Genomic DNA, 72,089 nt, shown 5'->3' on the forward strand with positions numbered 1-72,089 from the left:
GTAGGTGAACAGGTGGAGAATCGGATGATCTGTTGAAATATTAAACTATTCCACAGAGGCTTCACTATTAAACAAACTGACTGAGAATGGAATCGGTGGAACACGTGGCTGGTGAACAGAATGCAGGCACAGGATGATAGGATTTAATTGCATATGAAAATGGATTTGAGAAAGAGAGTAGAGTGAGTGATAGAGAGGGCGACTGCGAGGGAATGCGAGCTGCCGTGGTGTGAATAATTCATCAGAATGAACTGCTGAAACTTCCAGTACAATTAAGTATAGAACATGTGACTTATGACACGGTCAGATTGGGTGAGTTTTTATTGTGGGACTCGCTCCTCATGTTTATATCCCTGTCAGGTCCTCAATCTGTTTTTGTGAATGTTCCTTGTTTTCCAACGTAACACTAAACATAATGAAAACTTACTTCAAGAATAGAATCAGTAATTTCTTGATCGTAAGGAATTATTCAGATACTGTATTTTTAAAGCTAGGCTGAATTCAATAAACAACGAGGTTGATATAATTAATACATATCAATTTAATTTTAATTGAATGTACAGAGTAAATTTATTGAACATATTTTATACACAACACAGGTTCCCTGACACCAATAACCACAGAAATGAATTGTTGAATGTATTTGTTGGATTGTGTTAGTTGGACCAAGAGATTAGATTTCCTCTAACACTCTGCTGCAGTCTCTCCCTGTGAATCCCAGCCTCTCCTCCCACTGCATTGAATCCTCTGTCTTCTCGACCGTTGCTTCAGATTGTTCGCTTTCCCAAACCATCTGCTCCTGACTCCCCTCCAGCTCCGACAGGTCCTTTTACTTGTCTCCGTCCTAATCTCACTCACTGGCTCGGTCTCCAGCTAACTTTACCAATTAGTGCCAGCCACTGTCGGCTCTCTTCACCCAGAGCAACAAAGAGGCTACACCTCCCCCTTTCCCCTCACCTTCCTGACCCTTCGCTCTCTTTCCCCGTCCGTCTGGAGCCCAAAACCGCAGTGCCGGTGGGGAAGGATCAAGGTGTTTTACATAGCGGGAATCCGATGGATTCCCGCTATGTAAAACACCTTGATCCTTCCCCACCGGCACTGCGCCCTCACTCAGCCCTTCCAGTGGATCCGGTGCTCACTTTATTCACTTTCTATATCCATCTCCCAATTCATTATTGATCATTGTGTTTAAAAACATCTCTCTGCCCGAAAGCGCTGCCCAGGTCAATCAATCACTTTCCACCCTTCGATGCAGCAACAAAGCTGGAAATTTCACCTCATATCCTCTCAATCTGCTGCTTTGGCTCCAGGTCTGATCAATAATTTATCTGCTTCCGTTTCTCTCTCTTCCAGTTAACTTGGTGGCGATTGTGATCCTGTACCGAGGAAACTGCGGTCTCTCCAAATGCATCAGTCGATACCTGGTGGGAATGGCAATGGCCGATCTCCTGGTCGTTATAGCGGATCCGATATTGAGAGAGATTCCTTTGATGTATATCCCACGGTCATTCCTGGACAGTACTCCCGTGTGTAGTTTTATTATATTCTTGGGTTTTGCAACCGCGAATGTTTCTGTCTGGCTCACAGTCACTTTCACCTTTGATCGATTTGTGGCCATTTGTTGTGAGAAGCTGAAAACTAAATATTGCACCGAGAGAACGGCGGCTGCGGTTCTGGGAACAGTGAGTGTGCTGGGCTGTTTGGTGAATGTCCCCTGGTACTTCACATATGAACCTGGCTACATAATTGATAATGTTCCCTGGTTTTGTGTGACCAAATTGATCTTCCGTACTTCCCCCGCATGGGCCGCATTTGAGTTGTTTCACCTCATTTTAACCCCTTGTGCCCCGTTCGGTCTGATTTTTCTGTTCAATGTTCTGACGGTCAGGCGTATTTTAGTGTCCAGTCGAGTCCGCAGGGGACTCCGGGGCCGCAGCAATGACGAGAATCAGAGTGATCCAGAGATGGAGAACCGAAAGAAATCCATCATTTTACTCTTCAGTATATCGGGCAGTTTTATACTGTTGTGGATGACACAGGTTGTCTTTTACATTTATGTGCGAATTGCAGACATTCGGTATTATTACTCCTACACTGACCCAGTTTATCTCACAGAACACACAGCAAAAATGCTGCAGCTTCTCAGTTCCTGCACAAACACGTGTATTTATGTCCTGACCCAGACTAAATTCAGAGAGGAGCTGAAGAACGCGGTGAAATACCCACTCAATCTAATTGTTAAATTAGTGAAATCATAGAAAGAGCTGAAGGGTTTCAAGCACTAGAACTAAATCCCATTTCATACTCCATCCCCTACACTTCCCGGGGGATGGAAAGTACATTTTATATTAACAGCACAGAATCCTGAAATGACCTTAAATCTGATTCTGATATATTTTATTGATAATATTTCCCATTGAGGCAGGATTTACTGCGCAGACGACATATGAATTGTTGCTCGAAATGGCGGCACTAAAGAGCTCCGCTGGACTTCAGCCAATTGGCCACCGGGCAAATTTTGAAAAGCTGGTAATAAAAGTAGTTGATTTGAGCCTGATCAGAATGGATGCAGTCCTCATAAATGGAAAAGGGGAGAGCGAGGGAGGGTGAGGGAGAGAGGAATAGAGATGATGATAGAGAGTCAGAGAAAGAGGGAGAAAGAGACAGAGATAGGGGGAGAGGAAGAGAGGGAGAAAGAGAGCGAGACAGGGGAGGGAGAGAGAGAGAGAGAGCGAGCGGGATAAAGAAACAGAGAGAAGGGAAAAAGAGAGAGATATTTAGACAGATGGGGAGAGTACACATGGACAAAAGAAATATATAATGATTAAAAAAGCGCAGAAAATTTCAGACAGATTCACGTGAAAGCGAGGGTGTGTATGTGTGTGTGTGTGTGTGTGAGAGACAGAGAGAGAGAGAGAAACAAAGAGGGAGAAAGACAGAGCTACTCGGAGAAGGAGATAAATAAAGACAGTTTGTAAGAATGGAGAGAAAAACAAAGAGAGAAAGAAAGAGTGAAAGAAATCATCTATATATATATAATGAGCGAGCAGACATGGACGGAACGACAGAGAGACACTGACAAAAAGTTACAAACGATGGCAGTAAAAGTGGAAAGAACAAGATAGAAAAACACACAGAAAATAAATAGAGACAAACGACATAAACAGAGAACAGATACAATGAAAGACGGACAAACACATAATGAGATAGGAGGATAGAGAGAGGAGTGAGAATAGAACACAGAAAGCATTAAATAACCAAACAAACTGTGTAATTAGCCTGGAGTGTGTGAGAGTGCTGACCAGCAGAACAGCAGCAGATGAAGCAGGCCAGACAGTTCATGTTTGTTCTTGGGTAACACTCTTGTGGATTTAATTTTGATATTTATAAGGGTAATGCCTGGAGGCTGCACAATAAAGTCATTCAGCCTTGTGTACCTGACCCTGACCATAACTTACTGCAGGAGTTTCCCAGCTGCTCTGTGTAGTAAACATTCATCTGATTAACGAAAGCCTGAGGAAAAGGACTGTTAAAAGGTGGAAGGGTTGTTAAAATGATTGATAATGACACGTTGTAAAAGATCACACAGCAGAGGATAGATCACCATGGCAACAAGAACGATTCCAGGAGGGCTAGAGGTGGTTTGAAAATCTGCCGAATTAATTTGGTGACCTTGTGGACACTGAGAGAAAACAAGTGAAGTGTCAATCAATCATGGGTTGTGTTTGTAGGAACCTTTTGTTGATAAGCCATCGTCCCAGAGATGTGATTCTCTGTTGAAAAGGTCTTAAAAAGCTGGGCAGAAGTTGAGTGGGGAGAGACACAGATCCACCACTCGGGCTCCAACCTCACCTTTCGCTTCCTGTCAGCACCACCTCACCTCGAATTTTCCTGACTGCTCGCTACCTCCCAGCTTGATGCCTCGATGCTGGTTTACCGATTGCCTGTGAAGCAAATTACCTGGATACAAGAGAAAGCCACGCTACACTGCAACATTATCCATCAAAATACCTGGAGACTTGCCCCAAGTTTGAGCCAACCACGAGGATATAAATTTCGTTACGGACTTAGCCTAAGATCGACATTGGATTTCCAAACGGTTACGTATTTTGGGAATTCAGAATGTGTTGTTTTATTGTTGTTAAAGGAATTTTAATCGGGCATAAACCCAAGATGTTGTTTAAATTCGAATCTCAATTTTTCTAGTTTATTAATATTAATAAATTATTGTTTTCTTCATAAAGCCATGGTTTGTGCCTGAAGTTTCTTTAGGATAAAGAGCCCGTTATTTTAATATAAAACTAAACCTAGTGGAGATAAACAGTCATTGCCCCAAATTAAAGTGTAAAATCACTTTGTACCTTTGTGCTCCTCCATCTGTACCATGTGTAACTTTCCCAGTGAGCTGCTGGATTCTGTAATAAATCACAATGCACTCTTACCCCTTCTGCTGTGTTACTAAACTGCTCTGTTACTGTTACAAATACTGTTCTTGTTTCAGATTAAAGAAAAAATATGAATAATGGAGAAATTATCCAAATCCCAGATCAGAACTACATTCAGATTGAGTCCAATTTTTTACTGATTTATTTGGTAGAAACTAGAATTGCAAACTCTATTCAAAATGGCTCATTTGACCTTTCCTCTGAATGTCTGGTCTCTCCTTCCCTGTAAGAATTAAGGCCAAATAACCAAATGTTAATCCATTTTTTGCAGAAGTTCACATTTTGGTCTTTATTTCCCTCACTGCACCGCTGTCTTTGTGTTAAACGCCAACTAGTGCCAGTCTCACTCAGTTTGTATTGTTCACTATAGTGCAGCTGTGATTTAACAGGAACCACAAATGAACCCTCTCCGTGTCTCTCATCATAACAAGCTCCACCTTGCCCCTCAGTAAGATGGCTGCCTTATTGGCGGCCATTAGATTTCAGGATCATGGCGGCCATTTTGTTTAAGCTTCATGGCGGCTAATTTGTTCAAAATATCCATCTTGCCCCCCAGTAAGTTGTCCGCCTTGCCCCTCACTTAAATATCTGCCTTGCCCCTCAGTAAGATGTCCAGCTTGCCCCTCAGTAAGATGACTGCCTTACTGGTGTCCATTTTGTTTCAGGTTCATGGCATTGAAGTTGTTGTTCATAAATTCATAGTTCCATGGAAGGTACGGGAGAAGAGGAGGCCATTCAGCCCACTGTGCATTTGCCTGCTCTTTGAAAGTGATGTCGAATTAATCCCATTTCCCCCTCTGCTCTTTCCCCACAGCCTTGATGGAGGCTTTGTAATAGCAGTTGTATTATGGAAATACATATATATGTATATATGCAAATTGATGTTGTAGCAGTTGCTGTAATGTATAAATACAAGTTGTTGCAGTCGATAAAGATTGTCTCTCAATCTTTTACTCTTTAGATTCTTCTCCTTTATAAACTGGACTTTGTTTCTGTGTAAATGAATGTTGCTGAGAGATTGTCCCTGTAACTGATTGAGGGATCATGCTGTGTATTAGGTTTTTCAAAAAAACGTTTTAACCTTGGCTGTTTTCAACGTCATGAATTTATTTGAACTCTTTGGCTAATTGGAAAAAGCCACAAACTGTAAGTTGACCACAAACTACAGGCTTTTTGTCCACTGCTCATTAAAACAAGAGAAAAGAGCAAAGGTAAAGTTCGTTCACCTTTGCAAACTGCAACATAAAGGGTGAAGTAGCAAAAAATGCCCAGGGTTTGCGTCCCCTGCTCCCGGAACAGAAGAGAAAATGAGCACAGGGGCAATTTGGACCACGCAGCAAACACTAACTGGAACAGGCAGACTGACCAGCACATTTTAGGGGCGGGGTGGGGAGGGGGGAGTTGGTGGGTGAGGGATTGAGTGGCAAAACAGGAGAGAAAACCCTGCTACTTGTATTAGAGAGAGAGAAGCAACTTGTGCTCTTCAGTCTGCCCTGAGTGCCTTTCTGTCTCTCTCTCTCGCCCAACTTTTCTCACTTTTCTTTCGATTCTCTGCTTTCTAACTAAGGATTTTGTTTGTCAGTGGTGTTTGCTGAGAGATTGCCTGCCTGTGTAATGGAATGAGTGAGTGAGTGAGTGTGAATGTGTGTGAGTGTGTGAGTGAGTGAGTGAGTGAGTGTGAGGGAGCTCTGGGCTCTTGCTGTGCCTTTTTAATCGCTTACTTTGTTTTTAATCAATTCATTTTCACTCTCTCTCTCTCCCTCCAGAGGATATTTTTTGTAGAAATGCTGTAACATGAAGATGTGGAAAGTGAATTTTTGGGAGGAGGAGAATTCTTTGGGAAGAAGTTTGCTCTCCACAGGGGACTGGTCGAGGCCTTCACCACAGGCTGCACGCAATGGGGCTCACGTGAGTTGTGTCTGGGTCACTGTTGGATAACTAGGAGCACTGTGGGATCACGGGTTGCTGTGGCATCAATAAGGTACTGCAGGTTCACTGGGACATTGTGGGACCACTGGGACACTGTGTGATCAGTGGGACACTGGGACCATTAGGTTACTCTGGGATCACTTGGTCACTGCAGGTTCACTGGGACACTGTGGGATCACTGGAACAACGTGGGATCACTGGAACAACGTGTGGTCACTGGAACACTGTGGGATCAGTGGAACTCTGGGATCACTGGAACCACTGTGGGATCACTGGTTTACTGTGTGATCACTGGGTTACTCTGCGATCACTGTGGAATCACTGGGTGAACTGTAGATCATTGGGACACTGTGCATGAGTGGGGCCCTGTCACTGGGTGCACTGTAAGATCACTGGGTCACTCTGCGATCACTGTGGGATCACTGGGTGCACTGTGAATCACTGGGACACTGTGGATCAATGGGGCACTGTCACTGGGTGCACTGTGAATCACTGGGACACTGTGCATGAATGGGGCCCTGTCCCTGGGTGCACTGCAATATCACTGGGTCACTCTGCGATCACTGTGGAATCACTGGGTGCACTGTAAGATCACTGGGTCACTCTGCGATCACTGTGGAATCACTGGGTGCACTGTAAGATCACTGGGACACTGTTGATTAATGGGGCACTAACACTGGGTGCACTCGATGATCACTTGGTCACAGCGGGAACACTGTGGGATATTTATTTACCCAGTTGGGCCGAAAGGCACCTTTTTCCCTGCAGTTTATTCGATGTAATTCTATGCATATAAAAATAGACATAATGCCGTTGTTGTTGTCGTAAAACAGGGAATCCCGGAGAGACTTCTTTACCCAGATGGGCCGAATGACCTAATTCTGTGCCGTGCTGCATTCTATGCAGTATATGTCTATACATAAATATATTATATATACAAGAAGATGTTGTAAAATCGAAATAGCTGTTGGGCCGAATGGCTTCTGTGATATATGCGCTGTACTGTACATTCAAAGTAAAAGATATAAATATATTATATTATAAAACATATTCAAGATTTTGTTGTTGTTGTCAATTGAGGAATTCAGGGGAAAATCTTTACCCAGATGGGCCGAGTGGCCTGTTTCTGTGACGTGGTGCATTCTATGTAATATATATGTAAAGATATATTACATTGTATTATACATACAAGAAGTAGTTGTTGTAAAATAGAAATAGCAGTCGGGCCGAATGGCCTCTCTACTGTGCTGTGCATTCGATGTTAAATATATATAAATATATTATTAGATTATATATTTTATCATATCTTCTACTCCAGAAGTTGTTGTTGACAAATAAGAAATTCAGAGGAATTTCTTTACCCAGATGGGCTGAATGGCCTGTTTCTGTGCCGTGCTATAATCTATGTAAAATATATATAAAGATATGCACGGGGTTAAATTCGATAACGCCCGAATCTGGGGGCGGGAACGATTAACCCCCACGTGATTAACCTGCACCCGTTCGTTGAGATGCAGACAGCCCGTGAGATTGGTGCTGCCTGGTGATTTACCTGATTCCTGTTCAGCGGCTTCTCACCAGCAGGGGGTCCCCGATATAGCGTGAGTGGTCAGCACCTCTCAAAGGCAGGCTGCACATCTTAAAGCCAGCCTGCACCTCTTAAAGTCAGGCTGCAATTCACAAAGTCAAACACTTGATTCAGATACAAACCTCCGGGGTCATTTCTTCTCGTTAACTTTTGATTGGCAGCTTCTTTTGAATTAAACAGACCATTGCTTAAAATGACTGGCTCCCAGTCACTGTTTTGAAGGCATTTATCAGCCTGTCTTTTTCAAACTGGTGAGTCTGTTTGGAATCTCTGAGAATGTTAATCAAGTCGACAGTTTCCATAGTTTGTGAGAAAAAGACAACAAAGGACCAGGATGTTCGAAAGTTCGGTCACAGTTTCGTATAGTATTTGTGAATTATTTATTATTTTTTTTCCCAATCAGGATCTGGTTGAGCTTTACAGTAAAACTGTTGCCTTACTGCGACTATTTCTTTATTCTCTTATTGTTTCATCAATTTGTTTGGCAGTTAAAGTCTAAAACAAGATCTAGTGTAGTGTGAATCTGTCACCATCTGAAGAGCAGGCACTATGAGGCACTGGATAGAACGAGTGGGCTGAGATAATCTGAAGGGGTTTCACTGTTCATTACCTGGAGCCCTTCAAATGTTACATTGATATCAGGACAAGTGGAAACACTGAGACATTGGGAGTGCAGCCTCACCTAACAGAGGAGCTGCTTTTTCAAACTTAGAAATACAGCTGATTTCAGCAAAATTTCACTTCAATAAAGTAGGCAAAAAGGCAACTATCTCTGAACTGTCTCCACTATCTGAAAAACAGGGACATTTTACTGATCAGGGAATAATGATCTTGTTCAAAAAGTACGAAATAAAAATCAGTTGCAATCTTTTTAAAATAACGATCTGATATAAAGCATTCTCCAACCAAACAAAAGCACCGAGCATTCGCAGGACATTGAGAGATTATGTGAGTGGGCAAAACTGTGGCAAATGGAGTTCAATGTGGGGAAATGTGAGGTCATCCACTTCGGATCTAAGAAAGATAGATCAGAGAATTTTCTAAATGGTGAGGAGCTCGGAACTGTGGAGGAGCAGAGAGATTTAGGGGTCCAAGTACAGAAATCATTAAAAGCTGGTGGAAAGTTATAAAAATAATTTTAAGAATGCTAATAGAATGTCGGCCTTTATTTCAAGAGAGCTGGAATATAAAGGGTTGGAAGTTATGTTACAGCTGCACTGAGCTCTGGTTAGAGCCCATCTGGAGGACTGCATTCAGTTCTGGGCACTGCACCTCAGGAAGGATATATTGGCCTTGGAAGGGCTGCAGCCTAGATTCAACAGAATGATATCGGGGCTGAAGGGTTAAATTATGATGACAGGTTGAATAGACAAGGCTAGTGTTCCCCTGAATATAGAAGATTAAGGCGCGATTGAATTGAAGTGTTTAAGATGATGAAAGGAGTTGATAGGTTAGATGGAGAGAAACTATTTCCTCTGTTGGGGGAGTCTAGAACAAAGCGGCATAACCTTAAAATTAGAGCTCGGCCGTCCAGGGGTGATGTCAGGAAGGACTTCTTCACACAAAGGGTAGTGGAAATCTGGAACTCTCTCCCACAAAAGTCTGTTGAGGCTGGGAGTCAATCCGAAATTTCAAAACGGAGATTGGTAGACTTTTGTTAGGCAAGGGTATAAAGGATTCTGGAACCAATGTGGGCAGATGGAGTTAAGAAACAGATCATCCATGATCTAATTGAATGGCGGAACAGGTTGAGGAGCTGAATTGTCTACTCCTGTTCCAAAGTAAAAGGCTCGTGTGGCTGAATGGACTCCTCTTGTTCCTGTGTAACATGCTCGAGGGGCTGAATGGCGTCCAGATCCGGTATAACAGTCTCGAAGGGCTGAATGGCCTGCTCCTGTTCCAGTGCAACAAGCTCGAGGGGATTAATGGCCGAGTCCTATTCCAGTGTAATAGGCTCGAGGTGCTGAATGGCCTTCAATTCCAGTATAACACGCTCGAGGGGCTGAATGGCGTGCTGCTGTTCCTATGTAACAGGTTTAGGGGCTGATTGGCCTCCAGGTTTGGTGTAACGGGCTCGGGGGCTGACTGGCCTCCTCCTGTTGCTATCTGACAGGCTTGAAGGGTTGATTGGCGTCTAGTTCCTGTATAGCACGCTCGAAGGGATAAATGGCCTCCTCCTGTTCCTATGTAACAGGTTTGAGGGTCTGTCTGGCCTTCAGTTCCGGTGTAATGGGCTCGAGGGGCTTAATGGCCTTCAGTTCCCGTATAACACGCTCGAGGGGCTGAGTGGCCTCCTCCTTTTCCTATGTAACAGGGTTGAGGGGCTAATTGGCCACCAGATCTGGTGTAAGGGGCTCCAGGGGCTGAATGGCATCCTCCTTTTGCTATCTGACAGGCTTGAAGGGTTGATTGGCATCTAGTTTCTGTATAACAAGCTCGAAGGGCTGAATGGCCTTCAGTTCCCAGATAACAGGCTCGAGGGGCTGAATGGCCTCCTCCTTTTGCTATTTCACAGGCTTGAGTGGTTGATTGGCCTCCTCCTTTTCCTGTGTAACAGCCTTCAGAGGCTGAATGGCCTTCATTTCCCATGTAAGAGGCTTGAGGAGCTCAATGGCCTCCGTCTAATCCAATCGAACAGCCGTGAAGGACTTGCCGGCATTTTGTCCAAGATGGCCGCCGTACTTACAGCCATTTTGTCCAAGATGTCCGGCGAACATGCCACCATTTTGTCTGAACATTCGAGCCGGACCTTTCAGGAGCGAGATTAGAAAACATTTCTACACACAAAGGGTGGTAGAAGTTTGGAACTCTCTTCCGCAAATGGCAATTGATACGAGCTCAATTGCAAAATTTAGATCTGAGATAGATAGCTTTTTGGCAATCAAAGGTATTAAGGGATATGGGCCAAAGGCGGGTATATGGAGTGAGATCACAGATCAGCCATGATCTTATCAAATGGCGGAGCAGGAACGATGGGCTGAATGGCCTACTCCTGTTCCTATTTTCCTATGATATTATTTATACATAATTCCGACAGGCATTTGATCAGGTTCCACACAAGAGACTTTTGGCAAAAATGAAAGCGTGTGGAACTTGAGGCAATGTATTGACATGGGTAGAGAATTGGTTCGGAGATAGGAGACAGAAAGTAGGGATAATGGGTACATACAACAATTGGCAGGATGCGACTAGTGGTGTCCCCCAGGGATCTGTAACTGGGGTCTCAGCTTGTCACCATATTTATCAATGACTGAGATGAAGGAACAGAGAGTCGTGTATCCAAGTTTGCTGATGACACTAAGTTAGGTGGTACAGTAAGGAGTGTGGATGCGAGTGGAAAGTTGCAAAGGGACATTGATAGATTAAATTAATGGGCAAAACTATGGCAGATGGAGTTCAATGTAGGGTAATCCACTTTGGACCTATGATCAAGGTATTTTCCAAATGGGAAGAAGCTCGGAACTGTGGAGAAGCAGAGAGAATTAACGGTTCATTTACATAAATCAGTAAAAGCTAACAGACTGGTCCAAAAATAATTTGAAAGGCTAACGGAATGTTAGCCTTTATCTCAGGGGGCTGGAATATAAAAAAGTGGAAGTTATGTTCCAGTTATATAAAGCTCTGGTTAGACTGCGTCTGGAGTAACTGCGTTCAGTTTTGGACACTGCACCTCAGGAAGGATAGATTGGTCTTGGAGGGGGTGCAGAGCAGATTCACCAGAATGTTACGGGGGCTAAAAACGTTAAATTATGAGGACAGGCTGCACAGACCAGGCTCGTATTCCCTCGAGTATAGAAGATTGAGGGGCGGTCTGAGCGAGGTGTTTAACATGTTTAAATGATTCGATACAATAGAGAGAGAGAATCAATTTCCTCTGGGGAAAAAAGAACGAGGGGGACACAACCTTAAAATTAGAACCATGCCATTCAGGTTCGAAATCAGGAAGCACTTTTTTACACAAAGGGCAGTAGAAGTCTGGAACTCTGTCCCCCAGAAGGCTGTGGATGCTGGGGGTCAATTGAAGCTTTCAAGACTGAGATCGATAGATTTTTGTTGGGTAAGAGTATCGAGGGATAGGTAGCAAAGGCGGGTAAATGGATTTGAGGTACAGATCATCTCTGATCTAATTGAAGGGCGGAACAGGTTCAAGGGGCTGAATGGCCTCCTCCTGTTCCCAGTGGAAATGTTGAGAATATACTTTGTTGAGGCTGTGACGTCTGGGTCAACACCTGTCCAAACAAGGCAGGCCACATTTGGGAGTTTAATAACTTTGAAATGAACATTTTTCTTTTGTGACTTGTGCAACTTCGATCAATTGAATAGTTATGAAAGAGAATCAATGCAGTCATTCGAACTTCTGGCTGATAAATCCAGCAGAGGTTTTCGTAGTCCAGTGGTTATCACATTTACCTCATACACGAAAAATCTCCGGTTTGATCCCGGGTGGGACCGTTATGTTGGGGCAGAATTTTTTCTTTCTCTGTGCAACAGCCGGTCCTGTTAAATTGAACACAAATTCGTGGTCTCGCGAGCACTGAACATTTCCAACCGAGCCCTTAAAAATAAAGTGTGTAAAATGAGAAGGGATAAAAAGTTCATCGCACAAAATAAATTATTAAACTTTTTCAACTTCCCTCAGTAGCCTTTCATTCTGCAAAATAACGTTATCGTTTAATTAATGGTAATTAAAACAATAATTGTTTTTTTCTTCCCGCAGAGTATGAAGAATCCATGCAATTAATAAAACAAGTGTTCAAAAGTTGCTATTCTGACCGGGAATCGAACCAGCGCCTCGGCAATGAGAGCGCCGATTCCAAACCACTGGATCACCAGGGAGCTCAGTTTCCATCCTTATCAGATGTAACATGGATTTCCCTTTCTCTGTGATTCAGCTTTTAATCATTTTTAGCTCCTGATTGCGGATATTCCCGTGATTAAACAGGAATAAAGTACAATAGGCTCAGGAAAACCCGGGGAGGTGGCATCCCGCTCACCGAGCCTTTCCAGCAGCATTTATCTCACCAAGCACTGGAGTGAGGGAAACTTTCTCCGGGGGTGTCTCAGCGTGGAAATTGTGACCAGTGAAGAAGGTATTTGGTGGTCAGGATTGCCGAGTACTTTAAGGCACTGCGTTTCGGTCGCTTTCTCCTCGCGAGGTGTGGGTTCGAATCCCACTTCTAACATTGCTTATTTTGACTTCTGTTTCATTTTTACCTTGAGCTGCCGTTGATTTTTCGGCCCAGTTGATTTGCTCTTCCCGCAATAACCAACCCGGTCTCCATCCACGGCACGTTTTGACGCCCACCGGCTCATCCCTAAACCGAGCTGTAAACGAAAATATGCTGGAAACACAAGGCGGTCATTCAACAACTGTGGAGCTGGCCACAGTCACAGAATCAGAATGGCGACTTCCTGAGCGGGGGAGGCCGGTTCATGTGGAAAAGGATCCGGACGAGAATGATCTGATTCATAAGGTTAGGGGAGGGAAATTAGGGAGCTCCTTCGGAACGTTAATGACTTGAAAATGAAGTCTTTTTCCCGTGTAACTTGTGTGGTTTTAATGAATGAAATGTTTGTAAAAAGGCATCCGTGGAAAAGGATTGAGAGCTTTTTCGGACGAGAGGGGAAATGAGGAGATTTCTTTTCACACAGAGGGTTGTTACTATCTGGTAGCCACACCCTGAACGGGTGGTGGAAGCAGCTTTCATAGGAACTTTCAAAAGCCAATTGGACAGGTGCTTGAAGAGGTTTGATTAGCAAGGTTAAAGGGAAAAGGCTGGGTTTTTTGGATGAAACTGGACAGCTCTTTCAAAGAGCAGACATGGCGGCACGGCCGAATGGCCTCCTTCTGTGCTGTAATATTCTATGATTCAATTCCATTATTTTAGTGTGGGACAGGAGAGATGTTGTTTAAAGAGAAGTAAAACTGTCCCAATCAGAGCAGAGAGAGGTGACTGGTCAGTTCCCCTGTCCAGCAAAAGTCACCAGCGGTTTTTTGTGGGGTGGTGGTTATCAGTTCGCTTTATACGCGAACGGCCCTGCTTTCGATTCTGGGCGGACAATTTATGTTGCAATTGCTGTTTACATTCTATATTAATGACTGAGATGAGGGGACCGAGTGTAATGTATCCAAGTTTGCTGATGGTACAAAGGTAGGTGGGAATGTAAGCCGTGAGGAGGACGCAAAGGGAGGTGGACAGGTTAAGTGATTGGGTAAGAAGGTGGCAATTGGAGTATAAGGTGGGAAAATGTGAAATTGTCCACTTTGGTAGGAAGAATAGAAAAGCAGAATATTTTTTAAAAGGTGAGAGTCCAATAAATGTTGATATTCAGAGGGAGTTGGGTGCACTTGTAAACAAATCACAGAAAGTTGACATGCAGGTACAGCAAGCAATTCGGAAGAAAAATGGTATGTTTGCCTTTTTGCAAGGAGGTTGGAGTATAAGAGTAAGGAAATCTTGATGCAATTAAATAGGGCTTTGGTAAGAACACCCCATGACGACTTCGATGTAGTCTACACAGATTTTAGCAAGGTTTTAGACAAGGTCCCATTTGACAGACTGGTCAAAAAAGATGTCATTGCACTAGAGAGGGTACAGAGGAGATTTACGCGGAGGTTGCCAGGGCTGGAGATTTTTGGCTGTGAGGAAAGATTGGAGAGGCTGGGGTTGTTTTCTTTGGAACAGAGGAATCTGAGGAGTGATTTAATTGAGGTGTACAAAATTATGAAGGGCCTAGATAGAGTGGATGGGAAGGACCTATTTACCATAGCAGGGAGGTCAATAACCAGGGGGCATAGATTTAAAGTGATTGGTAGAAGGATTAGAGGGGAGCTGAGGAGAATTTTTTTCACCCAGAGGATGGTAGGTGTCTGGAACTCACTGCTGAATGGGTGGTCGAGGCAGAATCCCTCGTTACATTTAAAAAAGACTTGGATTTGCACCTGAAGTGGTGTAACCTGCAAAGCAAAGGAGCGATTGCTGGAAAGTGGGATAAAGCTGGTTGGCTCATTTTCGGCCGGCGCGGACGCGATGGACCGAATGGCGTCCTTCTGTGCCGTCAATTTGCGATGATTCTGCAAAAGTGGCTAGTGTTTTTTGTAACATCGAATTCCCTGACCGGGAATCGAACCCGGGCCGCAGCCAAGAGAGCGCCGAATCCGAGCCACTGGACCACCAGGGAAGGGGTGGAAAGTTTCTAAATATATCTGGGAGTGTTTGTATTAGGTACAAATAATATTTCTGGTTTAGTGACTCTGTTCGTTGCAAATGTATTTACATGAATCTATTATTTATTTATTTATTGGGGTGTATATATTGTAAATCTACTTCTGGCGCTGATAAGAGTCCATATAATTCCGCAATTAATCTTCCATTTGCGTTTTCACAATGACAGGTCTGTCTCACTGGTTCCCCAGTGTCAGGGAGGGAAGTGTCTGATGCCCTCTTTTATTTGATGTTACAAACAGAAGACAAACACTCGTATTCGTTCAAAATCAACCTGAAGGTGGACAGACACACAGAGATAAACACAGCCAATGATATGGTCGTTATGTTGGGATTGCTGCACATGCATACCCAGTGGCGAGTTTACTGCATGATAGACAAGAGCGGCTGAGTTTTTCTGGCCTGGTTAGCTCAGTCGATAGAGTGTGAGACTCTCAATCTTCGGGGCGTGGGCTCAAGTCTCATGTTGGGCGTATTCTGATTTAAACTTTTTATGTTGCTTTCAGGGGTGAACCCAAGCTCTGACTCCCCCCGACATCCCGTGCAGTGTCACCGCGCACATTGTGGCCGCGCCCGGGCTGATTTCTCTCTCTCTCACCCGGGACCGCTGAGTCTGCTGTACCGTGATCACCAACTCACCCAGTTTGTGAATTTAAACCGGAACAGGTGTCTCGCAAAGGGCAAGAGAAGCAGGGAAGGCTGCAACCTCTGACAAAATCTCATTCCCATTAAAGGTTTGTGAAACTGAATCCCTAACACTTTCTACAACTTTTAAAAGTTTTGACATTCACTGCACAGGACGCGGCACCGAGAGACTCGTCTCTGACACTCACAGTGATGCGTTGGAGTGTTTTCACTCGTAAAACAGCTTTTGTGATATTGTGATATTGTCTTTGACTCCCTCACCAGCGGAAAGGGTTTGCCTATCTCCCTTTCAAAATCCTAAAAAGCCTTCCATATTCCAGGGAATACAATATGTAACCGCTCCTCATAATTTAACCCTTCGAGCCCTGCTAACATTCTGGTAAATCGGGGCCGCGCTCCTTCCAAGGCCAATATACCCTTTTGGAGGAAAAGGGAATAACATTTAAAATGAGCGTCACTGAGGATCAGTTTTCTGTCGCTCAGAGTTATCTGCTTAATGAAGTAAAAGATGCAGCTTACAAAGAACAAGGGAGCAGCCACTGTCTCCTTTTTTGGCAGGAGAAGAAAATCAACCTGGATGTTTATGGAGACCAAGTTCCAACATAATGTTTCCGCCCGGGATCAAACCAGCAACTTTTCGCGTGTAAAGCAAATGTGAGAACCACGACACTGCAGAAACCGATGGTATCTTGTTCAACGCAATGGGCAACTGAATGGTGTCCTCTCTCTGCTCGTACTTGGAATGTGTTCTTTCAAGTATAGCAAGAGATTCAGACAGTGGCTGCTCCACCTTTTCTTTAAAAACTCTCAGGGTAGTGGGTTTGAGCCTCACATTGGGCGAGTACCGTTTTAAACTTTTATGCTGCTTCCACCGGTGAGCCCCAGCTCTGACACTTCCCCCACCCCCCTCCATCTCACCGCGCACGATGGGGCCACGCCCGGGCTGAATCTCTCCAATCAGGTTTCCGCCCCAGTTGCAGCATGAAATGGTACTTATCAAAGTCACAAATGATACTCCATGTGACGACCACCATGATAAACTATCCCTCCTCATCCTTCTCAAATACAATATCTCACCGTGCTGTTACGCTGTTAGACGAGTTTCCTCTCTCTGCTCTTATTTGCAATGTGTTGCTTTTCCGACTGATAACACTTAGTATCATTGTATTCTGTGAGTCCATGAGAGGAGATCATTCGGCCCATCGTGCTGTGCTGGGTCAAACACACGTATTCGTTCAAAATTCGTTCAGAGATGGATTGAGTGCCTTTTTGTCAGAAAATTGCCTGAACCCCCACAGTCTGCAGCTTTCCTCCTCGCTATCAACCACATGGCCGATTTTTGTGTCACCCGCAAATTTCTTAATCATGTCCCCTAAGTTTCGGTCCAAATCGTTAAAGTGGAGCATAAAAAGCAAAGGACCAAGTACCGAGCCCTGCGGCACCCCACTGGAAACAGCCTTCCAGCCACAAAAACACCCGTCGACCATTACACTTTCCTTCCTGCCACTGAGCTAATTTTGGATCCAATAAGCCACATTCCCTTGGATCCCATGGTCCTTTCCTTTTTGGACCAATCTGCCATGTGGGAATTTTTCAAAAGCTTTGCTAAAATCCATGTAGACGACATCAATTGCGCTGCCCTCATCGATCCTTCTTATCACCTCCTCGAAAAATTCAATCAGGTTAGTCAGACACAACTTCCCCTTAACAAATCCATGCTGACTGTCCTTGATTCGTCCGTGCCTTTCGAAGTGACAGTTCATCCTGTCCCTCAGAATTGATTCCAATAATTTGAAATGGAGTCTTTCTCCTGCTTGCTGCAATAACAGATAAGGTGATTCAAGGAAACAAGCCCGGCTAGCTCAGTCGGTAGAGCATGAGACTCTTAATCTCAGGGTCGTGGGTTCGAGTCCCACGTTGGGCGAGTATCATTTTAAACTTTTATGTTGCGTTCACTGGCCAACGGTGCAGAATTGATGCAGAATGGAACATTAAATTTGTAGTCAGGATGGCCGAGCGGTCAAAGGCGCTGCGTTCAGGTCGCAGTCTCTTCTGGAGGCGTGGGTTCGAATCCCACTTCTGACAATCCTTATTTTTACGAAGACGTGAAAATATTTTATTTGTGGATTGTGCTGCAGCTGATTTTTCGACCAAGTTGATTTACTCCTCCCACAAAAGCAACTGGCTTTGTGATGGAATTGTGACTTGAGAAGTTTCAAACAGTGAAATGTTTGACATATTAATGACCTGGACAAAGAAATAGAACAACAGTGGGAAACATTTAAAACGGTGATCAATAGAGTCCAGGAGAAATATATCCCACTAAAAAGCAAGAACAAACCAGCCAGAAATGACACACCAGGGAAGAATAAAGAAACAAGGGCAAAATTGAAACTGAAGAAAAAGGCACACACTAGACAATAAAGGAGAGAGGGGAATGTGAAAAGACTGGGAAAGAAGTCTAAAGAACTATTAGAAAGGCAAAAAGGAATATCAAAAAAAGAAAAGTATTCTGGACACATCAACAGCCAAAGAAAATTTCGGATAGGAATAGGGCCACTAAGGGATACACACGACAAACTCACAGGAAATGACAGCGAAATGGCAGAAATATTAAATAATCACTTTGCTTCAGTCTTTACCAGCGAGACGAGTATTGTGGGCGTGACAGTAGAAGAAGAGATCAAAAAGATATGTAAAGACATTTAAGATCGAAAGGGGGAGATAATTGATCAACTAATCAATCTTGGAGAGGAAATTTCCAGTTAGGAGCCTAACCAGAGTTTCAAACCGCTCAGCCACACTAATTTCCGTATTACTGTTCAGGAGCTTATTTCACATGGACACGATTACTGCGCTCCATTTAGGGAGGCTACGTGAAAGGCGGAAATTGATCTATTAATAGAATCATAGAATAAGATAGCGCCATTCGGCCCATCGTGCCTGTGTCAGCTCTCTGAAAGAGCTGTCCAGTTAGTCCCACTCGCCTGCTGTTTCCCCATAGCCCTGAAAATGTTTCCATCCAAGCGTTTATCCAATTCCCTTTTGAAAACTGTGAGTTAAGAAAAACAATATTGAAAGGGGTGCTGGGGCCTCTGCAGTGTCGATGTGGAGTGTGTGATGATTGAAGTTATCAAGATGGTTGCTTTACACATGGTATGTTGTGCAATCATCCTGAAATATCTTCAATATCCAATACAAATTGAATTGCAAACCTGACGGACCAACACTGGAAAACAAATCACGAGTGAACGCAAATCATCTGGGACCCGTTTTTAGCCTCACGGCACTTTAAATAAAGTGAAATAACTTTGCATTGAAAGGATTTGGAACTTGCGTCTGTGCCTTTATCTGTTCCATTTCTTAAAGTTGCTGGCGTCTGATGATGGACACGCCTCTGCTCCCTCCATTGCACAAGAAATGAGGTGTTTGACGTTGACGGGACCTGTTGGTTATGAGCTCATCCTTTACATTGAGTGGGTTCGCGTCCTTTAAACGGCGTCAACTTTTGCCCAGCGGTGAACTTCGCAGCAAACAAGTTCATCACCGTCTCACCGCGGGCACTGACTGACACGTTTATCGTTATTTCTTTCAGACCGAAATAAATAGGAACCGTGATTTTAAATTTGCACTAAGTGATTTTTAGGTCGTCGCCTTTAAATGTTTCAAAGGCGAATCCGAATTTATGATAGTCTGGCCATTTCACCAGCCGTGTTGAAAACAGAACATGTCTCTAACTTTCGCGTCTTTTTTCGAAAGGCAAAAAACATATTTCCCATGACCTCTGAAGGATGGGCAAGTACATTTCAGAAATCAGAAGCAAGTTAACCAGCCTTTTAATCCGGAGTCAGACCTTTGCGCCACGCACTCTGAAGACAGGATCCTGGATGTTATTATATTTTTGAATGTTTCTTAAACACCGTTTCATATCTTGGTTGAATGGATGAGTCTTATCAAATCTCCGCCAGGTCCCACCGGGTGTGAGACAGTATTGGAAGCAGCCTTCACCCCCAATATCACGCTGGCTTTCATCGCCTGCTCTCAGCGGACTGCATTAACAGGGCTGGGAGATATGGACTTTGTTCACATTTAATTAGCAATGTGAATCGTTAAACATTTAATCATTTTTAATGGGGACAAGGTTTCAAAATATTTCCGCCCGGTTTCGAAGCGGGGACTTTTCGCGTGTTGGGCGAACATGATAACCACTACACTACGAAAACCTGACATCTGTAACCTCGTGTTAGGGATATAATCCCTCAGCCAAACTAATTTCCGTATTACTGTCCAGGAGCTCATTTCACAGGGATACATTCACTGCGCTGTATTTCGGAAGGCTGCAGAGAAGGATCGGTGGCGATGGTCAGGCAGGGAATCCCAGAGCATCGCGCCCACACAAACATTTCACTGTTTTTTTCATGTGCCTGATATCCGACCGCAGTGTAAATTATGGCGAATCAGGCATGCTCAGATGACATTGTTCACAGAGTGTTTTCTTGCAGCCAAATCACACATTGGAAAACTTGAAATGAGATGAAGAGATCGGAGCCATTTCAAGTGCTCCCAGTTACTGCAGATCAGGAATTAAAACCTGGCACCGGCTTCAGGGCTATCAGAATGAGGCAATGAATCCGAAAGTGGGAAGAAAAAAGTGCAATTTTCGTCCCTGGGTGGTCTCGAACCACCAACCTTTCGGTTAACAGCCGAACGCGCTAACCGATTGCGCCACAGAGACCATCTGTTTTTTTTTCTTGCAAGATGCACTAAAGCAGCGTGTCACCTACACAAAGTTATATGTTGCAGCCACAGAAATGCAATTGTCCACGATCAGTTTTACTTTTCCATTAATAAAGGATGGGACATTGTTTGTGGAAACATGGAAACGGTCTGGTCTCGCTCACAGCATCACTATCACCGCCAACCAGCTCTCCTGCAACCTGCGCGCCCACCGGTGCTTTGTCTGTCACTCAGTCACACTGTGGGAGAACCTTCGCCACACGGACTGAAGCGATTCAAGAAGGCGGCTCACCACTACCATCTCAAGGGCAATTCGGGATGGGCAATAAATGCTGGCCTCACCAGAGACGCCCACATCCCATGAACGAATAAAAAAAGTATTCTGAGCGTCCTGACGCTGATATCAGGTTTTGATCCCTGATCTGCAGTAACTGGGAGCGCTTTAAATGGCTCCGAACTCTTAATTTCACCCACAACATCAGAGTAACTGTTCCAGGGGGACATGCCGACTCAACTGCGTCTTGGCCGCCTGTCTGGTCAGTCCTTTAATCGCCTCCAATTCCGTTTCCCAAAGCGTTTCTACAGATTCACAAAGCTGTTTGTCATTTCGGTTCCGTTCGATTTGTCCAGCTCCCGACTGGCAATAATTTGCAAATCTGGTTGCAAACCTCCACCTTGCATCGTGTCCAGGGATGGGTTCTGTGGAGAGACTGGAGAAGCTGGGATTGTTCTCCTTCGAGCAAAAAAATGTTGTGAGGAGATTTAATGGAGGTGTTCAAAATTATGAGCGGATTTAGATAGAATGGATGGGGAGAAGCTGTTTCGATTGGCAGGAGGGTCGATAACCAGAGGACACAACATGCATTTGTCTTGCGCCTTTAAGGTAGTAAAACGTCACAAGGTGCTTCACAGGAGCTTTATTATACAAAACTTGACACGAAGCCACATAAGGAGATATTGGGACAGGTGACCAAAAGCTTAGTCGAAGAGGTAGGTTTTAAGGTATGTGTTAAAGGAGAGAGAGGCGGAGAGGTTTCGGGGGAGAATTCCAGAGCTTCGGGCCTAGGCAGCTGAAGGCACAGCCGCCAATGGTGGAGCAATTAAAATCGGGGATGCGCAAGAGGCTAGAATTGGAGGAGCGCAGAGATTTTTTTTTCGTTCACGGGATGTCGGTGTCGCTGGCGAGGCCGGCATTTATTGCCCATCCCAAATTGACTTTGAGAAGGTGGTGGTGAGCCGCCTTCTTGAACCGCTGCAGTCCGTGTGTTGAAGCTTCTCCCACAGTGCCGTTACGAAGGGATTTCCAGAATTTTGACCCAGCGACGATGAAGGAACGGCGATATATTTCCAAGTCGGGATGGTGTGTGTCTTTGACGGAATCGTGCAGGTGGTGTTGTTCTCATGTGCCTGCTGCCCTTATCCTTCTAGGTGCTGGAGGTCGGGGGTTTGGGAGGTGCTGTCGAAGAAGCCTTGGCGAGTTGCTGCAGCTGCAGTGCATCCTGTGGATGGTACACACTGCAGCCACAGTGCGCCGGTGGTGAAGGGAATGAATGTTCAGGGTGGTGGATGGGCTGCCAATCAAGCGGGCTGCTTTGTCCTGGATGGTGTCGAGCTTCTTGAGTGTTGTTGGAGCTGCACTCAACAAGGCAAGCACAGAGTGTTCAATCACATTCCTGACTTGTGCCTTGCAGATGGTGGAAAGGCTTTGGGGAGTCAGGAGGTGAGTCACTCGCCGCAGAATACCCAGCCTTTGACCTGCTCTTGTAGCCACATGATCTGGGATGGTTGTAGGGCTGGAGGAGGTTACAGACATAGGGAGGGGGCGAGGGCCATGCTGGGATTTGAAAGCAAGAATGAGAATTTTAAAGTCGAGGCGTTCCCGGACATGGGGTTTGACTGGAGCGTCACCCGGTCCCCTCCCTTGTTTACTTCCACAAACTTACATTGGGACAGGGCTTGGGCGGATTTTTCTGTGTCTCACCCGGGGCCGCTGAGTCTCCTGCAGTCCCCCCGATCACCAACTCACCCAGTTTGTAAATGTAAACCGGAACAAGTGCCTCGCAAAGGGCAAGAGATGAAGGCAAGGCTGGAACCTCTGACAAAAAAATCTCTTGCTCACCAGCGAGGTTTGTGTACCTGAATCGCTAACTCTTCTTTTAAACTTTTGACATTCAATGGACGCCATGCGGCACCTGCAGACTTTTCTCTTGCACTCACAGTGAAGCGGAGGGCCGTTTTCTCTCGCACGCCAGCAATTGTGATATCAAGAAAAAGGTGGCGGAGAAATTCTCCATTTCAGCGAAAATTACCGAACACAACTGCCCAACTTGGTTCTGATGAAAGGTCATTGACCTGAAACATTCACTCTGTTTCTCTCTCCACAGATGCTGCCTGACCTGCTGAGGGTTTCCAGCATTGTCCATGTTATCAGAGTATCACTTCCCTCATCACCTAACTACACTCCTCCACTAGATGTCGCCTTGTGGTGCAAACAGGCTCCTTCCGCACAGCCAGGTGTTCTGCTTTCGGCATTAATTATAACCATAACTTTTGAACTTGTGAGTTAAAACATATGGCCTTGCCCATTGACCAGAAAGCAGAATGGTGTTTATCTCTCCCCAGTACAGCCCTTTCCCGCTGCGTCAGCTTGGAATGATACGTTGCAATCATAGAGATCTCACACCTCTCCTGCTTCCCTTTGAAGCTGGTAAGACGAATAGCACACAATGCCGTCTGTCACACATACACACCAGCTCGGAATGATTTAAAGGCCTTGTTAGGATTGTCAGAGAATTGTTTATATCAAAAGGATCAATAAACTTATGAGTATAATGATATCTGCTACAATCCAAGAGTTTCTGGACTTCAGAATCTATTAGTCTCTATATTAAACATTTGCATGCATATAAAATGAAGCAAATCTGTCTTATGGTTGTAGTTTCATTCTCCCAACAGAGATTTATACTTCCTTACTTAAGAGGTAAACGCTAAAGGTTAACATTACTTCACAATAAAAACTAACTCTTTCCTTATAATACAGATACACCAAACTAATATAACACCTGAAACTGATAGAGCTTCTCAAACTAAAACAGTATCTCAAACTAATACAGTACCTCAAACGGATAGATAATCTGAAACTACTATCATACCTCAAGCTAATACATCATCTGAAACTAATAAAGTACCTCAAACTAATACAGTACCTCAAACTAATACAGTGCCTCAAACAAATACAACACCTTGAACGAATGCAGTACCTCAAACCGATACAGAACCTGAAACTAATATAATACCTCAAACTAATACAGCATCTCAATCTAATACAGTATCTCAAACTAATAAAGTACTTCAAACTAATACAGCACCACAAACTAATAGAGCACCTCAAACTAATAGAGCACCTCAAGCTAATACAACACCTCAAACTAATACAGCACCTCAAACTGATACAGCACCTCAAACTAATATAATACCTCAAATTAGTACAGCATCTTAAACTAATCCAGCACCTCCAACTAACGCAACACCTCAAATAAATACAGCACCTCAAACTAATACGGTACCTCAAAAAAGACAGTACCTCAAACTAATACAGTACCTCAAGCTGATACCGTACCTCGAATTAATAAAGTACTTCAAACAAATACAGCACCTCAAACGAATAGTGTTCCTCAAACTAATCCATCACCTCAAACTAATCCAGTACCCCAAAACTAATCATTAACTGAAATGTCAACGTCCGAACAGGACAAGCAGGTTGACCTTGACAGGCGGCGGATCTGTTAAGAGGATATTAAGGTGCAGGAGAAAGTCCCGTTCAGGAACTGCAGTTGTATTCAATTAATTTCGAGTCTTTTCTCATCATGAGAGCAGAGAAACACGTGGTACGTAATATCAGCGCAGGGCCTTCCATGGTCGGCCTAATTCAGTACAACATCCCCAGTCCATTTAGTCTCAAGCTCATCACCAGATGCCTTTCAAGTAACCTTTGCTGATTTGTTGCAGTTCAGTTTGGGTTTAAATAGAGTTGTTTCTTTACCAGCATAGCTTTATTGGGGCGAGGGGTAATGAGTTTGACCCTGCAATTTGTCGCTGCCCATTGCTAATTGATCTTCAATTGACTCAATACATTTCAATTAAACTATCACAAAAAGACGGACAATTCCTGCATCCACTCCCCATCCCCCCCACCACCAATGTTCCAACTGACTCCACTTCTCCATCGCTATTTCTGCCAATCTCTCACTCTGTCTCCAATTATAATTCTACCTATCGTGCTCTCTTTCTACTAATTTTATGTTTCTTTATCTCTTTCAACTATATCCATTGTTATTTTCACCGTTTAAAAATCAGTATAAATCTGCTTCGACCGATTCGTATGTATCGTTGTCTCTCCACTGCTTTAAATGTATCTATCTATCTATCTATCTATCTATCTATCTATCTATCTATCTATCTATCTTTCTATCCATCTATCTCTCCATCTATCTATCTATTCCTCTATCTCACTATCTATCTATCTCTCTATCCATATATCTCTCTATCCATCTTTCTATCTATATATCTCTCTATCCATCTATCTATCCATCCATCTGTTTAACTATCTATCTATCTATATATCTCTCTATCCATCTATCTATCCATCTATCTATCTCACCATCTATCTCTCTATCCATCCATTGATCTATCTATATATCTCTCGATCCATCTCTCTATATATCTATCTACCGATCGATCTATCTCTATCTATCCATCTACCTATCTATATAACTATCTATCTATTTACCTTTATCTCCCGATCTCTATATATCTGTTTCTCCCTCCACCTGTTTATTCCTCTGTTGTTTTTTTCTATATCGCTTTCTGACTCTCCTCCTTCGTTACTCAATTTTATCAAATAACTTTCTAATCTTTCTCAAAAAAATGCAATATTAAAGCATGAGCATGAGGTAAATTAGCAAATTACAAGGTGGAGTGGACTCAGTATGTTGGTCTGTGAAGACGTCACCGAGCCCTCTTCCTCCTTCAGGCTGCTGATCACAGAAGTCTCCCTGAGCAGCTTCTGGAAGAAGAAACGCGAGCACTTCTCGTCCTGCTCCACGGAGCGGACTCTGGAGCGAAAGATAATCTTTGAGGCCCCTTTAACTGGATGGATCGCACCGTGAGATCACAAGGTGAGGCCCTTTTAACTGGACGGTTCACAGCATGAGATCACAGGATGAGGCTCCCTTAACTGGACGGTTCACACCGTGAGATCACAGCATGAGGCCCCTTTAACTGGATGGTTCATACCGTGAGATACGATCTGTATTGTACTTTATTGCTTCGAAATTGTGAAATTTAATTTTAACTCTGTGTATTCTTAAATTTTATGCAGTAATGTATGTTTTGTAATAAAACAAATTCGCAGAAACTTTCGAATCAAACGGGAATCGAACCTCCACTCGTGATCCATTGCTCCACTGGCCCAGTTTTCAAAAAGCATACAGTAACTCACAGTCCCACAGTGCTGGAGAATGAGCAGTTACCGAGTCAGTCTCGTTCATGCCCACGCGATTCCACGAGTCCGGGCGAGTCAAATGGTGCACGGTGAACAATCACCAAAGAGAGAGAAAGACGCTGCTTCCTTTTGATAGCTCAGCTTGCTCTTGCAGAGAGCTGGTATGGTCTTGATGGGCCGAATGGCCTCCTTCCATGCTGTAATCTTTCAACGATTCAAGTCGAGTGCTCGCTGGGCATGTGAGAGATAGCAGGATCGATTGTTGCATTCTCCACTCACCTTTTGACTTGGGTCAATTGTCCAGAAACAGAAGTGGTGTCAGTTTTCAGCGAGCCCATGGTCCATGTACTTCTTAAGCTTCACTGCGTGCTACGGTACAGAGAGGTCAAGGAGCAGCAAATCTTTTTATGTGCTGCAGGAAGCAAAAATTCTTGATTTTGGTCTTGAGCAAAGATGGAAATAAAAAGCACAATGATACCTTCTCTGAGGATTGAATTCAGGACCTTCAGATTATGAGACTGACGCGCTATCTGCTGCGCTAAGAAAGCACTTGATGCATAACTTTCCAGGCAGCACTACCAAGTAGGCCAGTTTGCAAGGTATAAAATCATAAAGTAATCGGCAGTTTGCAAAAACTCTCCATCCAGGTGGAAATCGAACCAACAAACTTCTGAATTCTGGTCAGACACGTTCTCCATTGCTCCACTGGCCCAGGGTGTGTCGAGTAAGTCAAAGCTCACACTCTCACAGCGCCGCGGTATGAGCAGGTACCGAGTCAGTCTCGGTCATGCCCACGCGATTCCACGAGTCGGGGAGTGTCAAAAGGCGCACGGTGAACAATCAATAGCTCAGCTGGTAGCGTGGAAAACTTGTCGAGGTTAAAACTTGAAAGCAAAATCACTCTTAAATCGTTGGTTTAATTCTGGCTCAAAATAACGAACGTGCTTTCGGAGTAAGCGGTATTAAGCTCAAGGCCGCTTTCTTCACTTTACAGACTGCTTCTTGCTGAAAATGTTGGAGCTTTTCCTTTCTCAAACCTTGAAGCTGTTTTGTTCGAGCATTTGCCTCTGCTCACCAGCAGGGAGTGCCTTTGAGCAACAACACGTCAAACCGCACTCACTTTCAGGCAAAAAAGACTTCTGTCAATTTTTCGGACAGGTCTCTCGCTGCTCAAAGGAGCGCCGTTGAGCAGCATTTTTTTTTAATTTTCAAAATATACTTTATTTCATAAAATTTAATGATACATACAGTTCAGGGTTAAAGTTTGCAATTTCAATTCAAAACAATACAAAACATATCGCACACACTATGATCCCATTATTTCAATACAATACACAGTACATGTCTTATGATACATTTTGTATAATAAAAGGTGGGATGGCTTTACACGGTGCTCTTTCCCCATAGGGCCCTTTCGTAGGCCGCAACGCGCCACAGTGCGTCCCGCAGCACGTTCTCCTGGACCTTGGAGTGTGCCAATCGGCAACACTCGGTCGTGGACAGCTCCTTCAGCTGGAAGACCAGCAGGTTTCGGGCGGACCAAAGGGCCTCCTTCACCGAGTTGATGGTCTTCCAGCAGCAGTTGATATATGTCTCGGTGTGCCTCCCGGGGATCAGTCCGTAGAGCACAGCGTCCTGTGTTACCGAGGTGTTGGGGATGAACTGGGACAGATACCAACGCATCTCTCCCCACACATTCTGCATGAAGGTCCAGTCCACCAGGAGACGGACGACGGTCCCATTCCCGCAGCCTTGAAGGCAGCTCGAGGTGATGCTGAGATTCCATGTGTGTTGGAAGGACCGCACTGGGAGGGCCCTTCTCACCACCATCCAGGCCACATCCTGCTGCCTGTTGGTCAGTTCTGGCGACAAGACGTTCTGCCAAATGGCATCGACCTTCTGGTTGGGGAACTGGTCGATCGGATCCACCCTCTCCTTTTCATGAAGAACCCCCTGAAGGTTCCACTGTCTGACGGCCTTGTGGTCGAAGTGGTTCCAACTCAGGAACTTCTACACCTGGGACAGGTGGTGGGGGACAGTCCAGCTGAACGGGACCTCCTGCGTCTGCTCGGTTGGCTAGACCCAGTTTTCTCAGCGTGTTGTATATGGTGTCCCTGTGGACGCATTCTGCTTAGGACCTCCAGAAAAAGTGGAAGAAAGCTCGGGTGACTGTGGTGTCGGAGCTGTGGTGAATGGGCCAGATCTGGGCCACGTACAACAAGACCCCGAGTACCTCACACTTTATCACCTGGTTCCTGTTGGTTATGGAGAGGGAGCGCCCCCTCCCACCATACCAAGCTTCTGTTTGGCCATGGCGACGCGCTCTTCCCATTTTTTGGTGGAGTCCTGGGGCCCCCGAACCCGATCCCCAACACCATCAGGTAGTCGGACCTGACGGTGAAGGGAACAAAGGATCGGGTCTCCCACCTGCCACAGAACATGGCCTCACTCTTACTGCAGTTCACTCTGGACCCCGAGGCCAGCTCGAAATGATTGCAGATGTCCATCAGTCTGTGGATCGACTGCTGATCGGATCAAAAGACGGTGACATCATCCATGTACAGGGAGACCTTAACATGAGAGCCTCCGTTGCCTGGGATCGTCACCCTACTTGATTACGGTGTCCTTTCTGATGGACGCAGCAAACAGCTCGACACAACACATGAACAAGACCGCAGAGAGAGGACAACCCAGTCTGACTCCAGATCTGATCGGAAAACTCTCCGACTCCCGCCCATTGATTCGGACTGTGCAATGGATGTCCATGCAGAGCAGTCGGATCCAATCGCTGATTCCCTCCCCAAACCCCATTTTGGATAGCACGTTAATCATGTATGCGTGGGATATTCTGTCGAAGGCCTTCTCCTGGTCCAGGCTGATGAGGCAGGTGTTCACCCCTCTGTCCTGCACGTAGGCGATCGTATCCCTGAGCAGCGCAAGGCTATCTGAGATCTTCCTGCTGGGTACAGTACAGGTCTGATCCGGGTTGAACACCCGCTCCAGAACAGATTCGAGCCTGTCGGCGATGGCCTTCGACAGAATCTTGCAGTCAGCATTTAGCAAGGAAATGGGTCGCCAATTTCTGATTTATTCCCTTTCCCCCTTCTGCCTGTAGATGAGGGTGATGATGCCTTTCCTCATGGATTCTGACATGCTGCCTGCCAGAAGCATACCCCCGTACACTTCCAGTATGTTTGGGTCTAACCAGTTCCACAGAGCCGAGTACAAGTCAACGGGTAAACCATCGCTCCTGGGAGATCTACTCTTCTCGAAGGACTGGACGGCCTTTGTTAGCTCGTCCAAGGTCAGTGACCAATCCAGGCTCTCCCGCTCGCTGTCCTCCAAGAGAGAGAACAGGAAGGACTGGGAGACCGTGTTGTCTCTGGGCTTCGCGTCATACAGCCCGGCATAAAAGACTTGCTGATCCTCAGTCTGTCGGTCTGTGAAGACGGCACCGAGCCCTCTTCCTCCTTCATGCTGCTGATCACCAGAGGTCTCTCTGTGCAGCTTATGGAAGAAGAATTGCGAGCACTTCTCGCCCTGCCCCACGGAGCGGACTCTGGACCGAAAGATGATCTTCGAGGCCTCAGAGGCAAGGAGTGAGACTTGCTGGTCCTTTTTCTCCCTGAGTTCCTCCCCGACATCGATCCCCATCGACTGCAGCTGGAGCAGATCCCGCATGCTTTTCTGGAGCTGGGACAATTTCCTCTGTCTATCTCTCGCCCCTTTAACTGGATGGGTCCAACCGTGAGATCAAAGGGTGAGACCCCTTTAACTGCAGGAGTCACACCGTGAGATCACAGGGTGAGGCCCCTTTAACTGGAGGTGTCACACCGTGAGATCAGAGTGTGAGGCCCCTTTAACTGCAGGAGTCACAACATGAGATCACAGGGTGAGGCCCCTTTAACTGCAGGAGTCACACCGTGAGATCTGAGGTTAAGGCTCTGTGATTCCAGGTGGTATTTCCTCGCTCGGCTAATTTAAATATGTGAGGTAGTGAGAGTGTTGGTGAAATGAAAGCTTGAGATGGCAGAAGCACAGGGTCTCAGCAGCAGTGGGACCAGGACTGTACTTCGTAACTGGTGCAGGGAAACAGCAGTGGGAACTGAAATAACCAAATCACAAGGGATTTAGAGGTCACTGTATATGGATCATTAAAATATCATGGGCAGGTACAGAAAATAATCAAACAATGCTAATGGAACGCTGGTCTTTATATCGAGAGGACTAGAATACAATGGGGTAGAAGTTATGCTACAACGATACAAAGCCCTGGTTAGACCACACCTGGAGTACAGCGTTCAGGAAGCACATATTGGCCTTGGGAGTGCAGCGCAGATTTACTAGAATATCACCTGGACACTGAGGGAGAGAATTGGATAGGACCTGTTTTTGGGCGGGAGCAGCACGATCCGCTGTTACCCCGTGCCCAATGGGCCCTGCGCAGGCAGGACGAGATTTTCGTCAGGCCTGAGGACTCACCTGCAATCTGCGTTGGAAATCAGCATTGAACGAGAATTCCATGCAATTCGCAATTTCCACCAGCAGGGGTAGGTCCAATCTCTTAAAGGCAGGCTGTCTGTTAGAAATCTCTTCAAGGGAGCTGGTACTTGATATTTGCTGAATATAACAGCCTGCTGTCTGCACGGAGTCTGAACGGAGATCAGACATCGCACACATAAAGCACGGATGCAGGTCCCATCCCTATTTTTACATACTGATGAGTTAATGTAAAATATTGAATAAAGTTTGCACACCATTAAAACCCACAACCTCCAATCTGCATGCCAGACCGAACCAATCTGCCAGTCTGAGACTCGTGCACGAAGGTTCTCTGCTGATGCACCAGAGGCCTTGATGCAAGAGGTGGACTGAAGGAGGGACATCCCATTTCCACGGTGGGGGAGGGGGGCTGAAGCAAGAGTCCCTCCAGACATACACCCAAACGTTAGTGGGAGACAGTAGGGGGTGAGGTCAATGGCAGGCGCACAGCATCATGAACATGGATGCAGGACAGGAAGAAGTTCAATGCTTTGACATGAGTGGTCAAGGTGAGTGAAGTCAACTGCCAAGTGGCCTCTCCTAGCAACTACACCACTATCCGCATCCATTGCTCCACGCACTACACCCCCCATCACCCACATACCAAAAAAACTTTTTCCATCAGTACTCAACCCTCTCACCCTTACACATTACCACCGTTACAAGTCGCCCAACCACAACTCACAGGCCACACACACTGGCAGCTATTCAACCATGATAGGACATCACCCAAACACACGTCTCGTTTTCTTGCAGCAGAAGCTGGCACATATCAGGATGTAGCAACTGGCGGTGGTATTTTGCCCCTCGACCCTTTTCTACCATTCGATCAGATCAGGGTGGACCTGTGACCTAACTCCATATACCTGCCTGAGCCCCATATCCCTTAATACCCTTGGTTCACAGAAATCTATCAATCGCAGATTTAGAATTCTCGATTGAGCTCGCATCAACTGCCATTTGCAGAAGAGCGTTCCAAACTTCTCCCAGCCTTTCTGCGTAGAAGCATTTCCTAACTTCACTCCTGCACGTCCTGGCTCTAAATATTCGGCCAAGTCCCCGCGTCCTATTGAGGTACTAAATTAGTACTTTGCATCTGTCGTCACAAAGGAAGAAGATGCTGCCAAGTCCAGAAAAAGAGAGAGGAAGTTGAGATACTGGATAGGCTGAACATTGATAGAGGAACTACCAGAAAGGCTGGCTGTGCTTAAATAAATAAGTCATCCGGTCCGGCTGGGATGCATCCAAGATTGCTAAGGGAAGTAAGGGTGGAAATTGCAGAGGTTCTGGCCATAATCTTCCAATCATCCTTAGATATGGGGGTGGTGCCAGAGGACTGGAGAATTGCAAATGTTACATCCCTATTCAAAAAAGTGTGTAAGGATTAACACGGCAACTGCAGGCCAGTCAGTTGAACCTCGGTGGTGGGGAAGCTTTTAGAAACGATAATCCGGGACAACATTAATAGCCACTTGGACAAGTGCTGATTAATAAAGGAAAGCCAGCACGGATTTGTTAAAGGAAAATCGTGTTTAACAAACTTTACTGAATTTTTTAATGAGATAACAGAGGGTTGATGAGGGCAATGCCGTTGATGTGTATATAGACTTTTAAAAGTTGTTTGATAATGTTCCACATAATAGGCTTGTCAGCAGAATTGCAGCCCAATGAATTAAAGGTGCAGTGGGAGCATGGATACGAAATTGACTCAGTGACAGTAAACAGAGAATAGTAGTGAACGGTTGTTTTTCTGACTGGAGGAAGTGTTCCCCGGGGGTCGGTGCTGGCACCACTGCTTTTCTTGATATATATTAATGACTTGGAATTGGGTGTACAGGGCACAATTTCAAAATTTGCAGATGGCTCAAAGATTGGAAGTGCAGTGAACAGTGAGGAGGATAGTGATATACTTCAAGAGGACATAGACAGGCTGATGGAATGGGCGTACACGTGGCAGATGAAATTAACGCAGAGAATTGCGAAGTGATACATTTTGGCTGGAAGAAAGAGGAGAAGTAATGTAAACTAAATGGTACAATTCTAAAGGGTGGGAGAAGTTTGGAACGCTCATTAACAAACGGCAGTTGATGATAGCTCACATGTAATTTTAAATCTGATATTGAAAGATTAGTGTTAACCAAAGATATTAAGGGATATGGGGCTAAGGCTGATATGTGGAGTTAGGTCACGTATCAACCATGATCCCATTGAAAGGCGGAACAGGCTCGAGGGGCTAAATGGCCTATTCCTGTTCCGATCTTCCAACGTACCGATGTGTCAGCTTTCTGTGTTTATAAACACAACACTGTATTTCACTCCGTGTCCATCACTGTGAGGCCTCCCCTGGTGTATCAGCTTTCAGTGTTTATAAACACTTCACTGTATTTCTCCCGTGTCCAACACTGTGAGGCCTCCCCCGATGTGTCAGCTCACTGGGCTATAAATTGGGCCGTGTAACGCCAGTTGTTTCGGCGCTACGCGGCCTCCTAATGTGCCCAGATGGTGTCCGGTATCCGCGCGCATATATCTACCGTGACGTACTCCATAGGCCACCTTGGAGGTGATGCTCCCACTGACACTATAGGATAACATGTTGAAAGTAGTCGCTTATTAATAGCAGGGAGAAACAGTCCAATGACACAATTAGGGCCCATGGAGGCTGACATTAATTATAGTCACTGAACAAACAGATTCAGTTAACAACTTTAAATCCAGCAATATTTATATCACAACAAATATTTAACCAAATATTACACAGATGGAATGCCCAAAGCCCAGTATATAATTTTAATAACTATTTGGAAGAAGAGAATCTATGAGACCCACAGTCTGACAGCACTGATGTGAAGGGAGAGCAACTTCATTTACAGATTGCAGGTTATTTCTGAGTGAAATCCTTTAATTTCAGAAAGTTTCTAATCAGTTCACAAGGATTGGGTTTAAACTCAGAGATGGGAACTGAACCATTCTACTGGTCAGTTTTGAGACCATTATTCGAATATTGGTACAATCTCGGGATACCCCATCAATATTACAATATCCTCTTGTAATTATTGTGGCAGTCTCTGGATCTACCTGTAACTAATGGCACAGTCTTTGGGTTCTACTGTAAATATTCGCGCAGTCTATGGATTTCCCTGCAATTATTCATACAGACTATGAGGAAAGCTCTAGATACTTTAAAATATTGATCCGCAACTGGATTTCCTGACACAACCTGTGGACTGTCTAAATGTGTACACTGCCTAGTAACACTGTAAATATTGAATCAGTCCCACAGACCCCTGTAAATATTGACTGAGACTGGGTATAGCTGCAACCCTACAAAAAAGGTACCCTGTTAGCCCTTTAAATGTTGATTCACTCCCACAGACCCAAGTAAATATCGACTCATTCCCACAGCCTGCTGTAAATAATGTAAATAATGACACTATCTGAGAACTCTCTGAATATCTACTGTCCTTGGTACCGCTTTATACATTGACACACTCTCACAGAACCTTATAAATAATGATACAGTCTGGAGACTCCCTGAATATATCCAGACGTTGGTAGCACTGTAAATATCGACTCACTCTCACAGACCCCTGTAAATACGGACACAATATCGGGACCGTCTGAATATCTGCAGTACTTGGTACCCATTTATATATTGACTCACTCTCACAGAACGTTGTAAATAATGACACAGTCTGGTGACTTTCTGAATGTCTACAGTCCTTGGTACCTCTGTAAATATCGACTCACTCTCACAGACCCCTGTAAATGCTGACACAGTCTGGGGACTTCCTGAATGTCTACAGTTCTTGGTACCGCTGTAAATATCGACTCACTCTCACAGACCCCTGTAAATGCTGACACAGTCTGGGGACTTCCTGAATATCTACAGTTCTTGGTACCGCTGTAAATATCGACACACTCCCACAGATCCCTGTAAATGCTGACACAGTCTGGGGACATTCTGAATGTCTACAGTTCTTGGTACCCCTGTAAATATCGACTCACTCCCACAGATCCCTGTAAATGCTGACACAGTCTGGGGACTTCCTGAATGTCTACAGTTCTTGGTACCGCTGTAAATATCGACTCACTCTCACAGACCCCTGTAAATGCTGACACAGTCTGGGGACTTCCTGAATATCTACAGTTCTTGGTACCCCTGTAAATATCGACTCACTCTCACAGATCCCTGTAAATGCTGCCACATTCTGGGGACTTCCTGAATGTCTACAGTTCTTGGTACCGCTGTAAATATCGACTCACTCCCACAGATCCCTGTAAATGCTGGCACAGTCTGGGGACTTCCTGAATGTCTACAGTTCTTGGTACCCTTTTACATACTGACACAAGAACAACAACAGCTGGCATTGATACAGCTCCTTTATCGGAGTAAAACGTCCCATGGCGCTATACAGGAGCGATTATGAAACAAAATTTGACACTGAACCATATCAAGAGATATTAGGACAGGGGTCAAAGAGGTAGGTTTTAAGGAGCGTCTTAAAAGAGGAGAGAGAGCTAGAAAGGCGGAAAGGTTTAGGGACGGAATTCCAGAGCTCAAGGCCTAAGCAGCAGAAGGCATGGCCGTCAATTATCACGCGATTAAAATCGGTGATGCGCAAAAGGCCAGAATTGCAGAGATCGCAGAGGGTTGTAGGGACAGAGGAGGTTACAGAGATAGGGAATGGCGAGGGTATGAAGGGATTTGAAATCAAGGATGAGAATTTGAAAATCGAGGAGTTCCCGAATCTGGAGCCAATGTCGGTCGGCGAGCACAGGGATGATGGGAGATAGGGACTTGGTCCGAGTTAGGATGCGGGCCGTGGTGATGGGAGAAAGGGACTTGGTCCGAGTTAGGATGCGGGCCGTGGTGATGGGAGAAAGGGACTTGGTCCGAGTTAGGATGCGGGCCGTGGTGATGGGAGAAAGGGACTTGGTGCGAGTTAGGATGCGGACCGTGGTGATGGGAGAAAGGGACTGGGTGCGAGTTAGGATGCGGGCCGTGGTGATGGGAGAAAGGGACTTGGTCCGAGTTAGGATGCGGGCCGTGGTGATGGGAGAAAGGGACTTGGTCCGAGTTAGGATGCGGGCAGCAGAGTTTTGGATGATCTGAACTTTATGAAGAGTGGAAGATAAGAGTCCGGCCATGAGACCATTGGAATCGTCCAGTCTGGAGGTAACAAAGGCAAGGATGAGGGTTTCAGCAGCAGAAGAACTGAGGCAGGGGCAGAGACGGCTGATGTTGGGGAGGTGAAGGAGGCGGTCTTAGGGATGGAGCGGGTATGTGTTCAGAAGCTCATCTCATGGTTAAATAGAACGCCAAGGTTGCGAACGGCCAGGAAGTCGGATGGAGTCGGTGGCTCGGGAACAGAGTTTGTGGCAGGGACCAAAGACAATGTCTTTGCTCTTCCCAATTTAAAGTCGCAGGAAATTTTTGCTGATCCAGTACTGAATGTCGGACAAGCAATCTGGCAAATGAGGGACAGTGGAGGGGTCGAGGGAGGTGGTTGTGAGGTAGAGCTGGGTGTCGTCAGTGTACATGTGGAATCTGACGTCGTGTTTTCGGATGATGTCGCCGAGGGGCAGCGTGTAGATGAGAAATAGGAGGGGGTCAAGGATAGATCCTTCGGGGACTCCCGAGGTAATGGTGCGGTAATGGGAAGAGAAGCCATTGCAGGTTATTTGCTGGCTATGACTGGATAGATAAGAATGGATTCAGGCGAGCGCAGTCCCACCCAGCTGGATGATGCAAGAGTGGCGTTGGAGGAGGATGGTGTGGTCAACCGTGTCAAAGGCTGCAGACATGTCGAGAAGGATGAGGAGGAGTAGTTCAACACGGTCACCGTCACATAGGATCTCATTTGTGACTTTGATAAGGGCCGTTTCAGTACTGTGACAGGGGCGGGAACCTGATGGGAGGGATTCATACATGTAGTTGAGAGAAAGATGGGCAAGGATTTGAGAGGTGATAACACGTTCAAGAAATTTGGAGAGGAAAGGGAGGTTGGAGATGGAGGCGATAGTTTGCAAGGACAGAGGGGTCAAGGTTGTTTTTTTTGAGGAGCATTTGATGATGGCAGATTTTAAGGGGAGGGGGACAGGACCTGAGGAGAGGGAACCGTTAACAATATCAGCTAACATAGAGGCCAGGAAGGGAAGTTGGGTGGTCAGCAGTTTAGTGGGAATAGGTTCTAGGGAGCAGGAGGTGGGTTTCATGGTCAAAATGAACTCGGAGAGGGTATGAGGGGAGACCGGAGAGAAACAAGAGAAAATGTGAATTCAGGGATAGGGCAGGGGTGAGTCGTAGGGAAAGTTTGGCTTGGTGGGCTAGGGGAAGGGAGGCAGCTGAACGGATGGTCTCAGTCTTAATGACAAAGTATTCCATGAGCTCCTCTCACTTTTCCATGGAGGTGAGAGTGAAGGGGGCAGGAGAGAGGGGTTTAAGAATTTGGTTTGTAGTGGTGAAGAGAAGCCGGGGGTTATCTTTGCATTCCAGGATGATCCTGGAATAGTGAGCAGTTTTGGCAGAGGAGAGAAGGACCCGATAGTGACCGAAAGAAGGCCCAAAATGAGGAGGTATTAGGATGGATGACAAAAACTTGGAGCAAGAGATGGGTTTCATGGGAGGTCTGAAAGAAGGAAAGAACTTGCCTTTTTATAGCGCCTTTCAAGGCCTCAGGACGTCCAAAACAGTCAATGTAGTACATTGTGAAGTGTAGTCACTGTGGTAATGTAGGAAACGCGACAGCCAATTTGCACACAGCAAGATCCCACACATTTCATTGAGATAAGTGACCAGAAAATCGGACTCAGTATTGTTGTCTGAGGGATAAATATTGGCCAGGACACCGGGGAGAACTCCCCTGCACTATTTTGAATAATGCGGGGGATTTTTACACCCACCTGAGAGGGCAGATGAGCCTTCGGCTGAATGTGTCGTACAAAAGTCGGCACCTCCGACATTGTTTTGCTGCATCAGTACTGACCCTCCAACAGCACTGCGCTCCCTCAGTACTGACCCTCCAACAGCATTGCGCTCCCTCAGTACTGACCCTCCAACAGCACTGCGCTCCCTCAGTACTGACCCTCCAACAGCACTGCGCTCCCTCAGTACTGACCCTCCAACAGTACTGCGCGCCTTCATTACTGACCCTCCAACAGCACTGCGCTCCCTCAGTAGTGAACCTCCGACAGTATAGCGCTCCCACAGTAATGACACTCCAACAGTACTGTGCTCCCTCATTGGTGACCGTCTGACAGTACTGTGCTCCCTCATTACTGACCAATGTATTCAAGTTTGCTGATGTTACAAAGCTAAGTTGGAAATTAAGCTCAGAGGAGGATATAAAGAGGTTATATGAGTGGGCAAGAGTTGGCAGTTGAAGTATAATATGGGGAAAAGTGATGTTATTAATTTGGTAGAAAGAATAGAAAAACGGAATATGTTTTAAATGGTGAGAAACTATTAAATGTTGGTGTTCAGAGAGATTTGGGTGACCTTGTCCACAAAACAGAAAGTTAACATGCAGGTACAGCGAGCAATTGGGAAGGAAAATGGTATAACTGCATTTATTGCAAGGGGGTTGAGTACCAGAGGAAGGAAGTTTTGCTACAACTGTACAGGGATTTGGTGAGACCACACCTGGAGTTCTGTGTACAGTTTTGGTCTCCTTATCTAAGGAAGGAGATACTTGCCTTGGAGGCGGTGCAACGAAGATTCACCAGATTGATTCCTGGGATGAGAGGGTTGTCCTATGAGGAGAGATTGAGAAGAATAGGCCAATATTCTCCAGTTTTAACGAATGAGAGGTGCTCCAATTGAAACTTACAAAATTCTTAGGGGGATTGTCAGGCTGGATGCTGGAGCGGTTGTTTCCCCTGTATGGAGAGTTAAGAACTTGGGGTCATAGTCTCAGGCTAAGTGATGGGCGATTTAGGACTGAGATGAGGAGAAATTTCTTCACTCAGGTGGTTGCGAATCTTTGGAATTATCGAACCCAGACGACTGTGGATGTGGAATCGATTATATTCAAGGCTGAGATCGATGAACATTTGGAATCTAAGGGAATCACGGGAAATGTGGATCGGCCGGGAAAGTAGAGTTGAGGACGAAGATCAGCCATGATCTGATTGAATGGCGGAGCAGGCTCGAGGGCCCGTTTGGCCTACTCCTGCTCTTTATTCCTGATGTTCTTATGACCATCCGACAGCACTGTGCTCCCTCAATAGTGACCATCCGGCAGCACAGTGCTCCCTCAGTACTGACCATCCGACAGCACTGTGCTCCCTCAGTACTGACCATCCGACTCCACTGTGCTCCCTCAGTACTGACCATCCGACAGCACAGTGCTCCCTCAGTACTGACCCTCCGACAGCACTGTGCTCCCTCAGTACTGACCATCCGACAGCACAGTGCTCCCTCAGTACTGACCCTCCGACAGCACTGTGCTCCCTCAGTACTGACCATCCGACAGCACAGTGCTCCCTCAGTACTGACCCTCCGACAGCACAGTGCTCCGTCAGTACTGACCATCCGACAGCACAGTGCTCCCTCAGCACTGACTATCCAACAGCACTGTGCTCCCTCAATACTGACCATCCGAAAGCACAGTGCTCCCTCAGTACTGACCATCCGTCTCACAGTGCTCCTTCAGTACTTACCATCGAAAGCACTGTGCTCCCTCAGTACTGCATTGCAGTGTCAGCCTGGATTATGTGTTCAGGTCTCTGGAGTGCGACTTGAACTCACAAGTTTCTGACTGAGAGGTGAGAGTGGTACCACTGAGCCACGGCTGGCACCTGAAACGGGGAGAGGGAGATGGAGGGGCTTGTGGAGGGCGAACTGGACCGTGGATATGGCTGAAGTCACGGCTGCCAAAAGTAGGACAAATGAACTGTGGATGCACAAGTTGCCAGAAATGGGGGACCGGAGTGATGAGCGACTCACCAATCAAAAAGCCAGGGGTGGGATGGAATTCGTCGCTAGGACTTCCCAATTTTTAATTGGAGGCAATTGTGTCTCATCTGAAACAAAATGTGGGACTGACAAACACAAAGACATTGGAGTCATGGAATCATAAAAGGTGACTGTACAGAAGGAGGCCATTCGGCCCATCGAGTAGGTGCCGGCTCTATGCAAGAGCAATCAAGCCCGTCCCACTCCCCCGCCCTTTCCCCGTTGTTCTGCATTTTTTTTTCCTTTCAAGTACTTATGCAGTTCCCTTTTGAAGGCCATGATTGAATCTGCATCCACCAGCTCATCTGGCAGTGCATTCCAGATCCTAACCACTCGCTGCGGAAAAAAGTTTTCCTCATGACACCTTTGGTTTTTTTGCCAAACTCCTCAAATTAATGTTCTCTGATTCTTGACCATTCCGCCAATGGGAACAGTTTCTCTCTATCTTCTCTATCTAGGCCCTTCATGATTTTGAACAACTCTATCAAATCTCCTCTCAACCTTCTCTGTTCCAAGGAGAATAACCCCAGCTTCTCCAGTCTTTTCACGTAAAAAATGTACCTCATCCCAGGAATCATTCTCGTAAATCTCGTCTGCATCCTCTCGAAGGCCTTCACATCTTTCCTAAAGTGCGGGGCCCATAACTGGAAACAATACTCCAATTGTGGCCGAACCAGTGTTTTATTAAGATTCATCATGACGTCCTTACTTTTGCGCTCTATGCCTCCATTTATAAAGCCCAGGATCCCGTATGATTTTTTAAACTCCTTTCTCAACCTGCCCTGCCAGCTTCAACGATTTGTGCACATATAACCCCATATCTCTCTGTTCCTGCACGAAGGGTCAAGAGAGGCGGTGGTTTTATCAGCGTCCATCTGAAAGCTGATCCGTATTTGTGGACTATGTCACGAAAGGGCAGTATGTAAATGAGGACGAGGAGGGAGCCAAGGATTGAATCTTTAGAGACATCAGAGATAAAGGTGATAGGGTGGGAAGAGAAGCTTCTTCTGGCTATGATCAGATAGGTGAGTGGAACCAAGCGAGGGTCGGCCCACCAAAAGTGGCCAGTAACCCATTGAAGAGGAAATGATGGGTGGGTTTGCTGTCGGTGTGCAAATGGGTTGGGCAGGGCCATGGAGGGATTTAAACCGAAGGATGAGAACTTTAAATTTAAGGTATATGGATCTGGGAGCCAGTGAGGGTCAGTGAGGCCGAGCAGGACCTGGTGCTGGTTGGACACGGACAACACAGTTTTGGACGAGCTCGCGTTTATGGAAGATGGAGGTTGGTTGTCCAGCTAGGAGTGCATTGGAGGAATGGAGTCTGGAGGGGACAGAGGCATTGATGAGGGTTTCAATAGCAATGTGCTGAGCAAGGAATGGAGGCGGGTGAGGGAATAACGGGGCCTTTGTGATGGAGGTCAAAACGGGTCATGAGCTCAGCTCGGTGTTACACGGGACCAATTTGACTGGAGCCGTTAACCAATATCGAATGAACGGGTAAACATCTGCAGTAAAATAGCGGAGAGAGGAATGTCAATGGGACACGTTCAGTGTTCGTCCCCGAATATCACCCAGGCATTTCGAGGCTGCAATCCTCAACCTGCCCTTTAACTGTCCTCGTGTCAGAGACTCGCAATTCATATTTTAACTGGGAAACTGCAGGAACAGAGTGAAACGGTTCTGCTTGTGTCCCTGGATTCAGTCAACACTGCGGAGAATCGGTAACATTTATAAATGAATCACCAGGAGTGAACATGGTCAATGCAATTATATAAAAACTGTAAATGGAGCTGTTCATTATTATTGGATCAGTCCTGTATGAGAACAGATTTAACCTTTATTCCTAAGAGAGGTGTGATCAAGATAATCACATGGACTTTGAGATCTTTTTGTTTTATTCACCACATTATTCCATCGGAGTCAAAGCTGTAGATATAATGTGTTTGTTAAACTGACTGTAACTAATAGCAATGGTCAGGAGTATAACCGTGTCAGTGGAGACTTATCCCCTGTATAAATCAGGGCTTGTTGGAATCGATCAGCTCAGAGTGCCTGCCGGAGCTGTGGTTTCCAGGTCAACAGAAGTCAGTGCTTCTCACTGAAATGGGATCTCCAGTAATAATTCAGATACAACGCATGTATTATCCTGTTCTTGCAGCCGTTGGAGTTCCAGGTAAGCCATTATCCCAGCTGTTAATGGTTTAATTCAGTGTTAAGTTTAATGCTATACTTGGCAAATTACTTTTTTCTCCCGACATCTATTACACAGTGACCTGTTCTGTTCTATTGGTTGAATGATGGAATGTGTTAAGTCTCTGCTCTTTCAGTCTTGTACGAGGTGCATTATATTCGTAATGAAGTTTGTATATCCAACCCTGGCATTGTTACTGGATTATTCCCTGTCTTAATATATTGTTGACTAATGCTATCTCCTTAACTTCTAAACGCTCGAACTTGTAGGAGTTATATTATATCTGTTGTGACCTTTGTATCTACAACCCTGACATTATTACTGGATTATTCCCGTACTGAATGTATTGGAATCAGACGCTGTCTGGACTAAAAGCTGGTATCAGACCACCAGGAGCTGTTAATATTTCCATCGTGTGGAACTTTTCTGGAATATGTTTTCATCAATATGTTTTCAGTGATTGATAATAAGACAGCTCACGGTCTCAGTGTTGACAAGGAGGCATTGCAGTTTCCTCCCTCCCCGATAACATGCTTCATTTTAACTGGGATTTCAATGTATTTATTGGTGATCACTGTTGTGAAATATTATTTCATTATGTGTGTATCTGACGCCGCTTCAGATGTCTGGTTACTGAACTGAGTTTGCTATTGATTCTTTCACATCTCTTTCTCTGCTTCACTGTGGATGAATTCACGGACTGTCAGTGGACTCCACTGTAAAATGAACAGTTTTGATGTTATGTTGTCTCAGTTCACACTCTATCTGTTGGAATCAGGAGCCCTTCTGTGTATCTGCAGATTATAAGTGTGATTTTGTGATTTTGTTAATTGACAATCCCGCCATCCATCACTTTACTTTATAATTGCAGGAGAATGAATCTCAATTATTGTGAGATCTGCCTGGGAGAGGCATTTGATTCTGTTTATTCCATGATTTGTAGATGAAGTGAACAGTGTAGGTGAACAGGTGGAGACTTGAATGATCTGTAGAAACATTAAACTATTCCACAAAGGCTTCACTATTTAACAAACTGACAATGAGAATAGGATTGGTGGAACACGGGGTTGGTGAACAGAATGCAGGCACAGGATGATGGGATTTAATCGGATATGAAAATGGACTGGAGAAAGAGAGCGACTCAGAGGGAAAGCGAGAGGCTGTGGTGTGAATAATTCATCAGAATGAACTGCTGAAACTTCCAGTACAATTAAACATAGAAATTTTGACTTATGGTGTGGTCAGATTGGGTGAGTTTTTATTGTGGGACTCGCTCCTCATGTTTATATCCCTGTTAGGTCCTCAGTCTGTTTTTGTGAATGTTCCTTGTTTTCCAACTTCACACCAAACATAATTTAAAAATTACTTCAAAAATAGAATCAGAATTTTCTTGATCGTAATGAATTATTCATATACTGTATTTTTAAAGCTAGGCTGAATTCAATAAACAACGAGGTTGATTTAATTAATACATATCAATTTAATTTTAATTGAATGCACAAAGTAAATTTATTGAACATATTTTATACACAACACAGGTTCCCTGACACCGATGACCACAGAAATGAATTGTTGAATGTATTCGTTGGATTGTGTTAGTGGGACCAAGAGATTAGATTTCCTCGAACATTCTGCGGCCGTCTCTCCCTGTGAATCCCAGCCTCTCCTCCCACCGCATTGAATCCTCTGTCTCCTAATCCGTTTCTTCAGTTTGTCCACTTTCCCAAATCTTCTGTTCCTGACTCCCCTCCAGCTCCTACATGTCATTTTAAGTGTCTCCCTCCCAATCTCACGCATTGGCTCGCTCTCCAGCTGACTTTCCCGTTGAGTGCCAACCCCTGTCGGCTCTCTGAGCCCAGACCAACAAAGAGGCTCCACGTCCCCCTGTCCCCTCAGCTTCCTGACCCTTTGCTCTCTTTCCCTCGCCATCTGGAGCCCAAATCTGGCTTTAACCCTCTGGATTCCCGGTGTGTAAAACCCCTTCTCCATTCCCCACCGGCACTGCGCCCTCACTCAGCCCTTCCAGTGGATCCTGTGCTCACTTTATTCACTTTCTGTATCCATCTCCCAATTCATTATTGATCATTGTGTTTAAAAACATCTCTCTGCCCGAAAGCGCTGCCCAGGTCAATGAATCACTTTCCACCCTTTGATGCAACAACGAAGGTGGAAATTTCACCCCAGATCCTCTCAAACTGCTGCTTTGGCTCCAGGTCTGATCAGTAATTTCTCTGCTTCCTTTTCTCTCTCTTGCAGTTAACTTGGTGGCGATTGTGATCCTGTCCCGAGGAAAGTGCGGTCTCTCCAAATGTATCAGTGTCTACCTGGTGGGAATGGCAGTGGCCGATCTCATGGTCGTTATAGCGGATCCGATATTGAGACAGATTACTTTGATGTATCTCCCAATGTCATTCCTGGACATTACTCCCGTGTGTAGTTTTATTATATTCTTGGGTTTTGTAACCGCGAATGTTTCTGTCTGGTTCACAGTCGCGTTCACCTTTGATCGATTTGTGGCCATTTGTTGTGTGAAGCTGAAAACTAAACATTGCACCGAGAGAACGGCGGCTGTGGTTCTGGGAACAGTGAGTGTGCTGGGCTGTTTGTTGAATGTCCCCACGTACTTTGTATATGAACCTTTCTTTATAATTGATAATGTTCCCTGGTTTTGTGCGACTAAATTGATCTTCCGTACTTCCCCCGCATGGGCCGCATTTGACATGTTTCACCGCATTTTAACCCCTTGTGTCCCGTTCTGTCTGATTTTGCTGCTCAATGTTCTGACGGTCAGGCGTATTTTAATGTCCAGTCGAGTCCGCAGGGGACTCCGGGGCCGCAGCAATAGACGGAATCATAGTGATCCAGAGATGGAGAACCGAAAGAAATCCATCATTTTACTCTTCAGTATATCGGGCAGTTTTATACTGTTGTGGCTGACACAGGTTGTATTTTACATTTCTGTCCGAATTGCAGACATTCGGTATTATTACTCCCACACTGACCCTGTTTATCTCACAGAACACACAGCAAAGATGCTGCAGCTTCTCAGTTCATGCACAAATACGTGTATTTATGTCCTGACCCAAACTAAATTCAGAGAGGAGCTGAAGAACGCGGTGAAATACCCATTCAATCTAATTGTTAAATTAGTGAAATCATAGAAAGAGCTGAAGGGTTTCAAGCACTAGAACTAAATCCCATTTCATACTCCATCCCCTACACTTCCCGGGGGATGGAAAGTACATTTTATATTAACAGCACAAAGCCCTGAAATGAGCTGAAATCTGATTCTGAGATTATATTTTATTGATAATCTGACCCATTGAGGCAGGATTTGATTCACAGGCGACACATGAATTGTTGCTCGATATGGCGGCTCCAAAGAGCTCATCTGCGCTTCAAAGAGATGACCACCGGGCAAATTTTGAAAAGCTGTTTATAAAAGTATCTGCTGTGGGCCTGATCAGAATTGGTGCAGTCCACATAATTGGAAAGGTAGAGAGCAAGGCGGAGAGAGAGAGAGAGAGAGCGAGAGAGAATGACAGAGAGATAGAGAAAGTTTGAGAAAGAGACAGAAAGAGAGGGAGAGGAAGCGAGGGAGAGGGAGAGCGAGAGCGAGAGAGGCGAGGGAGAGAGAGAGACAGAGAGACGCAGCGGGGAGAGAAACTGAGAGAAGGGGAAAGAGTGAGAGTGATAAAGACAGATGGAGAGAGAATGCAGGGACAAAAGAAATATAATGATTAAAAAAAGCGCAGAAAATTTCAGACAGATTCACATCAAAGCGAGGGTGTGTGTGTGAGAATGAAAGAGAGAGAGAGAGACAAAAGCAAAGAGGGAGAAAGACAGAGCTACTCCAAGAAGGAGAGATATACAGACAGTTTGTAAGAAAGGAGAGAAAAATAACGAGATAAAGAATGAGTGAAATAAATCATATATATAATGAGAGGGAGCAAGCAGACCTGGATGGAACGAGAGGGAGAGACTGAGAATGCAATACAAAGTGATGGAAGTAGAAGTGGAAATAACAAGATAGAAAAACACACAGAAAATAAATAGAGACAAACGACATAAACAGAGAGCAGACACAATGAAAGACGGACAAACATATATAGTGACAGGAGGGTAGAGACATTATTGCGAATAGAACACAGAAAGCATTATATAGCCAAACAAACTGTGTAATCAGCCTGGAGTGTGTGAGAGTGCTGACCAGCAGAACAGCAGCAGATGAAGCAGGCCAGACAGTTCATGTTTGTTCTGGGGTAACACTCGTGTGGATTTAATTTTAACATTTCTAAAGATGATGCCTGGAGGCTGCACAATAAAGACAGTCAGTCTAGTGTACCTGACCCTGATCATTACTTACTGCAGGAGTTTCCCAGCTGCTCTTTGTAGTATTCTGATAAACGAGAGCCTGAGACTAATTCGGCTTCAGCATGTCTGAAGGGAACGGACTCTTAAAAGGAGCAAGGATCGTTAAAAGGATTGTTAATGACACATTGTAAAACATCACACAGCAGAGGATAGACCACCGAAGAACGATTCCAGGAGGTCTAGAGGTGGTTTGAACATCTGCCGAATTAATTTGGTTACGTTGTGGACACGGAGAGAAAACAACTGATGTGTCAATCAATCGTGGGTTGTATTTGGAGGAACGAAATGTTGTCAAGCCATTGTCCCAGAGGTGTGATTCTGTGTTAAAAGTGTCTGTAACAGCTGGGCAAATGTTGAGTGGGGAGAGACACAGATCCACCACGACTGCTGCAACCTCACCTTTCACTTCCTGGCAGCACCACCTCACCTGGAATCTTCAGGACTGCTCGCTGCCTCCCAGTTTGATGCCTCGATGTAGATTTACAGAATGCCTGTGAAGCAGATGACCTGGATATAAGAGAAAGCCACGCTGCACGACAACATTATCCATCAAAATACCTGGAATCTTCCCCCTAGCTTGAGCCAACCATAAGGATATAACTTTTGCCATGGGCTTAATCTAAGATAGACATTAGATTTCCAAACGGTTATGCATTTTCGGAATTCAGAATGTGTTGTTTTATTGGTGTTAAAGCAATTCTAAATCGGACATAAACCCAAGATGTTGTTTAAATTCTAATCTCAATTTTTCTGGTGTATTAATAAGAACTGATTGTTTTCTTTATGAAGCCGTGGTTTGTGCCTGAAGTTTCTTTCGTGAAAAAAACACATTACGTTAAATATGAAATTAAATCTTGTGGAGATAAAAAGACATTGCCCCAAATTCAAGTGTAAAATCACTTTGCCCCTTTTTGCTCCTCCATCTGTAACATGTGTAACTTTCCCAGTGAGCTGCTTGATTCTGTAATAAATCACAATGTATTCTTACCCCTTCTGCTGTGTTACTAAACTGGACAGGGTCCCTCAGCACTCTCCTGATCTGTTACTGTTAAAATACTGTTATTGTTTCAGATTAAAGAAAAATATGAAGAATGGAGAAATGAACCAAATCCCAGATCAGAACTACATTCAGATTGAGACCAATTTTACTCTGATTTATTTAATAGAAGCTAGAATTGCAAACTCCACAAAAAATGGCTCATTTGACCTTTCCTCCGAAAGTCTCGTCTCTCCTTCTCCGTAAACATTACGTCCAAATAAACAAATGTTAATCCATTTTTTGCAGAAGTTCACGTTTTGATGTTTAATTCCCTCACTGCACCGCTGTCTTTATGTTCATCTCCAGCTAGTGCCATTCTCACTCAGTTTGTATCTTTAACTATAGTGCAACAGGGATTTAACAGGAACAGCAAATGAAATCTCTCCGTGTCTCTCACCATAACAAGCTCCACCTTGCCCCTCAGTCAGATGGCTGCTTTACTGGTGGCCATTTTTTTTCAGGATCATGACGGCCATTTCGTTTAAGCTTCATGGCGGCCAATTTGTTTGACATTGCCCCCTTGCCCGCTGGTAAATTGGCTGCCTTGCCCCTCAGTAAGATGGCCGCCTTGCCCCTCAGTAAGATTGCTGCCTTACTGGCTGCCATTTTGTTTCAGGGTTATGGCGTTGAAATTGTTGTTCATAGTTTCATATGTTCATAGTAGGTACGGCACAAGAGGAGGCCATTCAGCCCACTCTGCCTATGCCAGCTCTTTGAAAGGGCTATCCAATTAGTCCCTCTATTAATCCACACTTGTCCAAGTGGCTATTAATTTTGTCCCTGATTATTTTTTTCTAAAAGCTTCCCCACCACCGAGGTTAAACTGACTGGCCTGTTGTTGATGGGTTTATCCTGACACCCTTATTGAACAACGCTGTAACATTTGCAATTTTCCAGTCGTCTGGCAGCACCTCCTATCGAAGGATGATTGGAAGATTATGACCATTAATTCAGCAATTTCCGTCCTTACTTCCCTCACCAACCGAGGATGCATCGCATCTGGACCAGGTGACTTACCTACTTTAAGCATAGCCAGCCTTTTTAGTACCACCTCTTCATCAATTTTTAGCCCATCCAGTAACTCATCTATCTCCCCTTTTACAGTGAATTTGGCAGCAACTTTTTCCTTGGTAAAGACAGATGCAAAGTAATCATTTAGTGCCTCAGCTATGCCGTGTGCCGCCATGTGTAGATCTCCTTTTTGGTCCCGAATCGGCCAAACCCCTCTTCATACTACCCGTTTACCACGATATGCCTGTAGAAGACTTTGGAATTCTCTTTTGTTTTAGTCTATTCTCATATTCTCTCTTTGCCCCTCTTATTTCCTTGTTCACTTCTCCTCTCAGCTTTCTACATTCAGCCTGGTTCTCACTTGTATTATCAACCTGACATCTGTCATATGCCCCCTTTCTCTGCTTCATCTTACTCTCTATCCCTTTCGTCATCCAGGGAGATCTGGCTTTGTTTGCCCAAGATCTCGTAGGGAATGTCCCTAGACTGTAACCAAACCATCCCCTCTTTAAAGGCCGCCGATTGTTTGATTACAGTTTTGCCAATCTTTGTTTCCAATTTACCTGGGCCAGATCCGATCTAAACCCACTGAAATTGGCACTCCTGCAATTAAGTAATTGTATTCCAGATTGCTCCTTGTCCTTGCCGATGTCTAATCTAAACCTCATGATACTATGATCACTGTTCCCTAAATGTTGCCCCACTGAAACTTGCTTCAATTGACCCACCTTATTTCCCAGAACAGCAGAACAGGAAACCACAGTAATCAGGAATGATGCTAAGAGGAGGCCGAGCCTGCGGAAAAATCACTGCGTGCTCAATTCCTACGCTGGCCGAGCAGATATAGGAAGTACCGTCGAGCTGGACCTTCCCCTGCCCCCACCTGTCCCAGATGGAGAAGTTCCTGAGGAGGAACCCCTTTGACGACAAAGCCCTCAGACAACAAGGAACGTTCTGCGGGTCCTTCAGGGAAAGGAGAGGCTGGACCGGATCGGGCAGTTCCGCGAACATACTGTTGGCCAGAGGCTGCAGAAGACTGCTGAGCTGAATTCGAAGTGCTAACAAAGACACTGACCTTTTGAACTGAGGTGACCTGGAGTTCAGTCACTGGTCTGAACTGGCCAGAACCGGTTTGAATTCGTTCCGCTTCTTACAGAGACAAAGGAGGTGATGCTACCTGAGCCCTTGGAGCAGAGCCAATCAAGGGATGACATCGGTCACTCCAGCAACTTTGAGCCAACCGGAGAAGACAGCATCGTTCGAAAAGACAGACTTGGGGAATAAAAACTGAAGAGTCGCTGGCTTGGGCTCAGTGTGTGTCTTTGTTTGTTTGTGAGCAAGAGAGAGAGAGAGAGAGAGAGAGAGTGTGTGTTTTTGTTGGTGTGTCTTTGTTTGTGAAGGAGACTCTGGGAGACTCTGGAAACTAACCCTCGTGGAAGTCGGAACCTTACGTCAGTGACGTAAAGACTGCGTCAAGGACGTGGGGACGACGTCGGGAGTAAGAGGGAGAATTGCCTGGCCAGCAGCGTCTCTCCTTTCCGGGTAATATAATATCCTTTCTATTCTGGGACCACTCTGGGAGTGTCGTCAGGAAACCTAGTGGGTGTGCGTTCAAAGCCTGATACTCGGGGAGTATTACAAGAGAAACCTAGTGGGTGTGCGTTTAAATCCTAGTTTGAGTATAAACCTGTATAACCTGCTGTAAACTACATGCCTATATCTAACTAGACGTATAAGCGGTATGTACATGATCTAATAACGTTAATAAAGCGAATTGAGAATTAAGAGAGAATTGACTCTTCCTCTGTGTACGAAGATAAAACCGTTAACCGGTGACTTCCGGTCAACATATTTGGCGTCCCCGGGTGGGCTCGAGGATAAATCTCTCCGTTGCGTCAGTGGGAGCCTCGAGGCGAACCGAATTTGGCAAAGTATACAGAGAACAGGAGTTTGGGTTAATTCATAGTTAATAACGTAAGATGACGAATAAAGGGAAATCACCAAGCCCTGGGGACTTGGACTGTTTTGATTGGAAGGGACTCCTTCAAAAATACGTAATAGGGAAGTGGCCGCAATACCGGGAGTATGCGGGTCACATTGGAGACAAGGGAATGCCTGTTGGGGAGGTCCTTTGGAAAATTGCGCAAACAAAGGTGTCAAATAGGAAATTTAAAAAGATACAAAAGTCCGTAGCGATCGGATGTTTACTTGAGGAATGGATAGAATGCCGACAGCAGGCTAGGAGAGAGAAAGAAGAGACTCAGAAAATCCAAGACGAATTAGGGAAAGAGAATAAAAAACTCCGTGAGGAGATAGCCCGCCTTAGTGAGAAGGTAACTGATCTACAGGGACAGAGAAGTGCAGATTTGATGCACATGAACCAATATCAGTTACAGTGCGAAAAATTGACTGATGAAAAGAATAAGAGAGAGGGAGAAGCCCAAGCAGCTAAAGCTGAGGTGGAGAGATGGAAACAACAATGTAGTGATTTAAAAACTGCTGTGAATGTGATTCACAGAGCAGCTCAGGAGAAGAGGAGTAGTACTGGCGATCACACAATGTGTCAGAAAGTGATAGGGAGGCTGCAAGATCAGCTAGCCGCACAGACGGGCATATTGTGTGCTTTTGCACCCGGGAGAGTTGAAGAAAGTGGTCTGGGGGATGTAGATTGGGATGATTTAGCAGACAAGGCGGATAGATACAGCAGCGGTGATAGGGAACCTCCATAGGGGACGCACCGCCAGCATATGCTCCAGAGCAGAAAAAACCGTCTGCCCCAATGGCCCCCCTTGTAACGTCTAGAGCACAGATGGGGGAAGATGGTCAGGATATGACATATTCCACCCCACTTGGGGTACAGGAACTGAGGGTTATTGTGAAAGATATTGGAACGTGTGCGCCTGGGGATGATCCGAGGGAGTTGTTCCTCGAGGTCAGGCAATAGAGAGCGATACACGGCTTAGATGATGCTGAGGAAAGGAAATTAATCCTAATGTGCCTACACCCACATATACACTCCGCCCTACCGGAGGAACAAAAACTTGGTAGAGGCACGAATGAGGCCTTAAAGGACCAGGTATTATCTGTCATGGGCGATAACAGAGGGGATCCAGTGGAGGCGCTAATGAAATGCTATCAAAGGAAAGGTGAACACCCCACTGTATTTTCGGCCCGCATTTGGGCGGTGTTTGAAGGGGTCTATGGTACAGACTTAGACAGGGATAATTTACAGCGGGAGGTTAGGAACCGATGGCTGAGAACACTAGTGTCGCATGGCACTGAGGAGTCGAGGAAGGCACTAGATCAGTTTGACCCCGCTGATGACACACATACGGAACCCTGGATAATTAGGAAGATCGTTAGAGTATGGGAAAGGGAAATACCAAAACGATCCAAGGCATCCGGGGACAGAGCAATGCCTGTTAAAGATCAGATGATAATATGGAGAAATGAAGGGAGGGGACCTACTCAGGGGGAACCTCCTCCAGCTTATCAGACAGTGGGAAGAGGTAGAGGCAAAGGAAACTTCTCAGGAACGAGGAGAACTCAAGGCGAGGTGTCCAAATGCTATAACTGTGGCCAAGAGGGACACTTCGCAAGAGACTGCCCGAACCCAAGACGAGAGAATGCAGGTAGGGGAAGGAATCAGAGCCTACCCGTGGAAGGGCCGAATAGACCAAGTCCTCAGTGTGATACGATAGAAATATCACCGAGTTCCGGGTTGTACCCCGAACTGCAATGACGGTCTCAGGCCTCTCCGTTATGGGTGTGTGACGCGCGGTTGGATGACACGGGGAGACCCCTAGTGAATGGTAGGGTCGGAGGCCGCCCTCTTACATTTCTTTGGGACACAAGGGGATCTCGAACCACCGTTAACACCACTCAGATCAATGAAACAGATTGGAAAATTCAAAACAAAATTATTCTAAGTGGATTCACAGGGCATTCACAAGTGGGATATGTGAGTGTACCGTTGGAAGTCGGTGTGGGAGACATAGTGATAGAGCATTCAGTGGTTCTTATTAAATTACCCAGAGAAAAAAACATATATTAGGGAGTGACTTTATGGCCAAAGCGGGATTCTGCTTCGACCCTGTTAATTGTATGATTTGGCAAATGCCTTTGGCCATGGGCAGTATAAATCACACAGTCGTCCCGGTGGGGGAATATCGGGATAGGATATGCACGATCGGGGAAATGTGGATAGAACCAGGAGAAATGAGTAACGATCGTGAAGTACAACAGATTATTGTACAAAACTCAATAGTATTTGCCCGACATAAACATGATTGTGGGAAAATGACCGGGAGTGTGTGTATACAAGGTCCAAACCCCAAACCACAGAAGCAGTATGGTTTCCCAAAGCAAGCAGAAGAAGAGATAGAGAAGGTGATGGAGTCTGCTGCAGCAAGGGATATTAAGACCAATAGCTTCTACTAATAACGCACCTATTTGGCCAGTAAGGAAACCCGACAGTAGCTGGCGACTAACGATAGACTACAGAGAATTAAATAAAGTCACCCCGCTAACAGCCCCTACAGTAGCAACTAGCCCAGAGACCGTAGTTCGACAAAATGAGGATGCGCAGTGGTTTACGGTTTTGGACATAAGTAACGGTGTTTGATCTATTCCGCTGGAGAAAGAATGTCAATATAAATTTGCATTTACTTTCCAAGGACAGCAATATACATGGACCGCCCTGCCGCAGGGGTTTCACAATTCCCCGTCCATATTTCACCAACGACTGAGGGAAGGGTTAAAAGGATTCTCAAGGCCTGAATGTCTAGTGCAGTATGTAGACGACTTACTCCTACAAACTGAAACCAAGAAGGAATATTATCAACTGCTAAGTGAATTACTGCAGTTGTTACATGACTTGGGATTAAAGATTAACCCTAAAAAAGCGCAGATCATGAAACAAAAAGTTACTTACTTGGGAATGATTCTGACGCCGGGACTAAGGGACATTGACAAGCGAAGGGCAGAGACAGTTGGCAGACTCCCTGTTCCGCGGGATGTAAAAGAGTTAAGGTCCTTCTTAGGGTTGGTGGGATATTGCAGGGACCATATTGATGGGTTCGCCACAAAGGCGGCCCCGCTGATGGAATTATTAAAAAAGAATGTGGCCTGGGAGTGGAAAACAGAACACAGCCAGGCCATGACTGATTTAAAGCAAGCACTAGCTGCCGCGCCTGCTTTAAAAACCCCAAATCCAACGGAACCGTTTGCACTGGAGATGGCTACCACAGACACCACCCTCTCGGCAGTTCTGTTACAGGAGACACACGGGAAATTACGACCAGTAGCGTACGCCTCACGTATGCTCTCACCAGTAGAGCAGGGATATACGGTATGCGAAAGACACTTGCTAGCTGTCTTTTGGGCAGTGCAGCTTTTTACCTATATAGTTGGACTAAATCCACTTACAATATTAACAGAACACACCCCAGTACAGTTACTGTTAGATGGAAGGATTAAGGATGGTTCAGTTAGCCAAAATAGAATCGCTGGATGGACATTGTTGCTGCAAGGGAGAAATATAACCGTAAAGGGGGTAAAAACCATCACTATGTTAGCAGACAACTTAGTTTATCAGGGAGAAAAACATGAGTGTCAATTGATGATAGCAAATGACCCCAAGGGCCCATTTGTATCAAAACAAAAAGGAAGGGGTAAGACAGGGCCTGAAAGTAGAAAGACAAAGGAAACAGGAAAGGCAGAACCCTCTTTTAAAATTTTTGTGGATGGCTCTTCATCAGTACAGGATGGGGAAAGGAGAACTGGATGTGGGATATACATGGAGGGTGACCACGGACAGGAAAGATTTAGTGTGGCTCTGAAATTACCTAACACTATGAGTGCGCAGGCAGCAGAACTAGCAGCCGCCGCATATGTGGTTGGTCACCCGGAATATGTTCCGCCCAGATCAGTCATATATTCTGATAGCATGTATGTTTGTAATAGCCTCACAGAACATTTGTCCCTATGGGAAGCGAGAGGTTTTGTCTCAGCGGATGGAAGACCCCTACGTCAGCCCCTCTATTACGGTACATCTTTGAAGAAGCACAGAGGACAGGATATGGGGTCCCAAAAATGAAAGCTCATTCAAAATTATCTCCCGAAGGGAACAGGAAAGCTGATGAGCTAGCTAAACGAGGTGCTGTAAGTGGACAGGAATGGCAGCCACCGATTGGGGAAATCGGCGGCCAGAGAGAGAAGCAGGTCAAAGTGATGGATTTAACGGAGGAGCAAAAGAAAGACGGAGAATTTAAAAAAACTAATAGAAGGAGCAGAGTCAGGCACATACAAAAGGCACAAGGGGGTCTATATTCAAGACGGAGTGGTTTTGTGTGAAGGAAAATGTGTGGTGCCAGAGGGGGGACGAAACCAAGTAATCCACTGGTACCATGACTTATGGGGACATAAAGGGACGGAGAGCATCCTAGATAGGATAAAGGAGGTGTGTTGGTGGCCCGGAATGACAGGTGATGTGGAACACTATGTCAAGAATTGTTTGATCTGTGCACAACACAACCCCGATAGAAATGTTAAGAAAGGGGCCCTCCGACGTACTAGACCAGTAGAAGGGCCTTGGACTAATTTACAGATAGACTATATCGGACCGCTTCCTCCCACTCCAGGAGGATACAAGTACATTCTAGTAATACTGGATACCTTCACTAAATGGGTGGAAGCTTTTCCGACCAGAACAAACACAGCCAAAGTTACTGCGAAAATTCTATTGGAAAAGGTGTTTACCCGCTGGGGTTTACCCCGAAGCATAGAATCGGATCAGGGAACACATTTTACAGCCCAAGTAATGCAAGATGTTATGACCCTTTTTGGGGTTAGACAGAGATTTCACATACCCTATAGACCACAGTCTAGTGGGATTGTGGAAAGAATGAATCGGACATTAAAAAACATGATAGCTAAAATGGTGCAGCAGCGCAAGACAACCTGGCAGGTCGTTCTGCCCTTTGTGCTGATGATAGTCAGGAATACCGTGGCTTCATGAGCAGGCTGCACTCCTTATAGACTCATGACAGGAAGGGACATGAGGGGAATGGAGGGGTTGGTAGGTTTGGATTTGTCTGAACCCGAGGTAGACCATATTATACCAGAAAAATGGGTACAACAGCTAGTAGAAACAGTAAAAGAAGCAAATTATGTAGCCGCTCACCAACAGGGAAAGAAGAAACAGCAAAGCAAGGCTTATTTTGTGCAAAAGCCAGCCCGATAGAGTTGAGCGCCGGACAGAGAGTAATGATTAGAATATACCAGCCCACCTCATTCTTGAGTCCAAAGTTTGCCGGTCCCTATGAGATAGTAGACAAAGCTAGGCCATCTGTATACAGGGTATTAATGGCACCAGATAAGAGTGGCTGGTACCACATTAATCAGCTAAAGTTGGTCGGAGAAAAACAAGATAATCAACATTGGCATGTGCTGCTCGATGCTAACGATGTTCTGAATTTTGAAGGTCAGGGAGATCAAGAACAGGACCAGCTACAGGTCCAAGAGGAGGTGATTGAAAACAAATTTGATACTGTCCGTTCGCATGCAGAGGCGAATCCAGGAAAAAAACAAAAGGAACATTAAACAGAAAGGGGGAATAAGTGGGTTCGAAGAAACGGACGGTTAGAATCTGAAACAAATTGGGAACAGGATTTGGACGGTCTGGCTCAGTATATGGAGAGACTGGACTTATGATAGTACCTGAAAGAAACTGTACATAAGAGCAGAAATTACACTTGTTTATTCCAGGTCCAGCCTAGAATGAAGGGGATGATGCATGTTGTTGCTATCGGATTGATCATCATCAGAACTGCGGTTGAACCTGTCTCGGAGTCGTCACGACGAATGATCGTGCCTGAAGCAGTGTTGGCGATAGAAGGATATCCCGAGGCCAGGGACAACTTTGCTCCGCAGAATAAGACAGTCCGAACCAACAAAGGGGAAAGAGATGATTTAAATTTGTATTATACGGGAGTGAATGGGTTAGCGTGTGTAGGAAAGACTTTGGGTATTCCGGAGGGAGTGGGAGTACGGTTTTCATGTAACACAGTTCGAGAGGTAACATTGTCGGTAATCCCAGAGGGAAAAATTATTAATCAATTTGTGGGTCCATTTATGGAGCGACCATCGGGGAGCGACGGTCGAGGCACAATTATGGTCCACTGGGACCACACCTATGTAAATATTGATTGGGGTAGTGACTCGTACCAGAGATATATTGATTGGGGTGGATATAGTCGGCGTTTTAGAAAGATCGGCTGGATCATCATCAATTGTATAAAGGAAGACACAACACAGAAAGGGGATAGAGCAAAAAAGGCGGTCAGGGTTGCAGACAGGAGTTTCTGTCGGGGGCCAGGACCCTTCATAATTTTCAGGACCCGGAGGAGGCTTACCACACCACTCCCTCCAGTGATTGAAACCACACCGGAACCTAGATGTAGCGAAGCTCAGTACAAAACAAACGGTGTTGGTCTGGTACTGGAGGAAACGGGAGAATCTGTCACTTTGGTACCGGGATATCAACATGTGCAGGTGGTCTTCAATTTGACTGAAATAACTGCTCCAGAATGGTGTTCATACGCCACAAAACACTTATTTATCCACCTCCTTAGGAGACAGTTAAGCAGGAATGAGTTCCGGTCAGTAAGAAACAGGAAAAAGAGAGGGCTATTAGAACTGGCAGGGGCAGGTTATGCATCGGGCGTGGCAACAGTTAACACATTGGACATAGCTGAGTTGGAAAACCAGATACAATCCCTCCAGCAGAAAATGCAGGTTATTACTGGAGAGGGTTATCGGGATCAAATACGAGACAGCCAAATAGGACAGGATGCATAACAAGTGACCCTAGACACAGTAAAATTGTTGAAACCTTTACAGGATACAATAAATTTGATCATTGACCGTACGGCTAATACTTTAGAGGAGGCCCATAAGGCTGAGACGTGTGCCATATATATTAGCTGGGTGTTGACTATGATTGGCACTAATTTGTTACAGCTCAATACACACCAAGTTCCAGACTGGGTGTCGGATGAACAGTTAGAGAAATGGGTCGGAGAAGAAACACCTCGATGCCACCTCAGAAGTTTAACCTTAGCTAACAGGGTGTTAGGTACCTGTCCCGAGGATAAAGGGAAATATTACGTTGGGGCGGTGTTTCATATTCGCCGGCACGGAAGCAATTTGACCTATCCTTTAAAAAGAGTTCATAACGTGGGCAAGTATCATGAGGGTACGTGGATATCTATGAGCAATCCACCATCTCATGCTATTGTAATGGACGGTGCTGAGAAAGGGGTAGAGTTGTCAAAGTGTCACCAAGGAGGGAATCACTGGGCCTGTCCAGAAGAGATAACGAGACAGGGACTTACTGACTTATGAAAATTGTTCATTGTCCATTTTGCCAGTTAACAACCAGTCCTTTTTACAATAAGCCCTTGTGGGACAAACTTATTGCATAGCCACAGCGGCTATGAGCTATAACAAATGATGGAAACAGTGCCCTCTGGAAGGACACAATGTGGCCATTAACAATGTGACCTCAGACCTGGTTGTCGGTGGACAAGTTCTGCCTAAGCCAATAATGAGGATGGTAATAAACGAAAACCTCACAGTCCAACGTACCAATATAGACCAAGATCTGTGGAAATATGTTCCTACCGAACTACCACCCATTCCGCACCTGACTGCAGATTGGATGCAAATAGTGGAGGAAGCTAATGCGATAATTCATCAATGGACGAAACACACTAAAATAATTAAAACGCATGCTGATAAAGCAGATGAACTGTTACGGGACCCTGGGTTCTGGAATAAGTTTTGGAATTGGGGATTTAATGTTCAAATACATCCATGGGTCAGGATTTTATCACATGCTGCTGTAATTGTGATTTTATGTGCATGAATACTTGTCATATTCAATGTATATCAGCTTAGAAGGTGGAAAAATGAAATTTTGCGACAATTGAGTGTTAGTGCTATAATGAAACAGAAGAAGCGATTTTCAATATAAGGACAGTGTGAAGTATATTTTATACGCTTCCTTTTTGTATTGTTTATATAACCATTTATATTGTTTTTTCTATAATCATATGAAATCGCGGATGTAACATACCCATTGGGGGACAATGACGGCCTCAGGAGTGGTACCGAGAAAGGGAGAATAATGATCCTAAGATAGGCATCTTTGGATCAAAAGGGGGGAGATGTTGGCCAGAGGCTGCAGAAGACTGCTGAGCTGAATTCAAAGTGCTAACAAAGACACTGACCTTTTGAACTGAGGTGACCTGGAGTTCAGTCACTGGTCTGAAGTGGCCAGAACCGGTTTGAATTCGTTCCGCTTCTTAGAGAGACAAAGGAACGGTGATGCGACCTGAGCCCTTGGAACAGAGCCAATCAGGGGATGACATCGGTCACTCCAGCAACTTTGAGCCAACCGGAGAAGACAGCTTCGTTCGAAAAGACAGACTTGGGGAATAAAAACTGAAGAGTCGCAGGCTTGGGCTCAGTGTGTGTCTTTGTTTGTTTGTGAGCAAGAGAGAGAGAGAGAGAGTGTGTGTGTGTGTGTGTGTGTGTGTGTGTGTTTTTGTTGGTGTGTCTTTGTTTGTGAAGGAGACTCTGGGAGACTCTGGAGACCAACCCTCGTGGAAGTGAATACCTTACGTCATGGACGTAAAGACTGCGTCAAGGACGTGGAGACGACGTCGGGAGTAAGAGGGAGAATTGCCTGGCCAGCAGCGTCTCTCTTTTCCGGGTAATATAATATCCTTTCTATTCTGGGACCACTCTGGGAGTGTCGTCAGGAAACCTAGTGGGTGTGCGTTTAAAGCCTGATACTCGGGGAATATTACTCGAGAAACCTAGTGGCTGTGCGTTTAAATCCTAGTTTGAGTATAAACCTGTATAACCTGCTGTAAACTACATGCCTATATCTAACTAGACGTATAAGCGGTATGTACATGATTTAATAACGTTAATAAAGCGAATTGAGAATGAAGAGAGAATTGACTCTTCCTCTGTGTACGAAGCTAAAACCGTTAACCGGTGACTTCCGGTCAACACTGTTTAATTAGAAATAGAATAAAGTGTAATAAAGGGGGAACACAGTAACTGTTCAAATAGAAATAGAATAAAGTGGAAGATAGGGGGAACACAGTAACTGTTAAATTCGAAATAGAATAAAATGGAATAAAGGATGAACACAGTAACTGTTTAATTAGAAAGAGAATAAAGTGGAATATACGGGCAACACAGTAACTGTTTAATTAGAAATAGATTAAAGTGTAACATAGGGGGAACACAGCAACTGTTAAATTCGAAATCGAATAAAATGGAATAAAGGATGAACACAGTAACAGTTTAATTAGAAATAGAATAAAGTGTAATATAGGGGCAACACATTAACTGTTTAATTAGAAATAGAATAAAGTGGAATAAAGGATGAACACAGTAACTGTTTAATAAGAAATAGAATAAAGTGGAATATAGGGGGAACACAGTAACTGTTTAATTAGAAATAGAATGAAGTGTAATATAGGGGGAACACAGTCACTGTTTAATTAGAAATAGAATAAAGTGTAATAAAGGGGGAACACAGTAACTGTTAAATTCGAAATAGAATAAAATGGAATAAAGGATGAACACAGGAACTGTTAAATTCGATAGTGAATAAAATGGAACAAAGGATGAACACAGGAACTGTTTAATTAGAAATAGAATAAAGTGTAATATAGGGGCAACACATTAACTGTTTAATTAGAAATAGAATAAAGTGGAATAAAGGATGAACACAGTAACTGTTTAATTAGAAATAGAATAAAGTGTAATATATGGGGAACACAGCAAATGTTTAATTCGAAATATAATAAGGTGCAATAAAGGGGAAACACAGTAACTGTTCAATTAGAAATAGAATAAAGCGAAACAAAGGGGGAACACAGTAACTGTTTAATCAGAAATAGAATAAAGTGGAATATCGGGGGAACACAGTTACTGTTTAATTAGAAATAGAATAATGTGGAATAAAGTTTGAACACAGTAACTGTTTAATTGGAAATAGAATAAGGTGGAATATAGGGGGAAACAGTTACTGTTCAATTAGAAATAGAATAAAGTGGAATATAGGGTTAACACAGTAACTGTTTAATGAGAAATAGAATCAAGTGGAATATAGAGGGAACACAGTAACTATTTAATTAGAAATAGAATAAAGTGGAATAAAGGTTGAACACAGCAACTGTTTGATTAGAAATAGAAATAAGCGGAATATAGGGGGAACACAGTAACTGTTTAATTAGAAATAGAATAAAGTGGAATATAGGGGAAACACAGTAACTATTTAATTAGATATAGAATAAAGTGGAATAAAGGTTGAACACAGTAACTGTTTAATTAGAAATAGAATTAAGTGGAATTTAGGGGAACATATTAACAGTTCAATTAGAAAGAGAATAAAGTGGAATATTGGGGGAACACAGGAACTGTTCAATTAGAAATAGAATAAAGTGGAATATAGGGGAAACACAGTAACTATTTAATTAGATATAGAATAAAGTGGAATAAAGGTTGAACACAGTAACTGTTTAATTAGAAATAGAATTAAGTGGAATTTAGGGGAACATATTAACAGTTCAATTAGAAATAGAATAAAGTGGAATATAGGGGGAACACAGTAACTGTTTAATTAAAAATAGAATAAAGTGGAATATAGGGGGAACACAGTAACCGTTTAATTAGAAATAGAATAAAGGGGAATATCGGGGGAACACAGTAACTGTTTCATTAGAAATAGAATAAAGTGGAATAAAGGGGGAACACAGCAACTGTTCAATTAGAAATAGAATAAAGTGGAATAAAGGGGGAAAACAGTAACTATTTAATTAGAAATAGAATAAAGTGGAATATAGGGGGAACACAGCAACTGTTCAATTAGAAATAGAATAAAGTGGAATATAGAGGGAAAACAGTAACTATTTAATTAGAAATAGAATAAAGTGGAATATAGGGGGAACACAGCAACTGTTCAATTAGAAATAGAATAAAGTGGAATATAGAGGGAACACAGTAACTGTTTAATTAGAAATAGAATAAAGTGGAATATAGACGGAACACAGTAACTGTTTAATTAGAAATAGAATAAAGTGGAATAAAGGGGGAACACAGTAACTGTTTAATTAGAAATAGAATAAAGTGGAATATAGAGGGAACACAGTAACTATATAATTAGAAATAGATTAAAGTGGAATATGGAGGGAACACAGTAACAGTTTAATTATAAATAGAAAAAAGTGGAATAAAGTGGGAACACAGTAACTGTTTAATTAGAAATAGATTGAAGTGGAATATAGAGGGAACACAGTAACTATTTAATTAGAAATAGATTGAAGTGGAATATAGAGGGAACACAGTAACTATTTAATTAGAAATAGAATAAAGTGGAATAAAGGGGGAACACAGCAACTGTTCAATTAGAAATAGATTAAAGTGGAATATAGAGGGAACATAGTAACTGTTTAATAAGAAATAGAATAAAGTGGAATAAAGGGGGAACACAGTCACTGTTTAATTAGAAATAGATTAAAGTGGAATATGGAGGGAACAAAGTAACTGTTCAATTCGGTATAGAATAAAGTGGATTAATGGATGAACATAGTAACTGTTTAATTAGAAATAGAATAAAGTGGAATAAAGGGGGAATACAGTAACTGTGTAATTAGGAATAGAATAAAGTGGAATATAGGGTGAACACAGTAACTGTTTAATTAGAAATATAATAAAGTGCAATAAAGGGGGAACACAGCAACTGTTTAATTAGAAATAGAATAAAGTGCAATAAAGGGGGAACACAGTGGCTGTTCAATTAGAAATAAATGAAAGTGGAATATAGTGGGAACACAGTTACTGTTTAATTAGAAATAGAATAAGGTGCAATAAAGGGGGAACACAGTAACTGTTCAATTAGAAATATAATAAAGTGGAATAAAGGGGGAACACAGTAACTGTTCAATTAGAAATAGAATAAATTGCACCTTATTCTATTTCTAATTGAACAGTTACTGTCTTCATCATTTAGAGTCATAGAGTCATAGAGTTATACAGCACGGACAGAAGCCCTTCGGCCCATCGTGTCCGCGCCGGCCATCAAGCCCTGTCTGCTCTAATCCCATATTCCAGCATTTGGTCCGTCGCCTTGTATGCAATGGCATTTCAAGTGCTCATCCAAATGCTTCTTGAATGTTGTGAGGGTTCAATTAGAAATAGAATTCAGCTATGAAGAGAGACTGGGAAGATTGGGTTTGTTTTCCTTGGAGCAGAGGAGGCTGAGGGGGGACAAGATTGAGGTGTACAAAATTATGAGGGGCATAGATAGGATGGATACTAAGGAGCTTTTTCCCTTCGTTGAGGGTTCTATAACAAGGGGGCACAGATTCAAGGCAAAAGGCGGGAGGTTGAGAGGGGATTTGAGAAAGATCTTTTTCACCCAGAGGGTGGTTGGAGTCTGGAACTCACTGCCTGGGAGGGTTGTAGAGGCACGATCCCTCACAACATTCAGGAAGCATTTGGATGAGCACTTGAAATGCCATAGCATACAAGGCTACGGACCAAATGCTGGAATATGGGATTAGATTAGACTGGGCTTGATGGCCGGCGCGGACACGATGGGCCGAAGGGCCTCTATCCGTGCTGTATAACTCTATGACTCTATGACTCTAAAGGATGAAGACAGTAACTGTTCAATTAGAAATACAATAAAGCGAAATAAAGGGGGAACACAGTAACTGTTCAATTAGAAATAGAATAAATTGGAATAAAGGATGAACACAGTAACTGTTCAATTAGAACTAGAATAAGGTGCAATAAAGGGGGAACACAGTAACTGTTCAATTTGAAATAGAATAAAACGGAATAAAGGGGGAACACAGTAACTGTTCAATTTGAAATACAATAAAGCGGAATATAGGGGGAACGCAGTAACTGTTTAATAAGAAATAGAATAAAGTGGAATAAAGTTTGAACACAGTAACTGTTTAATTGGAAATAGAATAAGGTGGAATTTTGGGGGAAACAGTAACTGTTCAATTAGAAATAGAATACAATGGCATATAGGGTTAACACAGTAACTGTTCAAATAGAAATAGAATAAAGTGGAATATAGGGGGAACACAGTAACTGTTTAATTGGAAATAGAATAAGGTGGAATTTTGGGGGAAACAGTAACTGTTCAATTAGAAATAGAATACAATGGCATATAGGGTTAACACAGTAACTGTTCAATTAGAAATAGAATAAAGTGGAATATAGGGTTAACACAGTAACTATTCAATTAGAAATAGAATAAGGTGGAATAAAGGTTGAACACAGTAACTGTTTGATTAGAAATAGAATTAAGCGGAATATAGGGGGAACACAGTAACTGTTCAACCAGAAATAGAAGAAAGTGGAATATAGAGGGAACACAGTAACTGTTCAATTCGATATAGAATAAAGTGGAATAAAGGATGAACATAGTAACTGTTTAATTAGAAATAGAATAAAGTGCAAATAAAAGAGCGAACACAGTAACTGTTTGATTAGAAATAGAAAAAAAGTGGAATATAGGGTGAACACAGTAACTGTTCAATTAGAATTAGAACAAAATGGAATAAAGGGTGAACACAGAAACTCTTCAATTAGAAATACAATAAAGTGGAATAAAGGATGAACACAGTCACTGTTCAATTAGAATTAGAATAAAGTGGAATAAAGGTGGAACACAGTAACTGTTCAATTAGAAATAGAATAAAGTGGAATAAAGATTGAACACGGTAAATGTTTAATCAGTAATAGAATGAAGTGGAATATAGGGGAAACACAGTAACTGTTTAATTAGAAATAGAATAAAGTGGAATAAAGGGGGAACACAGTATTTGTTCAATTAGAAATAGATTAAAGTGGAATATAGAGGGGAAACACAGAAACTGTTCAATTAGAAATTGAATAAAGTGGAATATTGGGGGACACGGTAACTGTTTAATTAGAAATAGAATAAAGTGGAATATAGGGGGAACACAGTAACTGTTCAATTAGAAATAGAATAAAGTGGAATCAAGAATGAACATAGTAACTGTTTAATTAGAAATAGAATAAAGTGGAATATAGGGGGAGCACAGTAACTGTTTAATAAAAATAGAATAATTTGGAATAAAGGGGGAACACTGTAACTGTTCAATTAGAAACAGAATAAAGTGTAATATAGGGTTAACACAGTAACTGTTTAATTAGAAATAGAATAAAGTGCAATATAGGGGGAACACACTAACTATTTAATTAGAAATATAATAAAGTGGAATAAAGGTTGAACACAGTAAATGTTTGATTAGAAATAGAATAAAGTGGAATATAGGGGGAAACAGTAACTGTTCAATTAGAAATAGAATAAAATGGAATAAAGGGGGAACACTGTAACTGTTCAATTAGAAGTTGAATATAGGGGGAACACTGTAACCGTTTAATTAGAAATAGAATAAAGTGGAATATAGGGGGAACACAGTAACTGTTTAATTTGAAATAGAATAAAGTGGAATATAGGGGAAACACAGTAACTATTTAATTGTAAATAGAATAAAGTGGAATAAAGTTTGAACACAGTAACTGTTTAATTAGAAATAGAATTAAGTGGAATAAAGGTTGAACACAGTAACTGTTCAATTCGAAATTAAATAAAGTGGAATAAAGGGGGAACACAGTAACTATTTAATTAGAAATGGAATAAAGTTCAATATTGTGGGAACACAATAACTGTTCAATTTAAAAATGAGGCCAGGAGAAGTTTGGAGAATATCATAGAATCATTGAATGGTTACAGCATGGAAGGAGGCCATTCGGTCTATCGAAACCGTGCTCGCTCTCTGCAAGAGCAGATTAAAGCAACTCTTTAATTCGAAATGAGGACTAAAGGAACACACAAACCATATACTTAGATGTCTGTGACCAGAAATCACAGGAAGTGTTTAATTATAAATGGAGGACAACTAAATTCAAGGGAATATAGCAACTGACCAATTAGAAATAGAATAAAAGGGAATATAGGGGAATATAGTGACTGTTTATTTAGAAGTAGGGGCATGCGAAGACTGTAACGGTTTAATCAGAAATAGCGGAGACGGGATTATTAGGAGAACTGTAACTATTTAATTATAAATAGAGAAACTCAAGGGAACACAACAACTAATTAATTAGAAACAGGGGGCGGGAAATCACAACCACATGGGATTGAATTTGACACGGTAATTCAATGGTTAACTTTAGTCGGTGATTTTGGATGATGTGGTTGATCGCACATCACCTTCCCACGATTGTAGCTGGGTGCAGAGACATCGCTGACTGATGGAATTAAAACCCCTGCCTTCTGCCTGACTCGTGCCTTAAATACTTTTGTTGATCTGAATCCCGTTAAATGAGAATGTGCCGATTGCACAGAACTGCCCGCAATTCATCAGCACTTCCCCCAGAAGCTGGATTCCAGCTGGATTGGCAGAGCCTGTGCTCCACAGGGACCTAAAACCAAGTGGAGTTTGTCTTTTGGAGAACCTCGGGATGAAGTGGAAGGTTAAAGAGTGACGGGTAAAGTGGAGACTTGATCACAATTAATAAATGAAGCCCATTCACAATTAAAGTACAACAGCTATTGTTAGTGTAAGGTTTTCAATAAGGTTCATGAACATTGAAGAGAGGTGTCATAGCTTTATCAAGCACACAGAACATGCGATTGGATTTAAACATACTCTTTAAAGGTAGAAATTATTACCACACCGGACGATAGTTGGTTAGGAACTCAAATTTGTTCTCGATCTGAGCTCAGTCTTAGGACTTTATGAATCCAAGTACTCATGACAAACATCCAATTTTTATGCATTTCTCTCACTCCCCCCACGTGACATTCCACACAATTATGGAATGTGTAGAATAAATTTTCGAGAATGATTCCAGGGATGAGGGACTTAAATTAAGTGGAGAGACTGGAGAAGCTGGGGTTGTTCTCCTTGGAACAGAGAAGGTTGAGAGGAGATTTGATCGAGGTATTCAAAATCATGAAGGATCCAGACAGAGAAGATAGAGAGAAACTGTTCCCATTGACGGAAGGGTCAAGAACCAGGGAACGTACATTTAACGTGATTGGCAGAAGAACCAAAGGTGACATGAGGAAAAACCTTTTTACACATCGAGTGGTTAGGATCTGGAATGCACTGCCCGAGGGGGTGGTGGAGGCAGATTCAATCATGGCCTTCAAAAGGGAACTGGATAAGTATTGAAAGGAAAAAAAAATGCAGGGCTACGGGTATAGGGTGGTGGAGTGGGATGAGCTGGATTGCTCTTGCACAGAGCCCTCACGGACTCGATGGGTCGAATGGCCTCCTTCCGTGCTGTAACCTTTCTATGATTCTATGATGACATAATTATATGAAAGGTAAAATGCAACTCTATTTAAGAAGAATGCAATTGACGTATTCTATATCAATTACTATAGTTTTCCTTACTTAACGAACTATTTTCCGTTGGGCAACAAGTATAACTCCCTAAGTTCGTTATCTTATCCATAGTTTCACTCTTGATCCATAGAATTGCAATTCTACCAAGTGAAACATTTAATTATAATTCTGTCTTTGTTTCTGTAACATACATACCAATCAGAAATGATGACGTATGCCGAGATGTTTGTAGAACTAACTCATTTTCCGCGTTGTTTTGAAATGATTGAATTTCTCTGAAATTTATGAATCAGTAACAATGGCATGTCTTCAATTAAATCTTTTGTTACTTCATCCTGAAACTGATCATTGCTGCAGGGCGATCCCTGGCCCATCAGTCCAGTGGTACTTTAAATTGACTGATGCTTTCCTGCTTAACAGCAAAGGCTGAAGGTTAACATGGCTACAATATAAAGAGAAACTAATACAGTCTAACATAGCAGATTTGAGGTCAGTCTAATGAACGCTTTCCTTGCAGTGCTCTCTCTGTTGGGGTGAGAGTGTTTAAAGTCAACACCTAACAATATCTCATCAGCATCATATATCTATCTCCATCTATTCTATTTTGCAGATATCGACCCATTGGTTTTCCACATGTTCTCACTCTCCAGACCCACAATAACAATTTCCTGTAGTGACTGACCATGTCTTGGACCCGTTCTTCACGGTATCTTGATCATGCATATCGCATGTTGGTTGCTTCACACGTCACTTCTGTACACATTGCCATGACCCAAGATCAGGCAGCACCAGACATCCGATACAAGCCATTCCTGCCCTTTCTGGTTATCTATCAATAGACCGGGGGGTCTGGAGGTTTGTGACCAGAATCTCCCCCTACATGGTCCCGATATTTTAGGTAGTGACAAAACTATCAAATACATTCTTCTCATCGTTCAGTACAATCGAGGACACAACCATCTCCAAGAGAAACCCATCATTTAAATAGTTGAACTACACTTCCTGACTTTCACTAGATTGTGTATTGATACCAGATTGATGTCTTTTGATGAGTTGTGTCTAGGTGATTTAAGTTACGAAGGGACGGGGCATGATAGATAGAAGCAGACTGCTTCCATTAGTTGGGGGATCAAGAACTAACAGCTGTAAATACAAGAATAAATGTAAGAGATATAGAACTGAGGGTTGGAGAAACTCTTCACATGGAGAGTTGTGAGGCTGTGGAATTCAGGGAGGCAGAAATTACGTCAATATTCAAGATTAAATTGTATAAATGGATGAATAAAATGGGTTGAAGGGATTCTGGGATAGATCGGGTAAAGTGATTGAACTATTTGCTCGGGTGGAGGGTAAACTCCGACAGGGATTGGTTGGGTCGAATGGTCTGTTCTCTTGTTTTAACATTCCAACATTTTAATGAGCAGTTGAGATTTTAATAAAAATCTGCAAACAAAGATGCCTATGTCACATTGAGGAGTCACGTTCCTACTGCCTCCACCATTAGAGCACTTATCAGGAGGCAGGAGCCCCGTCCTATTGGGCCAGGAGTCAATGGGGAGCAGTGTCTGATGGGGAGACCAGCGCCTGTAACATTCAGACCGAGATTACAAATAACCACGATTGTAACACCCTTCATTGTTTCTACACTAAAGCTTTATCTATTAACAAAACTGCGCGTCTCATTCCAGTCCTTGCCGTGAAAGGCAGTTAACGCTGACGCCCACATGTTCTCCTCCACTGCTGAAACTCAATCAGGACTGTTCTCTTTGAATCTTGAGCAAGATGTGCGCTGTTTTAGCTGGAAACGATTCTGTTCACCCGGGGAAAGCGGCAGATATCAAACACACGGCACAAAATGGAAGAAATGTTTTCTGATACCTGTTCATTTTCAGAAGAATAATCCAGACGGCCATTCTAAAATTCAGCACGGCCTGCAATTGAGCTGTCGTTAGGACGGGAAGCTTTGGTTTGATTTTTCATTAATTTAACCAATGTCAGAAGAAATGTCCAAGGAGATTTCATCAACTTCTTCAGCTCTTCCCTGAATTTAGTTTGGGTAGCTGCATAAATACACGTGTTTGTACAGGAACTGAAATACATGAGCAGATAGCCGGTTTCAGTGGCGATATACGCAGGGCTTGCATAATCGATTAGGTATTGTTCTGTGTTTGTCAATCTGGTAGATAAAAAACTCACGGCGGATGTCAGCCACAACAGAATAAAATAGCCCGACACAGTGAACAGTAGAATGATGGATTTCCTTCGGTTCTCCATCTCTGGATCACTCTGGTTCTCACTGCTGTGACCCCGGAGTCCCCTGCGGGCTCTACTAGCCACTAAAATACGTCTGACTGTCAAACAATTAAACAGTAACATCAAAGCAAAAGGAATCCATGGAACTAAAACACTTTCGAACGATCCAAATGCAACACCTGCAGGCGATAAGAAAAAGTCCACTCTGGGGAGGCAACCCCAGTGAATATTGTTAATAATTCGTTCAGGTTCATATGCAAACCAATAGGGGACGTTATCTAAACACAAAAGGGCAGCGACGGTTGTTAAAACCGCGGCCGCAGTTCTCAATGTGCAATACTTTGTTTTAAATTTCTTACAACAAATAGCTACAAATCGGTCAAATGTGAACGAGACTGTAAACCACACCGATATATCCAGGGCGATACATTGCATGTACACAATGAACGTACACACAGCAGTATAAGACAGGAATGAACGTGGAAAGAGCTTACTGAAAATGTGATACACTATTACATTGAAGATCATGACCAGGAGATCTGCTGTTGCCATGGCCACCATGTAGACTGAGATACATTTGGAGAGGCCGCAATTTCCTCTGGAGAGAATCACGATTGTAACGAGATTCGCTGTAAGAAAGTGGGAGAAGAGGTAAGTATTTCGGTCGAGAGGGCGTTTATTAATAGAATACAGAATGAGAATACCTTCCCTCAGGTAAGGTTTATTTGAGCATTTAAATACCGATATGGGTGGCCTTGAACCCTCTATATTTGGGAAGGTGATTGAGATATGTTCCCTTTTACCCACTCGGCTGCTCGGTAACAGAGCGGGACCTGGTGGAACCGCGAAGGTTCTTTGCAGCCGAGGCGAGGGGAGCGGTAATTATTTCTCCAAATATCTCTCAATGTCCCCTGTTGGGTGAAGGCGGCTTCATTTCCAGGAATTATCAACTTAAACCAGACAGAGAACAATGGGATAAATGAAATGATGACCATTGACACTAAGAAACACATCTTTTAGTGATCTGTGTACTGTTGGAGGGGTCGGGGTTTCAGCCTCGCCCTCCCTCAGTTTTGGGAGGATAGTTGAGCGCCCAGAACCCATCATCTACCGATCAGAACAGCACCTCACCGGCCGGGAGGACAGGGAGGATTCTCGCTGATATTCACCAACTTCTCCCGGTGGATAAGAGACTCTGCAATGAGGACATTCTGGGAATCTGTTACATGATCATTAAGAGTAAGATAGACAACAGCTATTAAACACCAGGATACACTGACTTACCGGGAACAGCAAAGGATGCGAGAATAGGGTAATATATATCCTTTATCTGGAGTATTGTTGGCCGTTCCATTTTTTGAAGACTGAGTGAATTCTGTCCGGATTTAAGGCTCCGATCGGAGTGTATATGCGATCGGTAAATGCTTCCCCTTTATAGGGCAATCGGTGCTCCGGTGCGAAAATCAGATTACACAATAATTGGCGTTTGTTACAGTCACTTAACAAACAAGGAGAGATTTGACGCCTCAGTGCGCCTGGGCCGCCAATGGGAAATTGTGCAGCCCAGTCCAAGAAACTCCATCCATTCAAATTAATGCACGGATGGTCATCCCAGAGGGAATGAGATCTGCGCACGCTCTGTGATCACTGATGGGAACGTCCATTCCGGAGACTGCTTCAGGTTCTTGGGGCCTTACATTAATTCATCGAAATCTTAACTCATCCATTGCATCAATAAAATTGTATTGTACTGTGATTATGACAGGCGGTGAATTTACTCTCATATTATTCGGGTAACAGTGCTCTAACACTGGTGGTCGAGACCGGACTCTAACATTACTGGTGGAAAATCTACTCTTAGATTACTGGTGGTGCCCCGACTCCACATTACTGGTGGTGACTCTAATCTATCATCAATGGTGGTGACTCTACTCTAACATCACTGGTGGTGACTCTACTCTAACATTACTGGTGGTGCCCCGACTCCACATTACTGGTGGTGACTCTAATCTATCATCAATGGTGGTGACTCTACTCTAACATTACTGGTGGTGACTCTACTCTAACATCACTGGTGGTGATTCTACTCTAACATTACTGGTGGTGACTCCAATCTATCATCACTGGTGGTGACTCTACCCTAACATTACTGGTGGTGACTCTACTCTAAGATTACTGGTGGTGCCCCGACTCCACATTACTGGTGGTGACTCCAATCTATCATCACTGGTGGTGACTCTACTCTAACATTACTGGTCGTGACCCTACTCTAACATTACTGGTGGTGACCCTACTCTAACATTACTGGTGATGACCCTATTCTAACATTACTGGTGGTGACCCTACTCTAACATTACTGGTGGTGACCCTACTCCAACATTACTGGTGGTGACCCTACTCTAATAATACTGGCGGTGACTCTACTCTAACATTACTGATGGTGACCCTAATCTAACATTACTGATGGTGACCCTACTCTAACATTACTGGTGATGACCCTATTCTAACATTACTGGTGGTGACCCTACTCCAACATTACTGGTGGTGACCCTACTCTAATAATACTGGCGGTGACTCTACTCTAACATTACTGATGGTGACCCTACTCTAACATTACTGATGGTGACCCTACTCTAACATTACTGGTGATGACCCTATTCTAACATTACTGGTGGTGACCCTACTCTAACATTACTGGTGGTGACCCAACTCGAACATTACTGATGGTGACCCTACTCTAACATGACTGGTGGTGACCCTACTCGAACATTACTGGCGGTGACCCTACTCTAACATTACTGGTGGTGACCCTACTCTAACATTACTGATGGTGAAACCACTCTAACATTACTGGTGGTGACCCAACTCTAACATTACTGATGGTGACCCTACACTAACATTACTGGTGGTGACTCTACTCTAACATCACTGGTGGTGATTCTACTCTAACATTACTGGTGGTGACTCCAATCTATCATCACTGGTGGTGACTCTACTCTAACATTACTGGTGGTGACTCTACTCTAAGATTACTGGTGGTGCCCCGACTCCACATTACTGGTGGTGACCCTACTCTAACATTACTGGTGATGACCCTATTCTAACATTACTGGTGGTGACCCTACTCTAACATTACTGGTGGTGACCCTACTCCAAC

The 72,089-nt window shown here is 43.9% G+C and overlaps 3 non-coding genes across 3 annotated transcripts; 2 read left to right on the forward strand and 1 right to left on the reverse strand.

The window, feature by feature from the left end:
* The first annotated feature begins 17,684 nt into the window (after positions 1–17,684).
* On the forward strand, positions 17,685–17,757 carry trnak-cuu (transfer RNA lysine (anticodon CUU)). The gene has a single exon. It is a non-coding gene; the product is annotated as a tRNA-Lys (tRNA).
* Positions 17,758–17,835: 78 nt separating this feature from the next.
* Positions 17,836–17,918, forward strand: trnal-cag (transfer RNA leucine (anticodon CAG)). The gene has a single exon. It is a non-coding gene; the product is annotated as a tRNA-Leu (tRNA).
* Positions 17,919–20,494: 2,576 nt separating this feature from the next.
* Positions 20,495–20,568, reverse strand: trnan-guu (transfer RNA asparagine (anticodon GUU)). The gene has a single exon. It is a non-coding gene; the product is annotated as a tRNA-Asn (tRNA).
* Positions 20,569–72,089: the final 51,521 nt, after the last annotated feature.

Source organism: Heptranchias perlo, unplaced genomic scaffold (genome assembly GCF_035084215.1).
Source record: "Heptranchias perlo isolate sHepPer1 unplaced genomic scaffold, sHepPer1.hap1 HAP1_SCAFFOLD_55, whole genome shotgun sequence".
Classification (NCBI taxonomy): Eukaryota; Metazoa; Chordata; class Chondrichthyes; order Hexanchiformes; family Hexanchidae; genus Heptranchias; species Heptranchias perlo.